Source organism: Talpa occidentalis, unplaced genomic scaffold, assembly GCF_014898055.3.
Source record: "Talpa occidentalis isolate TD23 unplaced genomic scaffold, MPIMG_talOcc4v2.1 talOcc4.3, whole genome shotgun sequence".
Taxonomy (NCBI): Eukaryota; Metazoa; Chordata; class Mammalia; order Eulipotyphla; family Talpidae; genus Talpa; species Talpa occidentalis.
This window is the reverse complement of record NW_023603184.1, coordinates 62,202,431-62,274,519: the sequence shown is the minus strand read 5'-3', so window position 1 is coordinate 62,274,519 and position 72,089 is coordinate 62,202,431. Positions and strand designations below refer to the sequence as shown.

The following is a 72,089-nucleotide window of genomic DNA, read 5'->3' as shown; positions in this document are numbered from 1 at the left end:
ATTTTTTTATTATCTATGGACCTGGTAAGAGAAGGACAGTGCCCTGATTATTAAGGAAAAATTCTCCTTAAATGAAAACTTAGTTTTAGTGTTGGGGGGGGAGGATGTCCTGAACTCCACAAACACAGGTTTTATGGACCCCACCCCTAGCCCAGACCAAAGAGACCCAAGCCACCAAGGACTACAAATCCCACAATGTCATCACCACCAAAGGAAGGGCTGCTGGGAATTAAGGGTGGAGTTAAGCAGCCAGGCTTGGTGTGTAACCAGACACGTGGGCTTTAGGAGGTTGTTGGGTTTTTTGCTGGCTCTCAACATGCTCTTGGGGCCCCAGCTCAGCAGAACTGGTAGGAGGCATTCACCAATTTATCTCTCCCTCATTCTCCCTGAGCTATTCCTTTCTTCATTTTCCCTTTTTTGTAAATAAACCCTTTATTAACCTTTTTGTGTGTGCCTGCAGTTGAGTCTCCTTATAAGTCCTTTCTTTCTTTCTTTTTTTTTTTTTTGGTGGGACCCTCGCAGGCGGCCAGGGAACGAACTGGTGCTGCAGAGGCTGCGGGCAGCCTCGCAGCCCAGCGCTCAACTGATGCACCACCAGGGGAGGCCCTTATAAGTCCCTTTTAAGTGCGCTGGTGAGGAACCACACTTAGGCAACCCATTTCACACAGTGCTTGCCCTGCAACGCTATGACTTTCTTCATTTATGTCCTCTACTTGGCCACGTACCCACTGTCGTTCAGCAAACAAGTTCTTCATTACAAGTTGCCAGCTTTTGTGGCAACTTTTCCAAGAACTGCATTCAGAGGCAGTGCTGCCATCACAGTGTTTAGACAAATACAGAGTGCTATTTGCATACATCTTCCTTTCTACAGGCAGAGAGCTCTTGCAGGGTTTGGACTTGTCCTCTAAATTTATGTGTATCTCTCTTTGTTCTTTGTACACAATTACATAGACAACAATCTCCTTCCGGGCCTCCCAGGTGGTGCAAGGGGTTAAGTCTCAGCACTATGAAGCTATCCACAGCCACTGCAGCATGAGTTTGATCCCTGGCCAGGGAGCTACCCACATGGTGCGGCAGACCCCTCCTGTCTCGCCCGCTGCCCCCCTCAGCAGTTCTTTTGGTCCATCTGCCTGTTCTGCTCCCCATTCTGTCTCTGGTGAATCCTCTCCCTCCCACACCTCTGGCCTTTATCCCAATTCTTGTATGCATAAATAAATAAATCTTTATAAAAAAGAAAAAGAAAACAGTCTCCTTCCTTCCTCTCTTCTTGCCTCCCTCCCTCTCTCTCCTTCTTCCTCCCTCCCTCCACATTTGTTGAACTGAACTAAAATGAAACTATTAAGTAGGGTCTCCCTGGTGGCGCAGCGGTTGAGCGCTGGATTGAAAAGCTGCCCACAGCCTCTGCAGCGCTGGTTCCATCCCTGGCCGCCAGGCGAGGGTCCCACATGGCGCGCAGACCTCTCCTGCCGCCCACTGCTCCCCTCAGCAGTGTACTTCGTCAGTCTGCCTGTTCTGCTCCCCGCTCTGGCTCTGGTGAATTCTCTCACTTCCCGTGCTTCTGACTATACCCAGTGCTTGTATAAATAAATAAATAAATCTTAAAAAAAATATTAAGTAATAACCAAATGAGAAGAAATAATGAAAGCCTAAAAACTTTCAGGTTCAGATAAAACTAGACTCAAATCCTACAATGGTCATGCCCAGAAGACTTGGTAAAGTTAATGTCTGAGTCTTTAAAACAAGACTTAGAGCCAGACTTATTATGTAATTTAATAGATGAGACAACACTTAGCACAGTGACTATCGCAAGTTGGGTCTATGTTTAGATTGGCTCTCCTTCCTTCTTTTCAAAAAAGGACTGCTCTTATGTTATTTTCATTGTAGGAGGCCTGCTGATGATGGTCTCTCTTATAAGCAAAGGATCAGATAGTGTTTGTTCCTTACCCTGGTTATTTGCTATTTCCCTGTGTCAGGAAGAATGAATCAATGAAGCTTTGGCATCAGACTCCAGGGAGTAGAGCACCAGAGCCACTTGGGACCTTACGAAAAAGGGAGAATCCAAAACTGTATTGAAGTGGAAATGTGCATTTTAGGAAGATCCCTAGGAGATTTAAATGCCCATTCAGGTTGGAGGAGAGCTGCTGGACCTTGCTTTAAATAACTCAGGAAGTTCAGTCAGACCTTTGCACTACTAAAGGGCACTTGGGGTAAATTTGCATCAACTAAATAACACTTCCTTGTGATGAAATGAGGGATGGACTTTGATGACGGTAATTGACTGCACTTCCCCAGGCATCTTGTTTCATGGGTATGCCAGCCAGGAGTGACTCGAATCTGTCATGACAGCTACTGTTTCTCAGGAAACCCGTGCAAATGCCTGCTGTCAGGTAGAAGCAGTGACCTGATTTCATTTCTCTGTTGCTGGTTATTTCCTGTGACCATGCCACCATGCCAGCAGAATGTAGGGGCTTTTATCTCCCTAGCGGTTCAGGGTGCTAAAACAATACTTTGCTCTTTTGATGTTTTATTAAAAAAAAGAATACCATCAAAAGCAAGGCTTTAATACAATATATATTGATTTGAAGCGTCCCATGTCTCATAGAAAACCTATTACATTACCTTTTGAAGGAGCAACCTTTGCTGACATTGAGTCAAGGATATTGGCCTGGTTGACTATCTTTTTGTTTTCTCTTAAGTATCCATTCATTTTGATCCATTCATTTTCAAATATCACTATTTGATATTTGAAATTGTTCTGGTATCAATGTGGTGTTTATTCTTTGAAGATAATCACTCATGAGCAACTCCAGAGTTTCAACAGTGGTGGATGAGTATAGACTAGCATATTCATCCAGGGGACTGCTTTTTGTCCCGTCTTCTGTGATAACCAAGAAAGACATTCTTATGAGATTTGGATGACATCTTAGGAAGCGCACTTCAGTAGATAGACGGCTTTGCTATTTTCCAAGTTCTTTCACGTGTTGGTTCTGCAAATATATCACACATACCTACAAAACAACATGTTAGTGTAGATATGAGAGGTGTATAAAGTTCTGCCATTGAGAGGTCAGGAATTTAGTAGGTAAACAGCAGTGTTAAATTAATTGTAAATAAAAATGACACAATTAATTGACTCTAAATTCAATGAGATAAAACCAAGATACATACATGGAATACCATTTTGTCTTGGTGAGAACAAAAGGAATATTTGGGTATTGACGAGGGGCTCCCAGAACAGGTAACTAAACTCTGGCAGTGTGTGATTGAGAAGAGACCCCCATATGGACCACCGTGGGCTAAAGGAATTCCAAGGAGGGAAGAACTTACACTCAGGCTCAAAGGTATAAATTTGGTATTGCCTATTTCGGAAACTAAAAGTATCTTAGTATGTTTAACGCATGTTGTTGGTGTACAATTTAACAATGTTAAAAACTAAGCCCCACTCCTAAGACAGCAGGCAGGTTTGGGAGGCTTAAATAGAAAAGGGAATTGATAAGTCTGCCTTGGGGACAATCCCATAAGGTGCCCACCATGACCAGAAAAACCGACCCAGCTCCAGAAATGCAGAAGCAAAGACCAGGACATGATTCTGTGTGAAGAGACCAGACATCCCAGCAGATAACTGAAGCAAGCTAGCACCCAAGTTAGAAAGTATAAAAGAGAGCCTCAAATCCTCCTTCATGCGTAGATTTCTCCGTTCTGCCGGCTGCTTCTCTTAGCGGTGTGTTTCAATAAATCTGCCTTTCCTGGTCTCCACTCTGTCTCAGGTGAATTCTCTTGCTCTGGTAAAAGTTTCACTCTGATAGTTCTGCCCGCTACACATATGACAGTGACTCTTAAAATGTTTTGATTGTGACCAGCAATAAGAAATACTTTTTACATTGTGATCTAGTGCTCACTTGTACACACAGATTCAACTGGAACAAAAGGTTAAAAACTTCACAAAATATTTACACTTGCTAGACCTATTAAATGGATGACAATTCATTAATGGGTCATTATCCACCATTTTGAAAAAAGAGGACTCAGGTGGTGTAATGAGCCAGCAAGGATCAGATCATTGTGTGGGGTTGGGATGACTTGCTTGAATATAAGGATCGCTGAGTAAGAACAATGGGTGCCGTGTCTTCATAATTTAATTTTCTTTGCTCTTTCTGCCATTATCTCAAGCCACCCTGTCAATAAAATTTGCTTGGTTTGTGTTCCATAATCCCAAGATTGATATCTGCTTGCTTATTTTCACAATTCAGTTGGCTTAAGATGACAGTGGGAACTACATTTAATAAGACTACCGTTTTCATGTTGGTTTTCAGTTTAGCAAATTTTCTATCATTCTTATAACAACGCTATGAAACTGGAATTTTACTTTATATTTTACTTCTTAGGATGGAGGGTCAATGAAGTTAACAAACTTTCATAGGATTAACAAGCAAATTAATGTAGCTCTAAAGATTTCATGATAATGTGAACCCTTTTTCCCCATACCCTACCCACCTTTTTGTTGAATTGATGTTATTGCATTTTTATACAACATGTTTACATTTTTTCAGTAGTTTTCTGGAAATAATATCAATCATGGGTGACATAAATGATAAAAATATTCAGATTTATAGTTAGTTGAGAAGGGAAACATTTTTGAGCTGGAAGATCCTTCTCATTGTGCTGTAAATGATCGCTTGCTACACCCACAGGCAGCAATATGGTTGTTAAGTATGAAAGCGAACAAAGCCCTAATAGATTCACATGCAATTACATGATTATATATTTACACAAGTGGCCTAGGCAGTTTAAGTTTTGATTTTCCCCAGGAGAATTCTAGCTCCCTCAAACTTTGGGAGGCTTCATTGAGTTGCAATGGCAGACAGCCCAAATGAACCCTTTTCTTGAATTCAAAATCATAATGAATACATCTAGCCTGGGAGAAGCAATTTTTCTGATAGAGAGGTAGCTCTTGGCTGTGCCACCAAAGAATCCTGTGCTCATCCATTCATTCACTGAATGAATATTTGTTGACAGGATCTGACAAGAGCAAATGTGAAGATGGGGAATGAGTTTACATTCCCTTACCTTAGTTGCCTAAGGGAATTCTCACAGTATATTAGCTTTGGTCATTGTAGGGTAAGTAAAGTATGAGGCTTTTCTGCCCTCCCGCCATTAGGATTGATGATGGATCTACCCTCCTGAACGTATGCCTGATGGCGGGCACCTGGAGTAGGGCTTGGGCATGCGTAAGTGGGTACCCCTGGGCTGAGAGACAGGGCTTATAAGGGCGGCTCACAGGGACACCAGCAGGGTGAAAGGAGCAGAGATGCAAAGGCCACAAGAGAGCATCGGATTGCCCAGAAAGAGTGAAGACTCGCAGGGGGCTGGGAGGCCTGCCAGCTTCCTGCCTCCGCCTTCCCCCCCACCCCCGCCCCTGCACCCCTGCCTGCTATGTACCTGGTAAACCCAATAAAAACCTGAAAAAGCCACCAAGGACTCCAGGACTCCTCCTTCACCCTGTCTGCCTGATCACAGAGATCCTTCTCTGGCCCTTCCTGTTGCTACAGTCATAGATGCAGCAATATGGAACCATGGAATATTTACTTTCTATGGATACTGGACTTATTAAAATTACAGGAAGATTCAGTTTATCTGAAGTACCCAGGAAGCTATGGGAGAACTGACTCAATTCAGTTCCTTAATTCTCTTCATTAATTCATCCTTTGACTTGGAACAGCACTGGCGACAAGCCCTCCCTGAGCCTTCCACCAAAGCGTAGTCTGCCGTGTGTTGTTTTGCCTCTAATTAATATTTAATTAATTTGCTGTGTATTTTCACAATATAAGTTTATTAATAGGAAGCTGCATTGCCAAGGCAAATATCAGCGGTGCCAACAAGTCATGGGGCAGGTTCTCTATGAACAGGTTAAGGAGGAGTCCTGGAGCCCTTGGTGACTTTTTCAGACTTTTAATCATCTTTCTACACCATTTGTAGTGAGGCAACCAGGTGAAGGGCAGGCAGGGAGGCTAGAGGCGAGGAGGCTGGCAGGCCTAACTCTCTGGGCTCTCTGGCGATTGGTCCCGCCACTGGTTTCCACTGCATGCCGCCTCCCATCCTCTGCTGCTTCCCTCTGTCCTCTGTGATGCCGCCCACACTTACAGCCTCACTCTTTGGCTCAGGCGCACCCACTGAACCGCGCCCACACCAGGTGCAGCCATCAGGCCTGTGTTTAAGACCACAGGTGTCAATCAGAGATGCTAATGGCAGGAGGGCGGAAAAAACCCGATCACTTCCATTGACTCTACAGGTGCACACCCAGTTTGTCCTTTACCCAAAGCTTAAACCTCCTTCAGTAAAATATCAAATCTTTCTGGCTCTTCTCTCTTTTGTGTTTGAAAATTATAAATGATATACCAATCTTCTGACTTCCTTTCCCCTTATGGTTCGGCTCTCTAAAAGTGTTCATTGCCTTTTCCTCAATACATATGTTTCAAGATTTTATTATATATATATATTTTTTCAAAGTAACAGGTGCCATCTTCTTTGAAAGTCAAAAAAATACTAGGGGATTGGTGGTGCAGTGGTTGAGCGCTAGGCTGCGAAGCTGCCCACAGCCTCTGCAGCGCGGTTCATCCTCGGCCACCAGGTGAGGGTCCCACATGGCGCGCAGACCTCTCCTGCCGCCCGCTGCTCCCCTCAGCAGTATACTTCATCAGTCTGCCTGCTCTGCTCCCCGCTCTGGATCTGGTGAATTCTCTCACTCTCCTGCGCTTCTGACTGTACCCAGTGCTTGTATAAATAAATAAATAAATAAATCTTTAAAAAAAAATAGGGGATTTATGACCAAAACCAGAAATTTCCCTGCTCGTTCTCTACCATTATCATCACTAATTCTTACTGCCCTAGACAATCATTTTCAATAGTTCCTAACTAATTACTTTAGTATTTTCCTTTCTTTCTGAATGACAGACTTAAATGTTACGTTTTGATTATTCAGTTTTAGCTATGATCTATTAAATTTCTACTCAGGGAGATTAGATTTAGTTTTCAGCATCTCTTCTGCATCCCTCCTCCATTTTTTCTCACTGATTTTCCAGATCTCATTTTGCTGAGGTTGTCCTCATAACTGCTGTGATTGGAGCTCAATGAGGACATTAAGAATGAAGCAGAGAGGTAGGTATGTAGGGCCTTTTGGATTCTGTTCCTAATGTACTGGGAAGTAATTAGAGCAATTTAAACAGGAGAGTCACATGATCTGCCTTATTGAAAAAAACATTTTGACAACTATGAAGTATGAAATAGGGGACAAAAAGAAAATGAAAAACCAGTGAGGAAAGTTATTTTAATTTTAGGAAGATAAGGTGGTGACTTTAACCCATGCAGGAGCCACATGGAGTTGCAGAGAAATGGTTGGATATGGGACGTGATTTGGAGAACAGATAGCGCCTCATGACTGTTACATGTTAGGAGTTTGGGAAGGAAGGAGAGATGAATCAAGGAGGACTCCTTGAGGGGTTGTGGAGTTATTTTTTGAGATTGGGAGTGGACTAATGTGTATTACATGAGCAGATGAAGGGTGGTAACCAACAATTTTGTTTTGATTGTGATAAATTTTTGATGACTGTTGATATCCAAGAAAAGATGTCAAGTACAGGGTGAACAGATTAGTAAGCAGTTGAGTAAAGATGTCCAGGTCCAGATGCATCAGTGTGTGTGCCATTGCCATGTGGGTGGTATGTAAAGTCATGGAATTGGCTGTGATCATGCCGGGAGAGAATGCAGAAAGAGAAGAATAGGGATCCCAGTTCTTACTCAGTGTGCTCCCCAAATCAAGGGATCTAGCCAAGCAAGAGTAAATAAAAACTAAAGCTGGAAGCCAATAGTTAATATACTAGAAGGAAAATGGTTGTTTGGAAGTGATCACCTTAAAATACTAGGAGGAATGAGTGTTTTAAGAATAAAGGTTTCAACTGTATCAAATGCTGAAGACAAATCAAGCGACAGAGAAGAAGCCATTGAATTTGTCAACCTTGAGAATAATGGCGATGTTGGAAAGAGTAATTCTGGTAGAGAAGTGAAGTCCTGCTTTGGAAGCAGGACTAGAAGTGTTTAAGATGATCATGGGGAGAGTGACAGGTAGTGTCTTGGAGCTTAGAAGAAGGTGAGAGCATACTATGAAGGCACGTGCCTAGTCAAGGAAGTCAAGATGTGCACCTGAGGAAGTGAAGCTCTGAGTCTGTGTTGGGGTCTGAAGGATAAGGAGTTAACCATTGGAGATGTTAGGGAGGATATTTCAGGAAGAGGGAACAGCATGTGTGAACACTGAGGGAGAGTTACAACATGGTATGGCCAGGAAATGAGAGTCAGAAAACATGAGAAAGAGGTTTTGAGGGGGAGTCTGAAGATATGGACCCCAAGTTTGTGAAACTTGCTAATCTTATTTGTCTACCCCAAGTGCCATGGGATGTTATTAAAAATTTATCAAAAAGAAAATCTTGTCGTCTTGAAATATCATGTGGGTAGTATACGAGAGCAGACAGGAGGTGAGTGAGTGACAAAAGAGAAACAAATTAGTAGGCTTTTGCAGTGAGAAATGATGGCAGCTCCTTCTAAGGATTTGGGTCAATGAAGGGATTATCATAGTTACCCTTCACAGAAAAAGAAGCAAGTTCAACAATAGCAGTGAAAGTGTTTTATCTTTGGAAATGAGCGCATTTGACAAAGATTTGCATTTGACATGCCTCGTGTTAATTTATTCCATTGACTAATTGTTCTTTGGAGAAATTGAACTCATTCACCATTAGGTTTGACATGTTAAATTAATCAGATCTCTTAAAAGGCTTCCAAATTCTGAAAGCATCAGACAGTTCAAAATTGCATCCATATTTATCATCACTGGTTTTGACAAGATATGCAAAGAAAAATAGCTTCATTTGTTCCTATCTATACACCAGCATACTTCTTGAGGCATGTGGGAATTTACCGGGTTACAAATTATTTCCTGTTATTCACAACAAACTGATTGCCTTAAACTTGACTCTATTATCAATTTATTATTGATTACAAGGAGCCTTAAAAACATAGTTTAAAAATTGTAACATGCCATCAATCATATTCCAAATTCTTTAATTTCTTAGCACTTCATTACTGATTTTGTTATTGCTTTCCAAAAGGATTTTCTCTTCTATATAATAAGAAACATTGTCTAAAACACATTTCCTATCACACTACCATTTTCCTTTAATGGAACTCAACTTGAAGTATCCATTTTTGACTTGGCGTAAAATGAAAGTCTTTTGCTGAGCTGTTGTACTAACAATCTCTATTGTGTTGGTTTCAGCTTTTCAAAATTCAAAGTTATGTACTTTGAATTGATCTTAAACATTCTCTCAAGTCTATCCTTTATGACTTTTACTCAGTTCTTCCCTTGCATGATAATGCTTCACTTAATAGTTAGGCTGGCTCCAGTTGAAAGGCTTATAGTTATATTGTTTTTCTCCACTGTCCATTTTAATCCAGAGATTATTTTCCTTCTCACCAACTCTTTGGCCAAAACTTTAATAGTTTATATTTTATCTTCTTATTCACTTGCACACTGACTACTCTTTAAATGTGCCAGATTATCAGCCATCATCCTTTCATTCACTCATTCATTCAGTTAGCCTACACATGGATGGTGTCCTCACAGCATAGCTGGCACTTTATTGAATAGTGGGAATATAGACATGACTCAGACTGTCCTTCCACAGGAACCATGAGGGGAATGATTTGTTTAAGCCTGGATTCAAAAGGAAGATGTGAAGGATTCAAAAAATGAGATGGAGTCTCTTCACTAGAGCGATGAGTATCAAGAAGAGGTTTTCTTTTTCTCTGTGTCTTCTATGACATATTTAGCATTACTTACTAGCTACAATTACTTACTAGGATTCTGCCACTTCAGTGCTCTATTGCAATCATTAATTTCTAAAGCAATCATGGGAGGGAAAATATTATTATCCTGTTCCATTGATTAGAAAATCAGGACTCAGAAACTTAGAACTTGTCCAGTAATGCACAGCTAATAATTAACTTGAAAGTTTTTTCTTTTTATAAACCTGTGTTAAAGTAAAATAGAAAATGGAGACCAAACTTTAAAATGCCCAGAGTAGACAAACTATTTCATTCATGTAAACAAAACAATTTCATGAACATAAGTAAAACTTAGGTTGTTTCCTGTAAATGTGCCTTTGATGATCATAAAAGAAACTTGCCGTCTTCCTAAAATGGTATGAGGTGATCACTTGAATGAGTCCTCTGCTGTCTGGCAACCCCATTATATGACCCACTGCTGTAAAGTTTAAGCAGCATCTTCATTTTTACTTTATAAGCCATCCGGTAATTTTATGCCTTCAATTTCCTGTCAGTTTAGGGTTTGAAAGCCCCAAATTCATGAACTGTTCTTAGATGCATAATAGTATGTTATTGATTTGGTGTTTTTAATTTTGCTATTTCTGGATTGTTGACACTTTTTATTATGAGCATTTTCAAACATCATTGCTTATTTAACCCCTATTAACTTTTTCATCAGTTATCAATATCTTGACATCTTTCTTTCATCCAAGACTAGATGATTATTTTTATTGGCAGAGGCTGATGCAAAATGCCATGCCACTTCCCCTAGCTTATGGATTTAATAGATATGCTCATAAAAATATTTAAACACAATTATTATCACAGCAAACAAAATTAGCAATTTTCCTTAATGATAGCTTAATATCATCTAATTCCTAATTCATATTCACTTTCCCTTGGTTATCACAAATTGTCATTTTGGAGTTACTTCCATTTAAAAGTAATTAATATCTAGGGCCTCCCTGGTGGCGCAGGTGGTTGAGCAACTTGCTATGAAGCTGTTCGCAGCCTCTGCAGCGCTGGTATGATCCCCGCCGGCCGGCAAGGGTCCCATTTGTCACGCAGACCTCTCCTGCCTCCCCGGCTGCTCCCCTCAATAGTATATTTCGTCAGTCTGCCTTTTCTGTTCCTGGTACTGTCTCTGGTGAATCCTCTCACACCCCATACCTCTGGCTTGTACCCAGTTCTTGTATAAATAAATAAATCTTAAAAAAAAATTAATATCTAAAATAGACCCATACTATGCAACAGGTCAGTGTAACTATTAATGTTCTTTTCTGCCTTTACCTATTCCCACCTCCCACCTCTATTTACATGACAACCACTTGTTGAAGACCTTGTTGTCCAGATTTTCCACACCCTGAACTGAGTTGATTGCTTCCATTTTGTTTTGATTAGCGTATCTTCTATCCCTCATATTTTCTATGAATTGGCATGTCAATCTAGTGACATCATTAAGTTTGATTAATGTTTTTGTTTTGGCAAATTTTTCCTTTGTAGGTGGGACCATGTACTTCCGATTGCTTTATTTCAGGAAACGCATAGTGTGTGTCTCCTTGCAATAGATGTTACAGTCCATAAATGGCTCAGGTGTTGTCAGTGTGAGCCATACTTTGTAAAACTCCCCACCAATCTTTCACTCACGGTTTGGAAGCCATTCCTGACCACTGTCCAGGCTGACTATAGACCATTTGGTATTGTAAAATGGCCATTAGTCAACACTCACTAGTCAGCATTCTTCTAGAATAAGAATCTTTCCTTTTTTTTTTTTTAAAGATTTATTTATTTATGCATACAAGAGCTGGGATACAGGTCAGAGGTGTGGGAGGTGAGAGGATTCATCAGAGATAGAGGGGAACAGAACAGGTAGATTGACGGAAATACACTGCTGAGGGGAGCAGTGGCTGAGTCAGGAGAGGTCTGCTGCTCCATGTGGGTTGCTCCCTGGCTGGCCGGGAATTAAACTCATGCTGCAGAGGCTGCGGACTGCTTCATAGTGTGGTGCTTAACCCCTTGTGCCACCAGGGAGGCCCCAGATATGATTCCTATCCAAAAGGCAGGGTAAATATTCTGACCCTCTTTTTCTCCAGTTTCAGAGGAATGAGTTGGTGCATTACAATACAAAGCTGGAAGCTGGGATTGTGTGACTCTAAATATTTCAATTTTCCCTTAACTGAAGAGTGTTAAATGCTGTAAGAATAAAACAGACTAAACGTCCTGTGCTTTTAGGTAGTTGAGAGGCTGTGGAGCCAGGGCCCTTGAGTCCGTCCTTCTGCTGTACCAGGAGAAATGTCAGGGTCATGCCATGTCACATAGTCCCACTTCATAGCAGTTTCTGCCCTTTGTAGGCTGATTAACCACAGAGATCAACTTGGGCTATCAACACTTAGGTGGCCAACAGTTTGGTTTAATTAATATCCTCTGTCTGAGCAATACCCATGCATCCTCATTCTGCTCTCCCGTGTTCTCTGCTGCAGGATCTGGAAGACTGGTAGAGAGGGTTCTGCTGAGGCACTTTCTCTTGACTCCCTTCCAAAAGCCACCCAGCACCTTTGGAAGCAGAGATGGACTTATGCGAGTAAATACAGCATTTCCTCTCCAGCCCCCAGGGCTTGCCTGCGTCAGCATCAGCAGGAACCCCTAGATTAGAAGTGACCGGATGTTTTTTCTGAGTTCGGCTGGCACAGCAGCTGGAACCAAACATATTTCTGAGTGCCCATGTGAATATCTGACAATCAGTTGTTTTTCCCTGTGCTTTTATAATGAAAGTGATTTTAAAAAGTGCTCCAGGAAGCCCCAAGGCAACGGTGGGAGGCTCAGTTCACGGCTCTTGTCTCACGGCTGCTTCCTTGGGCTGGGGTGTGGGAGGTCATCTTCCTGTCACCACTGCCTCCGGAAAAGTTGGGCTCTTCTCCAGACTTCCCCCCCCCCTTTTTTTTTTTTTTTTTAAAGATTTATTTATTTATACAAGCACTGGGTACAGTCAGAAGAGTGGGAGGGTGAGAGAATTCACCAGAGCCAGAGTGGGGAGCAGAACAGGCAGACTGACGAAGTACACTGCTGAGGGGAGCAGCGGAAGGCAGGAGAGGTCTGTGTGCCAAGTGGGACCCTCGCCAGCGGCCGGGGATGGAACCAGCGCTGCAGAGGCTTCAGGCAGCTTCGCAGCCCAGCGTTCAACTGCTGCGCCACCACGGGAGGCCCAGACTTTCTCCCTTTTTAACAATATTCGTAACCCTCCATAGGCCGGTGGAACCCAACCCTTAGTTTTCTCAAAGGGAAAAGGGTGGATGAGAGATTATCAAAATTGAAATATACTAAAGCCCCCCTCTTCTCCTTCCCTGCAAAGAAGCTTCAGGAAAGAGAAGATTGCTGCATCTGAATGTCTTGAAGAGGGGAGAGTTAGGATGGAGGGCATCTGAGAATATAAAAGTGGGCAGAGGTTTAGGGAGGGCAGAAAGAGCAGGGGCCCCAAGGAGAGTGGAGGTGGCCATTGGGTTTAGGAGTTAGGTGATCCCTAAGGAGAGAGTTCTGGGTCCCTGTGTCTCTGGTCTCCTGCTCCTTGCTCCTCCTCTTCTTTACCTTGGGCTCCCTGGTTGTAATAGCTCTTTGCAAACTGCCCAGCACTAAGCCTCTGGAAGTGCCAAGGCTGCAGAATAGCTGAGGGTGGCAGCACAGGGCACAACCCCAGCTCCTTTCTGTGTTCAAACCCAAGTAGGCATAAGGCATAGGCAGGAGGTAGTAACATTATGGAGACATCTCCACTAAAGGAGAGGCGCCCTGTTTCCTGCCCCACTGAATGAGGAATGGAGTTGAGCAGGTAAAGCTGTATAACAAGGAAGGCAGATGGGTTCAAGAAGAAAAGAATGAGTTTCCTCTTGTTCTTATGGCTGGACTTCTGCCTTGGTATTGCTGGGAAAGAGACATGGAAGGACACATAAGGAGGAAAGATGTAGAGACACTTGAGAGAGACACGTAGGTGAGAGCAACACTGGGAGGCTGACAATGGTGGCCTTATCTTGATGCACTATTTCATTTCTTCCCAGCTTTCTGGGACCTGCTTCAGAATCCCTTTCCTCTGGTTCCCACTAGGTTTTTTGCTTGTGGCAAGCTTTTGGGCCTCAGCAGCCCTGCTTTGGGCAGACCCTGTGGCTGGTCATTTACTTACAAGGGGGTTGGTATTTGGGCTTTTTATTCAGAATATTCCTTCTTCTCTCTCTGTGCACACTAATTCACATCAAATCTATTAAAGTTCTTTCCACTGACTCTGCTTTGTCTAAGTGTGTTTGGATGGTTGAACCCCTTGAGTTGGCAATTTAGTTGCGAGTTTAGGGGTTCCCGGGCAACGCTTGGTCTTGCACTAACAGTAGGACCCCTGTTCTGGGCAGTGGCATCATGCTAGGGGCTCAGAGGCTGCCTAACAGGTGTTCCCAACATGTTCCTGTGTGCTAAGCCAGCAATTTCAGTCTTGCCCAGGGATATTCTGCTCTCCCACTGGCAGTAGGTAGAGTGAGGAGCAACATTTGGGATCAGCATTACGCAGGCCAGGTGCTCAGAGCACCCCTTCCTTGCAAACACCCACAGGAAACACAGTGCCCTGCTTTGGCCAACTCCTGCTACTCTTGCACTTTGAAATGTTGTTCTTTCTCCAGAAACTTTATTCTATAGTAATAGAATTCTTCCCCTGATGGCACAGGGGTTAAAGACACAGTGCTATCAAGCTATCAACAGACACTGCAGCATGAGTTCCATCCCCAGCCAGGAAGGTGACCCACATGGTGCAGCAGACCTCTCCTGTCTCGCCTGCTGCTCCCCTTGGTAGTGCATTTCAGTAGATCTGCCTGTTCTCCCCACTCTGTCTCTGGTGAGTCCTCTCACCGCCCCACCTCCTCCCCGCACCTCTGGTCTATACCCCAGTTCTTGTATGCATAAATAAATGAATCTTAAAAAAAAAATTCTTCCTTCTGGGAACATTTAATTTGCTAGCAAATGCATAAGATACTGTAGTTAAAAAAATAACTCTCTGGGTCAATAAGTGGGTGGAAGAACTAAAAATAAGACACTTCTCTGAAGAGGAAATGCAAATGGCCAACAGGCAGATGCTCAATATCACTTATAATCAGGGAAATGCAAATCAAAGACACAATGAGATACCACATCACACCCTTGAGAATGGCCTATATTTAAAAACCAAAACAAAAACAGACAACAACGGTGTTGGCAAGGATGTGGGAAAAAAAGAACTCTCCTACCCTGCTATTAGGAATGTAAACTGGCCCAACCACCATGAAAGCTGTGTGGAGGCTCCTTGGAACACTGAAAAAGGATCTGCCACATGATCCAGCAGTTCTGCTCCTGGATAATTACCCAAAGTACCCAAAAACATTAATTCAAAAGGAAACCTATACTCCTATGTTTATTGTAGCACTATTTACAATACCCAAATGCTATGGAAACAGCCCAAATGTTCCAAAACAGATGACTGGAACAAGAAGTTATGGTACATATACACAAAGGAATATTACTCAGCAATCAAAAAAGATAAACTTGTGCCATTTGCAGCAACATGGATGGAGATGGAAGGGATCATACTCAGCAAAATAAGTCAGAAGGAAAATGGTAAATATTGAATGGTTTCCCTTATGGGTGGAATATAGGTAAATGGAACATAAGATCAGGAAAAAGACAAAACTTGCAGGCAAACCATATACCTATACAGCAGGGGAGGAGGATGTTGAGGACTCAAAACAGGGCAGAGAAGAGCACAAGAAACAATGGTGATGGTTCACAGGTAATGTGGTGGTGGGAGAATTATGGTGAATCACTTGAGGGGAGAAAAATAATGCAAAAATAATGTGCAAAAATAATGAAATACAATTAAGAAAAAATATCCCTTTGAAATACAGTGAGAATTTAAATGTGTGTTTGTTGAATGAATAAGTAAAAGAAGGAATAATGTTGTAAATAATATCAGAAAGGATCCCACAAAAGCACTTCAAGAATCAAAGGATTAAATCTCAATTCTTCTTGTCCACGGCTCCATGGTTCTTACAACTGCTGACCTACAGATAATGGCAATACTTCCTAATTTGTGGATACTAACAAGACTTAATTCCTACAGGTACTTTGGCTCCAGCCTCACCCCAATGTTGAAGTTTGGTGTTATTGACACCATTTGTATATGAGAAAGTTGAGCATAGGGACCCCAGCACAGCAATCTGAGTGAGATCACATTGCGGGCTGCAGACCCCACCAGAGCCACTGACTTCCTCCTTGGGTCCCTCTCAACCTCTATGGTTCTCGAATCTCTCTTTGTCAAGAGCCACTGGAGGGCATGAGGCAGGAGTACACAATAGAAGGAATAGTGGGCAGACCGCAGGAGCTCCACCATTGTTTAGTTTTGTAAGAAACTTCTCATCTGTCTTCTTAAGCACCTGAATCATTTTATATTTCCACCAGCAGTGAATGAGCACGGGTGCTCACATCCTTCCCTGTTGCTCCCGTCCTTCCCAGCATTCTGTGTTGTTAGTATCTAGGGTTTTTCTCATCTAATAGGGGTGGAGGAGTGTTGCGAACCAGCCACAACAGTCTTGAGTGTCAGGGTTTCCTGAAGGATGGGAAGGCGTTGGCGCAATTATAGAGAATGAATAGGAATGAGGAGACGTGGACACTTGGTCAGGGTGCAGGCTTCTCCTCTGAGGGTCTCAGCAGCCCTTTATTTATACATTTCAAGCAAACCAGGAGAGTGCATAAGCATATGCTTTAGGGCAGGAAGATATCACATCTTTCTCAGGAACAGCCAAAGGTTTGTTTGCCGTTCTGCAGAGGTCGTGACATTTATTATTTTTTGATTTAAAGGAGGCACATTTGCTAAACAAAAGTGTTCTTAGAATAGTCATTTACCTTAAACAACCAGTTATTTTATTGCTTGTGAAAGGCTTATATGATTGCAACTAACATTTCTATGTTTGCCATAGAGGGTGAAGGAATAACTAAGGGCTGGGGAAAACAAAGGGCAGGAAGTTACCTGGGGGAGGGGAAAAAAGGGATTATTTCTAACTAACCTATAAAGTTTAGACTAATATATAACCGAACAATTAAAGCAAAAAACAGAAGGCTTTTATATAGAAATCATCATCTATAGCATATTGTTTTTATATTGATTTGATATTAAGGAACCAAGGGCCTGGAGGGCGTTAATGCCAGGCAAGCCGCACTGACTCTTCCCTAGCCCCCAGCTCTCGATTAAGGGAGAAGTCTCCTAATCTAAACAAAAAGTTTTCTACCTATTACTCCTCTACTTATTTTGTTAGGGGAAAAGGATGTCCTAAAGCATCCCAACATCCATATATTCGAACTTCATCACCATGGAAATGGTGGCATAAAGTGAAAGGGGGGAATTGTTAGGGGAAAAAGGATGTCCTAAAGCTGATTCCATACAGGCTTTGTGGACTCCACCCCCACCCCAGGCCAAAGACACTGGGAACTCCAAATCCCACCACCACCAAAGGGAAGGTGGCTGGGACCTGAGGGTGGGGTTAAGCAGCCAGGTTGATATAAAGGCAGACACGTGGGCTTTGGGGAGGGGTCCCCATTTTGGCTCTCCGCCAGCTAGCAGCTTCAGGCCAGCTCTGAGAGTGCCTTTGGGTTTCCAGGTCGGCTGATCGGGTAGGACGCATTAAAGACTTTATTTCCCTATTTTCTCCCTGAGTTGTACATTTTCCTTATTTCCTTTTCCCTTGTAAATAAACCTTTCATTAACCTTTTGTGTGTGTCTGTAGTGGAGTATTCATAAGTCCCTTGTAAGCGCGCTGGTGAGGACCCACAGCCAGGAACCCATTCAATATCGGGCTGTCCTATAACAATTTAGTCAGCCTAGTTTCCGTATCTAACTTTAAGATCAAAGGACAATTTCCTTTTCCATAAGATTGCTGGTTGTTGTTTTAAGGAACTACAAATATTTCATCAGGGGCAGGGGCGGAGGTGGTTATAGCCTTTGATTCTCAAAAAATGGTCAATATGTGGCATATCAGTAGTTGTAACATTGACTATTTCCGAGTGCATTATTTGTGCTGCCGTGGTTACTAGCTCAACCAGTCACAATATTGCTGTTGACTTATTCTTGAATGCATCCTCTAACAGCTACCATACCAATTGTCACCTCCAGGGGAATTAGCCCTAAACAAACAGGAAGAATTTAGCAGGAGTCAGCTATGGCGCCTCCTGGCTTATCAGGAATTTTCTTATACTTGGAACATGTCTCTCCTCTGCCACCCAACTGCTATCTTTAACTTTAAAATAATTTCCTTCTCAGATTAGCACTTGCCTCAAAACACCACATATCCATATTAAAGACTTGGCCAATCCCAGGCCACCTGGGAGGTTCCCACATGGCATGCAGATCTCTCCTGCCGCCCGCTGCTCCCCTCAGCAGTGTACTTTGGTCCTTCTGCCTGCTCTGCTCCCCGCTCTGGCTCTGGTGAATTCTCTCACCCTCCTGCGCTTCTGACTGTACTCAGTGCTTGTATAAATAAATAAATATTTTTTTTTTAATAAATAAATAAAGACTTGGCCGAGGGATGTTTACAGCCTTTTGTTCCCAGAAGTTTTTTCACTTGTTAATGTAAGGCCAAATGTTGAATTGCTGCCTTTTTGGCAGAGAATTACTAATTTTATAAAAAATGTAATATTTGTATCATGCAGTGCCATTTGTCATCAAATTGGTTATTCAGTAATTGATCAGTATTTGCAGTTTTACTTTTAAACACGTATTTTAGCAATGGCAGAAACTAGCATAAACAAATGAGGAGAATCTTGGAGTCAGCTAACGAGATTCCTGATTTTTCAGAAATCTGCCCCATGCCCGGACTTTTGTCAGACGACATGAGTAGCATGGCTCCCAGCAGAGGAGGTCTCATGGCTGTTTCAATTTGTATTTTTCTTTCTTTTAAAAAAAAAAAGTATGTGTGTACACACAAGAACTGGGGTACAGGCCAGGGGTGCGGGGGATGGGAGGATTCACCAGAGAGAGTGGGGAGCAGAACAGGCAGACTGACTGAAATACACTGCTGAGGGGAGCAGCAGGCGAGACAGGAGAGGGCTCTTTTGCTGTGCCATGTGGGTAGCTCCCTGGCTGGGGATCAAACTTGATGGAGGACAAGAATAGAAAAACTGGAAAGGAGGCCTCACTAAGACTAAAACCTGACTGACTAGGAGGTGGTGGTTGAGGGGAATAGGACCATTAACCCAGCAGTAGAGGTCGTGCCCTCAGGCACCAGACCCTTATCACAAGGCATGAGACCCAAGCTGGATCAGATGCTACAGGGAGTGGAGCACAGGCCTGAGGGGAAAGATATGGAGATTGGACCCACCCTGGAATCTCCGGTCCCTTCCTGGTTCTGCCTAGTTATCCCAAATCAGCAACAAGCGGCCACTCCATGGAGGAGGGACCCCTCCCAAACAGAAGGGGACTATATCAGGGCAGTCTCTGCACAGGCTCCGGGCAGCACTCCCACTGCCCACATGTGACTATGCAGGTGCTTCTTTTCACAAACTTTCTCCCTCTGCAGGACAGCAGCTTCCTGCCTGCCTGTGACCTGTCAAGTCCGCCTGCAACCATGCAGGCCTCTCTTAGAACCTTTTCCTTTCCCTAATAAACCTGTTCTTTAAATATAACTGATGTCTCTGTCTCACGGAGAAACGCCTGGGAAACTTGCCGGGTGCCGCTGAAACGGGAGCTCTGGTGAAACCTTTCCCAGAGTGAACCCAAGGACCCGCAACTCCACAAAACTCCATCAGAACTAATGCTGCAGAGGCTGTGGCTAGTTTCACAGTGCTGTGCTTAACCCCTTGTGCCACCAGGGAAGCCCTTGATTTGTATTTTTCTAATGAGCACCTTTTCTTACGCCTCTTTGTCAACTGTTTACCTTTTTTATGGTGAGGTGCCAGCTCATGTATTTTGCCCACTTTTTAATTGTGTTCATTGTTTTCTTATTGTCAAGTTTTGCATTCTTTCTACAGTTTCAATAGAAGTTCTTAAGCACATGTGCCATTTGCAAATATTTTCCCCAAGTAGGTGGCTTGTCTTTTCATCTTCAAGGCTTTGAAGCGATTCCCTGGGTGTTTGAGAAGCACTGGCTGTCCTGCTGGGTGTCATGTAGCTTCAGAAGAGAGGTCAGTTAGCACAGACAACTTCACAGTCACTACTTGTAGCCATGCAGAACAGTCCTGGCATTTCATCAGACACAGAGAAATGTTTGTAAGAGAAAATAAAACAAAAGAACTAACTAAAGGATCTTGTAAGTAGCTGCTGTCTTATATGAACCTTAAGGATAAGTAAGATTTTAGATAGAGAGAATGAGATGGAATTAAACTGATTAAGAGCGTATGAACAACTGTCCCAGCATAAACATAATCTTGGCTCTTGGAAAGATAGGAGGAAGGTAAAACTATGTTAATACAGAATAACAATCAAAATTAGGGCCCGTGATACATATTTTGGATAACATCTTAAAACTTCAGATGTTGTTAAGCATGAAAATGCTTTTTTTACTCTGCATATATTTTGGTATTCTCTGGGTACTTTTACTGAGATCACCCGACATCCACCCTTTATGAGAGTCATGGACTCTTGGAGTGACAGGGTAATACAGGGAGGACACAGGCTAAAGTGGCTTTCAGAACCATCACTGGCATCATGAACTTGTTTCAAGTTCATCTGAAGAACAAATTCACACAGAGGTGAAAGCCATAGCCCCTTCACTCAGCATTTGCCAAACACATTGAATCACATGTAATCTCATAATAAGCCATAATCTGCTACAAAAAAGGGCCATTGTCAAGACTGCCTGAGAAATATTTCTACTGATTCCTCTGAGGCTCCCATCTTGTGCCCATTCATTCTGTCCCTAAAACTCTTGGTAAGGTCAGGTCTATGGAAACTGCTAGTAAACCTGGTGGCAGTTCCCAGATGGACATTTGCACTTTGGCTATTTGATACCATTTAAACCTGACTGTACCCAATATCCTAATACCCAATATCCTTAAAATAAAACGTGTGCTGAAGTTCCATTAACAGCACCAAGAAAATGTAGGGAAGGTGAGGTATCTTACCTTTAATTACACTGCATAGAGTCTCATAAATCTGAAATATTGGGAAAGGCATGCATATGCCCTCAGGGCCCTGGACAGGGAATGGCAGACAGAGAGGAAAGCTTTCACCTGGACATGAGAAGAAAGAGACAAGTAGAGCGGGCTGATTGTGGGCTCTGCCCATCCCTGGTGGCTCCAATGGCCAACCGATTCCATGTGAATATTTCCCTCATCACATCTTTTGCTGTAAAAGTCTTCGGGACATAAAGAGAAGCAAGAGCACCTTTACAGCCCTTTGGGGAAGTGCCCTCCACAGTGGGGTCATTCATCACAATATCAAGAACTAAGTTTCAAGAGAAGTGAACATTGTATTCAAGAAATAAGATGCCTGCTGTCTGCATTTTATTCCCCATCAATACCAAACAAACATTTTCCATTTCACTCAGCTGTTCTGAATTCCAAGCTGGGAGTCCTTTTTAAGATCCACAATTAATCACCTGACAGAAGGCAAGCAGGAGGTGTGGGTGGGAAATGAGGAAGTGGAGTTGGTAGATGTGTGGCAGTGGAATCTGCAAGGAAACACACAATTATAGCTGCTTGAGGGGCTCACACTGTGGGCAATGATTTCCATTTACCTACAGGCCTCTGTTCCTTTGAATGGAAGCAGCAGGAAAACAAGGGGATGGGATAAGTGATTGTCCACATTTGACACACTCTCGGCTGCCCCAACTCCTCAGTCTGTGTTGGCCATGCAGTTTGGGGGGCAGAAGTCAGAGAAAATGTGATTACGAGTTTTTATTTTCAAGTTATGACATATGTGCCTGGAAGAAGAGGAGCACTCCTGGGCCCAGCCCAAGGCAGCCCTTCATCTTATCATTTAATATCTCATCCGCTCACGTCAGCAGGGAGTGTGAGCACCTGGAATCACCCCACCAGTCCCTAAACATAAAGACTCCGTTTGCATCCCTCTCTTACTGTTTTCTTCCTCTGCCTCTCTCTGTGACGAGCAGATAGATGGGCATGCTTTCAAATTGCCTATTTAGGGAGACAAAAATTCTAACATCTACTAACTTCCTGTGTCTCTTAGGAAGATATTTTTTTATTTAGGTTTTTTCTTTCTCCTTCTGCAACAATGTTGAAATTATGGAGATTATAGTGTTTTTTCCCTGTTTCTTTTTGTGTTGCAAGAACAGCAGGGTGGGCTAGGGAGAGTGAAACAATGGGACAGGCACACCCTGACCCATTTTTAAATGAGGAAAAGACAGATTTGTCGTAAAAGGACATTTGTCTCAGAGCACAGGCCCAGCGGAGCAATCGCTGTCTTCAAGAGAATCTCTCGTTGCTTGTCCAGAAAGAGAGCCAAGGAAGATGGGAATGAGATGCCTGCTTCACAGTTACCGGGGAAACATTCAGAAGTGAAGGGTGCTCAGTTTCATTGCAATTCTGGACCCTAATTTGAGTTCAGCAGAAAGCAACCAAGCAGACTCCACCTACTGATATTTTTTGTACTTATTTCTCCTTAACCCCAGAGATGCCGCCCAAATCCCATCCTCAGGGAAACCGATTTGAGCCTTTTCTCAGTTTCCTGCCAGGTGACCTTGTTTCAAACTGTTTTTTTTTTTTTTTTTTTTTTTAAAAAAAGCTGGTGGTATGGTTTTTGGCTCCTGTGCCGTAAGGAAGTGGGCCCACATTCATCAAAAGTCAAAGGGGATGTGTAATACTTTCTTATTTTTGTTTGCTTTCTTTTGTTTGATTTCAATTGATCAAAATACTAGTTGGTCATATACTTAATCATGCTGTTGTAGAGCAACCCCGATACAAAACGGGGTGCCTGACTGTGGGTCCTCACCCGCGCATTTAAAAGGACTTATTAATGCTTTACTGTAGGCACATGTGAAAGGTTAATAAAGGTTTATTTACAAGGGAAGGGGAAATGAGGAAATGTACAGTTTAGGGAGAAAAGTGGGAGACAAAGTTTTAAATGAGTCTTACCAGATCTGTGGATCAGGAATACCAAAATGGTGCTCTAAGAGCTGGCCAAGAGCCAGGAGCTGTGTAGCCAGGAGGCAAGCGACAGCCAGCCCCCCAAGGCCCACGTGTTTGCTTTTTATATCTAACCTGGCTGCTTAACTCCACCCTCAGGTCCCAGCCACCCTTTCCTTGGTGGTGATGGGATTTGTCTTTCCCAATGTCTTGATGGCTTTAGTCTGGAGTGGGGGTAGAGTCCACAAAGCCTATATGGGATTAGTTCAGGACATCCTTTCCCCCTAACAATGCCACAGTAGTTTATTAGGCACCCATTACATGCAGATCATTTTGGTAGTTCTGGGGATGTAAAGATGAATAAGGCATAGTGTCTGTCCTTAGAAGCTCCAAATACAGAAGAATCCCTGACATTCACAAGAGAAGCATCGTTAAAACTTTTGAGATTGATTCCATAGCCTATTACTCCTCCCCATACATGAATAAGTTAAAACTGAAAAATTAATCTCATTCAGGTCCTTTATAATGCATAGAGTCATTAATTAATTAAGCTATTAATTAATTCAACAAATATTTATCGAGCATCTACTAAGTGTCAGGAACTCTCATGAAATTTACATTTATGCCAGATAGTGATAAAGGCAGTGAAGAATAAGCTCTGTTAAGGGGATATAGAGAGATATAGGGCAGTCAGGAGAGGCCTCTTTGTTATGGTGACATTTGCAAAGAGAAGGAGTGAGCCTTATAGCTATCTGGGGAACTCCTAACTGCAGAGGCCCTGAAGCAGAATGAGCTGGGTGCTGTTCAAATGAGCCAGGAAGCAGGCTGTCATTACAAGAGGAGGGGAGGTTAAGTGATGATGAAAGGGAAGGAGAAATGTAGGCCTATCACAAAGGGTACATGGTTGTGATGGGGTATTTTTTGGTCTGTGGGTTTGGAGTGCAGGCCCTTGGGTTCACTCTGGGAAAGGTGTTGTTACAGGGCAGGGAGAGGGGCAGCCCAGACCCCACAAACCTGCCTGCTCTAAATGAGTTCTGCCATCCGCCGCATCAACACAAAACATGAGACTTTAATGGGAAGGAAATTTAATACAATTAAGAAACAAGACAGGAAAGTCAAAGAATCTAGTTTCTAAATCAAACACCCAAAGTTACCCGTCCCCTTGTGGGTAAAAGTCCACCCAAGTGGGATTGGCCCAGAGCAAGGCCCCAAAGCTGCCCCAAGTCTAAAGCATCTTCCAGCGGGGACCCACAGAAAAGGGTCAGAAATAACCAGACAAGTCCGGAAGGAAAAGAGCAAAATCAAAATTAAGATAAAAGCTGCCATTGTCACCTCCCCACAGGTCTCTCCCCAACATCTGTGTCACCCAGTCCAGGACCAAAAGGCAAGCGCAGTTTCTTCACGTGTCTCTCCATTCCATGTGCCTCCTCCAGGTCTCTTTCTGGCTCCATCCTGCTTCCTTCCTTCCTCAGTCTCATCTGCAGCTTCTTCTCTCTGCTCAGCACCACCCTCCATCTGGGTGGGGCAGGGAACCTGGAACCTCCCCCTTTCCTGGGGACCACCCTGTTACAATCCCCCCTTTTAATTTTTATTCCACCTTATCTATGGTGGCACAGATCTTGGGCTGCTCCTCCCCCTGCCCTGTAACAGTGTCCCCAGAGCTCCCTTTTTAGCAGCACGTGGTGAGTTTCCCAGGCGAGTTTCTCCATGAAACAGAGACATCAGTTATATTTAAAGAGCAGGTTTATTAGAGAGGGGATAGGGCAGTAAAAAATACTTTCATAGACACAAATGGGGAAGAGCTGCCCCAAAGGGACAGGTTTGCTGAGAGGCCTGCGTGGTCATAGACGGGCGGCCATGAGGAGAGCGGCCTCTGCTGAGGGAGGTCAGTGAGAAGAAATCCCGGCATGGGCATGGTACATGGTCTTGATGGAGTTTTGTAGAGTGCGGGGTCCTTGGGCTCACTCGGAAAGGTGTCCCCAGAGCTCCCCGTTTCAGCGACACGCAGCGAGTTCCCCAAGCGAGCTTCTCCACGAGACAGAGATGTTAGTTATATTTAAATGGCAGGTTTATTAGGGAAAGGGACAGGTTTGCTGAGCGAGTCCTGCATGGTCACAGGCGGGTGGCCTTGAGGAGAGCGGCCTCCGCTGAGGGAGGTCAGTGAAGAGAAGCCCTGGCAGGTACAGGTCACAGGCAGGCAGGAGGCTGCTGCCCTGCAGAGGAGAGAGTTGGTGGAAAGAGGCACCTGCATAGTCACAGGTGGGCAGTGGGAGTGCTGCCCGGAGCCTGTGCAGAGACTGCCCTGATATAGTCCCCTTCTGTTTGGGAGGGGTCACTCCTCGTGGAGTGGCCTGTTTGTTGCTGATTTGGGATAACTGGGCAAAACCAGGAAGGGACTGGAGATTCCAGGGTGGGTCCAATCTCCATATCTTTCCCCTCAGGCCTGTGCTCCACTCCCTGTACCATCTGATCCAGCTTGGGCCTCATGCCTTGTGATAAGGGTCTGGTGCCTGAGGGTCACGACCTCTACAAGCTGGGTTAATGGTCCTGTTATTCTCCTTAACCCCCACCTCCTTGTGAGTCTGGTTCTGGTCTTGGGGCGCCTCCTTTCCAGTCTTTCTATTCTTGTCCTCCATCTGTGTCCCTGCAGAGGGAGAGGGTTGGTGACAGGAAGAACCTGCATAGTCACAGGTGGGCAGAAAGACTGTTGCCCCATTATGGGGACAGAGTTAGGTTTTATCATCTTCAGGGAGGGGCTCATCTTTGTGGGTGGATGGTTTGTGCCCCTGACACTCCCTATAGCAGGCTGATAGTTTCTGGGTGTTGCGCCTCCTTATGTGGGCATTGATGCCTAAGGGCCTTGGTTTCTATAACTGGGTTAATGGATTATGCTAATCCCCTCTACTTCTACCTCCTTGTGTGAGTTAAGTTCTTGACCTTGTATCTCCTTTCCAGTTTTTCTTTTCGTATCCTCCATCAGTTACGTAGGTCCTGGCAAGGATTTTGGAATTGATAGTAGCTAAAAAACCTAAAATCAGATGAATAGAATATAATAAGTGTTTCTTAATATAATATTACAGTATAATAAAAAATTACTATCTGTTTCCAAACTTAATGACCCTGTATAAAGAACGAGGTGGGCAGCTTGTGGTTGGTTTTGCATAGACGACAGGCATAATCCAGCTTTTGAAGGGGTTCAGAGTATGCCACCCTAAAATATGCCACTCTGGCATAAGGATATTTTGAGTTAAAGATAACTGGAGTAAAAGCAGGGCAGGGCAGTTCTTAATCACTGGAGACAACTCTAGATGCTTATCAGTGCCAGAGGAATCTACATAAGAAATCTTGTTAAAACAACCTTTATCTTCCATTATTTCCCCCACATATTTAACTTCTCACAATTGCTGCCTCTGAAAGCTCAGCCCCTTTCCTTTGTCTTGTCACTTCTCTAAGATTTTAAGATTCCATATAGCCCCAAGCTCTAAGAACCATTTGCTACTCATCACTGAATTTGTTACCCTGTGACAAAGGGATACCCAGGGACCCCAAACTAACAGGGTGCATGCTCTCAAACAGGGTCCTGCCATCTGCCACATAAAAACAGAGGAAGCACACTCAGTGTGATAAATCTTTAATAGAATTAGTGTGCATAGAGAGGGAAGAGAAGAGAGGATAACAGTTTCCCCATAAAATTACCCATCCTCTCGTGGGCAAATGCCCAGTCAAATAGGGTTGGCCTGAGGCCAGGCTGCTGAAACCCAAAAGCTTGCCCCTAGTCTAAGGTACCTTCCAGCAAGAAACCACTGTAAGGGGCCAAAGGGACCAGGCAAGTCTGGGACAAAAGGAGAGATGAAGAGATACAAATCAAGGTATGTCTGTGATTGTGAGCCGCCACTCCACCGACCCTTCCCAGGAGTCAGGCTGCAGATCAATGCACAGGAACTGTTACAGGGGGGTCCCCAGGGAAAGGGGAGGTTCCAGGTTCTCTGCCCCACCCAAAGGAGGGTGGAGCTGAGCAGAGAGGAGGAGAAGCTGGAGGAGAGACTGAGGCTGAAAGGAAGAAGGATGGAGAGCAAGAAGGAGACCAGAGAAGGCACATGGAGCAGAGAGCCATGTGAAGAACTGCACTTGCTTCTCCATCCTGGGCTGGTGGTAACAGATGTGGGTGAGAGAGCCGTGGCGAGGTGACAATGGCAGCTTTTATCTTGGTTTTGATTTTGCTCTTTTCCTCCCGGACTTGTTTGACTGTTTCTGATCCTTTTCTATGGTTTCCCACCGGAAGGTGCTTTAGACTTGTGACAGGGTTTTGGGCCTTGCTTTGGGCCACCCCTGTTTGGCTGGACATTTACCCAAGAGGGGATGGGTAACTTTAGGTGCTTGATTTGGAAACCATATTCTTTACCTTTTCTGTATTGCACACTAATTGTATTAAAGTTCCTTCCCATGGAAGGTCTTATGTACTAGATAATGTTTTGTCTTGATGCGGTGGATTATAGAACCTATTTAGAGCAGGCAGGTTTGGGGGTTCTGGGGTGCACCTCTGCCTGTCCTATAACACTAAGTCCTGTTTGAGCTGGTGGACTAAATCCTGCCTGAACAATTTGGCCCACCACACTGACCGTTCCGTGCCATGCTAGACTAAAAGGTTAGATCCTGCTATTGGTTATCTCACAATTGTCTAGGAGGGAGAAGGCAGACTGCATGGGAGTTAAAATGTAACCTGTCTGAGCATTCCCAGGCATGGCCCTACAAAGAACAAGCTATCACACTACCTCCTTCTTCCCCTGTGTGGACCTACCCTTTCAATATCTCCTCCAGGCTCCCTGCAGGAGCCAGGTTATAGTCTCCTCATCCACACTGCCTCCCTCATGAATGAGTCTCTCTAATAAAGCCTTGCCTAATTCAGCCTAACCTAGTGCCTTCTGGCAAATTCTTTCCCTAGAGGGATGAAGACCCAATCTTTTGGGTTGGTGTCCTGTACCAGTCAGCCTGAGATGCCTTGGGGAGTAAGTATAAAGTGAGGAGGGACCAAGCTCTAGGTCACTCCGCAGCTTAGAGTTGGGAGGATGAGGAGGAACCTGGAAAAAGGACTGAGAATGAATAGCAATGTTTAAGGAGCACCAAGAAAAAATGAAGTCCTGAATGCCAAATGAAGTGAGCGTTCAAGGAGCTAATGATAATCTTGACATAAATGCTGTGAATTTGACTTACGGCAAACACTTCTGTTTCTTTTTTCATGTTTTTTTCCCAGTCCTAAAGCTGACTTTCATGTCTGCATGTGTTGAGAACTTGTGGTAGATTTTTTTCATTAAAGAAATATTTTCAAAGCTTCATAAAATTTACTACATGTGCTAATTAGAGAACAGAAGAGTGTGTGTTGAGATGGATGGCTAGGCTTTGGGCTAGGGTGTGTCTCTCATGTTGATCTGCCAACATTTATATTTCACATTTACAGCTAAGCAAAAAGACTCTTCTGTATATCATTGACCTTTGGATCTGATAACATAGAATTGAAATTGCAAAATTTAAACTCATAAATGCCTAGAACCGACAACAAAGAGTTGTAGGGGACATGAGAGAGGAATATGTCCAATTTGGGCACAGAATATAGGAATAGTCAATTTTGCTTTCTGTGTGGCTTATTTATTTATAACCTGCTTTGTTCCCAACTGTAATCTTCCAGCAGGTAAAATCTGTGTCTAAAATCCTCATTGTTTGCAGACACTTAAACTAAGTGCCTGGGGGTGTAACAAAGAAAAAAAATAAAAGCAGGAATCTTCTAGTTGACACACTTGGTCAATATATAGATGTTGTGCATTCCTGAAAGCTTTAATTTTTCAAAAATATAGTCAATTACACTCTGAGGCCATGGGCTAATGTTTGAATAAACTGGGATATTTTATACATACATCCATAATTGTGGTATCTTTGGAAAAACTCACCCAATGATAGATTGGAGCTAAGGACTGACTACCTATCTACACATGGCATATGCCAGTCAAAAGTCTGTCAAAACTGGGGCCTCCCTGGTGGTATACAGGGGTTAAGCACAGCACTATGAATCTATTTGCAGCCTCCACAGCATGAGTTCGGTTCCCAGCTGGTTAGGGAGCTAACCCACATGGCGCAGCAGACCTCTCCTGTCTCGACTGCTGCTCCCCTCAGCAGTGTATTTCAGTAGGTCTGCCTGTTCTATTCCCCACTCTGCCTCTGGTGAATCCTCTCACCCCCTGTACCTCAGGCCTGTATGCCAGTTCTTGTATGCATAAATAAATAAATCTCTAAAAAAAAGTTTGTCAAAATTCACATTCAATTCAGTTAACTACCTAAGTGAGTCTTGTAAACAGTTGAGTTTGTAGTCATTAACCCACAGGGGTTATTTGACATAAAATTTATTACAACTTGAAGTTTCTTTTAATACAACACCATATGGTTCACTTTTAAACATTTTTAGAGATTAGAAAATTAAGCCCTTTTCTGTGTGCTACATTATTTTGGACGCTAATTTGGATGGTGTGTAAAATTTCACTTAAATTATTTTTAATATGTTGAAATAAGTTTTGGTCTGTCAGAATAAGTCACCTTTTCTGTATTGAAGTTTTTTATATGCCAGGTACTGTTAAGAGATGGAGATTAGAAAGAAATAAATTTCTTTGACTGCCATCATGATCCAGTGGGAAGATAAACACAAAAGCAGACAATTAAGATCCAGTGGAATAAGTTCTAGGACAAAGATAGCCCAAGAATTGAATGCTTTGGGGTCATAGAGTAGAGGAACCACTAACTTCATGTAATGCAGAGTGCCCCTGAGGGTAACTCCTAAGCTTCTTTGCCCTTAATTGTTGAGTGAATATCTTGTAACTTACTTAACATCATTCCATTTTTGTTTGGTGTCTCCATTGTTGGAGACAATGGGAGAGAGAGGAAGAACGGAAGGAGGAAGATAGAAAGAAGAGTGGGAGAGAAGGAAATTTGAAAGGATATATTTTAATATGGTTCTTGGAGACAGGTTTCTAAAATAGCTCTAGAGCCTGTTTAGTAAAGAGTGGCCTGGTCTTTAGCATTGCTATATGCAGTAGATGGAATAAGTCATTTATAATCTCTGATTTCAGGGTGTATGTCTAATAATCAGCCATTGTTTTACATTAGTCTCAGGGCTCCTCCTATGAACTACAGAACATAGAAAATTATTTGAGTGACTTTTTTCTCAAGTCTTCCTAAGGTGGTATGAAAGTAATGCCGTTCTATATGCATAGAAGAGAAATTAATTTCATGTAAGTAGGGTGCCTTAATGCATTTGGGCTTAATTCTCTACTTTGTTGCCTTTTTTAAAAAGCAGTAAGTGTCTTTTAATAATACTTCCTAATCAACCCAATATATCAATGCATCACTTCAATATGGAACTGTTACAATTTTTTTTTTTTTAAATTGGTACACTGCTGCTGTATTTCCCATCCCTTGGAGATTAGAAATCCATATTGTGACTGAGGAATCTAGGGTACCAGGTCATTGTATATCTCTCTTCTCTCTGTGATATAAATCTAGCTAGAGTTATAGGGTTTGGGTTATGTGGATTATTGCTGTTGACACTGGCTAAGGTTGACACTCATAATTTTTGTAGGTTCTGCTTCCTTGAAAATTAAAATATTAGTGGTCACAAGAAAATAACAAAGAACACTGGTGACATATGAAGATTTTAGGGTGAGTTTTCTGCTAGAATGGCCAGTAGTCCCACTTAGTCTATCAAAGAGAATTATGAACTTGAACTCAATCCCAGCTGCACTGATACCTCCAGGAAATCATGGTTTTTAGAGAAAGAATAAAAATAGCAGTCAAAAAGTAAATGGAAGCTACCCATGACTGAGTAACTATTGTATACATTACTTTAAAGAGCTCCACAAAAGCTCCTAATCAAGTCTTGTTTTCCATCTAACGATGAGTTAGGTTCCTTGCATAAAATCCAGGACTATTAAGTGGCAGAGGTGGGTTCCAGACAAATGCCTCCATGTCCTTTATGACCTGTCTCTATGTACCTTTCCATGGTGACATAAGGGAGTTAAGCTTGTGCTTCTCCAGGGGATATTTTCTTGGTGAGTTGCCCCCTTATCTCTTTCTGTTCCTTTGGCTGACCCAAAGCAATAGTATTGAATCTAGAAGACGTTTCTGAGGGATCTCCCACTCACTGCCTTTGGTTGATCCAATAATAAATTGACAGGAGACAGATTAGCAAGAGAAAAAACAAATTTGATTTTGTGTGCACGGAGGTCCATAAGATATGGAACCCAGTAAAAGAAAAATAGCCAGTTTTTAGAGGTTTTATACAAAAACAGCATTATTACATCTGTGAAGAATAGGTAGGACAAAGACATTTTTAAAAGTTGTGTCTTGGGCATATAGTGAGCTGAGCAGAACTATTGATAGTTTAGAGAAGTCTCCACCCCTGCCTCTGATGCTGAGGACATCTCCCTCTCTGTGAGGTAGGCTGCTTTTCACAGAGAGAGTTAGGTCCTGGCTTCAAAGGATGAGAGAGAAGGGCTGGAGAGAATTTCTTCTTTTGGGAGAAAAGGTGTTTAAGGGTATCATTTATTCATTGACTGTTTCTTTAATTTGAAATAATCACTTTTCTATATTTGAACATCTGGGAGCAGCCAATCTGGGACCCAGCACTTTTCAGGGTGGAGAAATGACAAGAACCCAACAGACTCCAGACCTGTCAATGTGCAACAAAGACTAGACAAGTATGGTGTTAGATAGACTGAGACTTGGAGTGGACAAAGGCACCCAGGGGATCTACTCCAGTCACCCTGAGTTTTAAACTGAAGGAATGATCCTACTCTACACCAAGTATAAGGCCTGATGCTGCCTTGTTCATAACTGGTGCAGTGGCCAGCAGAGAAGGGAGGAAGCATAGCCTATATATCCCTACCCCTAGTTGCTGCTTTGTTGGGGAAGGGCTGGTGCCAGGGGGAGGGGAACAAACATGTGCTCAGATATTTTGTAGCAAACATTTGTTTTGAAATAGTATCTTGAAAGCAGTCAGTGCTCTGCATGCATCCTCTGAGATCCATTTTAATGTTTGTATACAATTATCTCCCAAATTTGGTGAGTTCTAGCTTGATTTCAAGTACGGTCTTCAGGCCAGTGGAGTGATTCCTGCAGAGTCAGAGTGTCTGATAGTCTACCTCATCCCTGGATAGCCCCTGCCAGTGATCAGCAGGGGCAAGATCTTGGAGGTCCAGCTCCCCAAACTGGGAGAGACAGGTGGGAGTGAATCCACACTCCTGATTTCCCCTGCAGGATATGCTTAAGCTGCTTCTGCTGGCTGTTGCTTGTATGAAATCTCACCTTCACTTGATTTCTCCTTCTCTCTATCTGTCTCTTCCCTGTCTCTCTGTCTCTCTGTCTCTCTCTCACACACACACATGTTTCTCCTTAATAAATACGGACCCTTATTTGCTTGTGACCCTTGTTTCAGAGTCTGCTCTGGGGACCTCTCCCAAGGTATGCGGCATTTGTGCTTATATGTTACATATTTATATAGCATCATGTCAGAAACTTATGGGTAGTTGTGTTGATGCGAAAAAGAACTTAGTGTTTGGAACTAGATGAATCTTGCTTAAATGCAAACTGAAGCACTGTTGCTTGAAGTTGTAGGGCCAGGAGGTACCCCCTGCTCCAGCCCGCCCCTTGTTTGTTTTATAACCTGCAAGATGTCAATAATGATTCTTAAATTGGAGGAGTCAATTCAAACTGGAGAATATAAAATATTTAAAGCAACTCGGACTCAAAGGTACTACTTATTATAACCCCACACAAAATAAGTTGGGAGACATTCTGCTCCCAAGACAATGATGAAGAAAGGGCATTTAAAATATAATTTTCATTTTAGTATATTTTTGGAGAGATCTCTTTCATGCAAAGGAAAGAAAGGATCCCCACAGCCTTTGCCTTCACTAAAAAAATCCCTTCCTGCTTGAGTAGAATATTGTTGCTGCCAACTTGCTCTCACCCTCAGGAGGCACTGTGGTCTATGGACAGAGAAATAAATATTTCTGTTTGTTTCTTCATTTAGTAGATGTCAGTCCTGCATTGATCTTGGCTATTTCCCTCAAAGGGATGCATGGAGAAGCAGTTTTCACAGCCCAGATAAATATTAAAGCCATATTTAGTTCCCCGAAGTGAGCAGGACTGAGGAGACAAACGGTGCCATCACTGAAGACTGCGTTTGAAGGACCTGCCATCAAAGCGACCCACACAAAAACTCTAAAAAGTGCGCCTTGCAGAAAATTCGATGACCCGTCATCTTCCTTTGGACTTTCCTAGTGTGGGTTGGACTGAGTGCTGCATCATTTCTGTCCCTCAAATCCCAAAATGCTTCTTTCCCTGACTCTGGTAATATTCTATTCTCAGAAGCGTGTGGGTTTGATTTTTCCTGTGTTTTATAAAGAATTGAAACTCTCTCTCCAGTGTGGTATGGGCTTTGCGTTGGCACATGTCTGTGCAAGAGGAGGCTGAGCCAACCCTGTGCCTTTATCCCAGAGGACCCCATCTTTGATAAGTGCTAAGGGGTCATTTCTTACCTTCTGTTTATTCCAAACACAAAGTTCTTTTTCTGCCTTGGTTTTGTTGATGAGAAATAATCAAGCTGAATGTAATCAGGAAGGCATTCATTTAAGAATAGGAACCCGACTGAAGGCAGATCCACGGTATCTATAGGGCCTGGGCAGGGTGGATTGTTAAAGGACAGGGGAGGCAAATGGCCTGCGGTGAGGTCATTGGTGATGGCACTTTTGGATTGGTTCCCCAGTCCATACATCTGTCGCTGACGAGTGCGCACGAGTCTTTAGAGAGAATGGTGCAGGGCAGGAGCCTGTGTGTAATCAGCAGATGTCTCCTCTTTCCTGTCATCACCAATTGCTGATGCATCACTAAAGGTTGGTTTATTTTCATCTGAATTCTCAACGTGGCAGTTAGAGACAAGATGGCGTCTGTTTGACTCAAAACAGGTTCGACAGTTCATACTATTTTCTCTGCCTGGAATTTTTACTCCTCCTGTTATCCCTACACCTGTCTGTTGTTTGGGGATCAGCTACTCATACTGCAAGATGCAGCTTTAGAACATCTCCTCTAATTAGCCTTTCTTGCCTCTAATTAGTCTTGTCCTCATCTCCTATAGCTCTGGCCCTGTGTAGAATTCCATTGTGGCAGCTGAAATAGGCTAGTGCCAGGGACTATCATTTGATAAGGACAGGAATCAAGACTTAACCTATTTTGGATCCTGTGGTGCCGGGCACATACTGTGCACTCATTACATGCCAGAGAAGCAGATGTCAGACAGAATGGGAAATAAAATATAACCCTGCCTTCCAGAATGAGAAGCACTTCTGCATTCCAATTCTATAGGGAGGGGTATTTCTCTCTGTTTTGTTGACTGATGTTTCCAATCCCCTAGAACAGTGCCTGAAACATAGTAGACCCTCAATAAATATGTTATGAATGAAGGAACTCCTTCACTTAATTATGTGTAAAGTCCTCTCACTGATGGGTCCTTTTGACATTAAAGCATGAGAAATTGATGGCTTTGGAATGCCAAATCAGAATGAGGCATCCTTATATAAAGGCAAATATTTCTGAAAAAATATAATGGAGATAATTTAAATCTTGGTCTAACCAGAAACAAGGGAAACCCTTGTTTAAAGTTTTTCAAAGGTTTGGGTTGGTGAGAATCTTTTATGGTGTCATTCAACCAGACCAAGAAAATGCTTTCGAGCTCCAACACTTGCTCTAAGAAGTGCTATAGCAGACCAGTTCTCAGAAGCCTCTGAAAATACGCATTGAGCTGTGGATTGTTTTATCCCACTTAGGGAGTTAACTAGAAAATGTCTTTCTGATTGGAAGTCATTTCTGCTCTTCCTGGGTTGTTAGGTACTTCATCACATGGCTAGATTTTGTCTTCTTGTTCTTTCTTTATCCTGAAAGGTTTAACAGAGGACACTAAAACCTTCAGTGTGTGGCTTCAACAACAGGCTGTGTCATTGGAGTAATTCCTGAAAGATCTATGGCTGGCACCTCTGCAGGGACTGTTGATGACAAAGTAGAATGATATCCTGAGATCCTAGCACAGTTTTAACTCCAAGACAGTTAAAGAATTGCAAAAGATAATTGCACTCCAAGACTAGAAAAATTAATGAGATTAAACAAAATCTGAAACCCTTACCTGGAAGTTTTATTTATTTTTTTTACAGGTTTGAAAAATTTTACTTTATTTAATTATTGTGTTATTTTTATTGGGGCCATGATTCTGTATGACTCAGATAGAGAGGTTCACTCTTCTCCCCATGTTTGTAATCCCTTCACATGGTGGTGTGATGTGATAGGACACCCACAGTCCTCCACCATGTCCACTGGAACTTCTCTAAACTTTGCTCTCCATCCTTTTTCTCCCGCCTCACTCCTGTTATCAGATTCCTGGGGTTTGTTTGGTTTAGTTTTATTTTTAGTTTTACTTTGTTTAGTGTTTTAGAAATTACTGTTTAGACTTATATTTTGTGAAGTCAGTTTAGGATGCTCACTCTTAGAAAAAATAGAATAAACTTCTCCATTCAATTTAGATAATCAAGTTAAATTTGCTCCATAGAGACAAATTAGTGGAAGAAAGACAGGGAAGGAATTTAGGAGAAACTGGAAGCTGGCATGTGTGGTTGGAGAGGACATGGGGAAGGCACCAGTGAGGGAGAGAAGATAGGAAGTAAATCACAGATATCCCCGAGAAGAGGAGAGGAGAGATGTTGGCTAGGCAGGGTCTTACAAGTGCTTGCCACATAAGCAGCAGGTGTTTCCCAGCCTCTTCTCTGTTTTTCTCTGTCAGAAACCTGGAGGAGCACGTATTCGTGCAAGGTAGAGAGAACATGACAAGAAAGGAAATTAAACTTAGCAGGTCCAGTGGGTGGTGGCCTAAAGGACTGGTGAAAGTAGGTAGTCCTCAGTGTGCATTCCCAAGTGTCCTCCCTTCCCCACCTGGCCCTCCAGCTGCCTGTCAGCCGCTGAGACCCGGGAGACACATCCATTAGGATTTCTACCCAGGAGGCCTGTGCATCACTGTGGGATCCTGGGGATGATGGTTTGCAGTTAAGCTGTCCCTGGGGGCTCTGCAGATTTAGTGATTCACCCTCCTGGAAAGTGTGACTGTATTAATATTGATAACCCTGAGAAAGGGGTTATTGTAAAAATGGAATCATAGAACAGTCACTTTTGCTGTCTCAACCTATTTGCATCAATGCTCTAGAGGGGTGCACGGGTATTTTATATTTTAGCATTGCTTCTTTGTGAGCAAAAGAAAAGAAGTTATGTTCCTTGAAATGAGATCTTGATTTTTCAAAGCAGAATCGATAGGCTGCCTCATTTCAGAGCAGAGAGAAGATGCTGCAATTGGTCTGGAACATACTAATCGACAGCACAGTGGATTCCCCTTTATCTCTCATTCTGTCCCAATGAGGAAGTGCAGTGGTGAGCCCGAACGAAGCCCAGGGTCTTTTCTTACCACCTACACTCTCATCCATCCATATCCTCTTTCAACCACAGAGTGCTTGACCTCCCAGGCCCTCATGAACTCTTAAGAGTGGTTCTCATTCTTTTTTGCATGATGACTCTGGAACTCTTGACTGACAGGGCTGGTGAATAGTGAAGCTGGGATTTGAGTCTGGGATTTTCTTACTCCAGAGGCTGCACATTTAGCATGTAGGCTTTCTTACCCATTTGTTAATTATACATTCATAATTGAATAAACCAACCAACATTTCTGCTTCAATACTGTACAAAGAAGGAGTTAGGATAGTCTATTCATCAGGGCTTTTCTAAGGAAAAAGAACCAATAATAAATGCGTTCATATTTATGTTATTAAACTTGTTTTATTATATTTCTGTTATTAAATATTATATTATGAATTTATTACTATTACTATTATAGTAACATATGTGAGATATGCTATAAAATATGGCTTTCATAAATTGCCATGTGTCTGTATGTGTCACGTGATTATGGAAGCTGAGAATCCCATCATCTGCTATCTGAAAGCTGGAGGGTCTGGAGAGCTGGTGATATAATTCATCGTAGCCTGAGAACCTGAGAATCAGGGGGCTGATGGTGTCAGTCCTGCTCTGAGTCTGAGGGCCCCAAAGGAGGGACACCTATGTCTATGGGAAGGAGAAATGAGTGTCCCAGCTTTAGTAGAAAAAGAAAATTAGCCCTTCTTCCCTGTTTTTTTTTTTTTTTTTTCTCTTAAGGACCTCAATGGATGGGATGCTGACTCCCACATTGGTGAGGGCAATCTTGACTCTACTGATTCAAATGGAGATTGCTTTTCCAGAAATACTCTCATACGCATATCATGAAATAAATATCTCACCAGCTATCTGGTTATCACTTAGTCCAGAATAGTTGGCACACAATTACCATGATAGACACAGTTGCAAACATTTAGTGTGCTGGTGGAGTGTCGATTAAATACATTCTTTGAAATGGGTGAGTGATGAGGTTGTGGACATGGAAAGGGTGCTTAAAATGTGGGGGTGACACTGCCAAGCATTTGCTGTGACTCTGACTGCTTCCTTGAGCTTGGGGGACTCCGTATCAGCATGTGTCTGATGTGGTTTGCAAAGCAGAATATGCTGTTCTTTTCCATTGGAAAGCCAGGTATTTCAGAGTGGTGCTGTTACTACAGCATCTTCCTATAGTCTTCCTCTCCTCCCACCCCTATTTTTTAGGAGATAGCTTTATATTGTGGAAGTTGATGGGCTGGGAATGGAAATCCCCTTCTTCATTTGCAGTTTACCAACCTGGACATTTTAAGGGAGCGATTGCTCTGCAGGGGACCTCCTGCTGCCTGGGTGTGAGTCCTGGCTGTGTTACCAGAAACGTGACTTCAGGCAGGTTCCTTACCTATTCTGTCCCTCAGCTTCCACAACTGTAAAATGGGGTTGATAATAACTATAATGCCTTATATAAACCCACAGAGTTTATATGATAGATAAGTGAGTTTGTGTATGAATTGTTTCAAGGGTGGGTGTCTACTCCATAAGTTCTATGTAGATGTTCATTGTCTAAGTTCTCTCTTCCCCAGTAAAAATCACATGATTATGCCTTCTCAACCCTTCTTAATCTCCACTCCTCTTAATTGGCAGTGTTGATATGAATTGTTAATATTTTATGGCTGTTGCTTTCAACCAAGGGCAATTTGCTCCAGGGGATATTTGTTAATGTCTGAAAATAGCTTTCTTGTTGTTAAAACTGGGGGTGGGTGGTGTTCTTTGCACCTAGTATGCAGGAGATGGGGAGGCTGCTGAATATTGCATAGTGCCCAGCTCAGATCCCAAGTCACCCAGTCCACCTGCCAACAGCACTCGACTTTATGGATGCGGGGCCTGTAGCTCAGCCCTGGGAATTTACCGCTGTGAAATACGGAATGGTGTGTCCTTCCCCCCTCCCCACAGCCCCTCCATCCTCCTCTATCTCTACCATGGATGCTCACTTCTCTTTTCACTGGGGTATTTATAGTTGACAACCTCTACTTGATATTTCATCTTTATTTCTTCCTTCAGGAATTTATCAGCATTCAGGCTTTTGTGGGGATGTGGGGAAAAGGAGCTACCTCATCAAGTGACATTTTATTAAGTGGTTCCACTTTAGAGCTCTCTTTAGAGCTGCCAGAAGCAGATGGATGATAGAGAACCAGCTCTGGTTTGGAGTTCAGAGTCCTGGAATCAACAGTCATTTAAGAGTCATTGTTTCCATTCCTAAAATTCCGAATTGCCCAGGGCATGTTCTCTGCAAGTAAGTCCTGTGTGAGTTTCAATAGACTCTCTGATGAGAGAGGGTTTGGTGGGGAAGGGTCTTTTTTCCTTAATGGAGCCCCTGGCAAATTGGGGGCTACTGTGTCACAGACGAGGAGAAGGGTTATTTAGATCATTTTAGAAACTGTCTTTGGACCTAGCTGGGAAAAATTCCATAGCTACAAGTACTTGCTCTCTAGAGATACGTAATTTATCTGAATAATTGTAACAATTCCTGTTGGCTCTCTGTAAACATTTTCTGAAGGTTCTGAGTTCTACCTATTTTATTTTGACAAGTGTCAAGAGAAGTGATCACGAGCATTATGGTGTTATCCAAAATCTTCTCAGTAGATGTTCTAGTAATTAGGTGTGTATGCAGAGGAAGTGCCATTAGAGTAAAATGTGTCATTACTCGTTGTTGACTCTAGCAATGGTTTGCATTTGTGTAAAGTTTGGTATGGTATTAATCCTTTCTTTAATGTTTGACTGACCATTTTTCCATTTTCTTAAAGCTCTTCAACCATCTCTCCTATTTAGAAACTGCCACATTCCTTTCATAGATGACTTATGGTTTTGGAATGAGAAATACAAGCAGGAAGGAATTTTCCCCAAAAGTAACCCAGTATTTTATTTCAGGATTATAGAGTGTTATTGAATATGAACGCAATGTGCCTGTAACCTCTTGGCACCCACATTATATTAAAAAATGTTCATTTGATAAAGCTTCAGATATGAACCATGAGTCAGGGCAATTTTTCACAGCCTTTGTACAGGCTTCTTATGACAGCAATAAATACCTAAATACCAGTTTAATAATTGGATTCTGACAAGTTTGCAATTGTTGCCACACATCACCAAAACTCTTTATTCAGCACCTCTAAGGAAAAAAAAAATCAGAGGATGTTTTTGTGGGAGACATTCTTAAGTCAAGAGTGGGGGAAAAAAAGACAGAAAACAAATGCAGCCTAATTCTGAGTCTTTTATTTAAGTGTTTTCGTTTCATTGGGAGAAGGAAGTGAGGCTGTCCTGTATTATACAGACAGTTGGTTAGGGGGAAAAGGATGTTCCAAATAAAGCTAATTCCATACAGGCTTTGTGGACTCCACCCCCACCCCAGGCCAAAGCCAAAGACACTGGGAACTCCAAATCCCATCACCACCAAAGGGAAGGTGGCTGGGACCTGAGGGTGGGGTTAAGCAGCCAGGTTGGTATAAAGCCAGACACGTGGGCTTTGGAGGGTCCCCCATTTTGGCTCCCCACCAGCTCGCAGCGTCCGGCCAGCTCTGAGAGTGCCTTTGGGTTTCCAGGTCGGCGGATCGGGTAGGACGCATTAAAGACTTTATTTCCCTGTTTTCTCCCTGAGTTGTACATTTTCCTTATTTCCTTTTCCCTTGTATATAAACCTTTTATTAACCTTTTATGTGTGCCTGTAGTGGAGTATTCATAAGTCCCTTGTAAGCGCGCGGGTGAGGACCCACAGCCAGGCAACCCGTTCAATATTGGGGCTGCCCTATAAGAAGTCCTCTGTTGAAATGTTGGGACCATCTCTTCGTGTCTTTATGACCTTGAAAACTATTTAGTCACAGCTTTAAAACTTTTGCATGTAGTGATTTTGTAAGGATGAAATGAGATAATGCACACTGACATTCTTATATAGGTTACTGGAACATAAGTCAGTGCTTAAGAAATTGTACTAATAACTTGTCTGGTGAAGGAAATGTATAATTTATATGATATTGGGCCTCCCTGGTGGCTCAAGGGGTTAAGACGCAACCTATGAAGCAATCCGCAGCCACTAGAGCATGAGTTCGATCCCTGGCCAGGGAGATACACCCACATGGTGCAGCAGACCTTTCCTGGCTCACCAGCTGCTCCCCTCAGCAGTGTACTTTGGTCAATCTTCCTGTTCTGTTTCCTACTCTGTCTCTGGTGGGTTCTCTCACCCCCCACACCTCTGGCCTGTACCCCAGTTCTTGTACATAAATAAATCTTTAAAAAAATAAACTCTTAAAAATTTATATGATAGTTGCAAATATGACATTTTAAAACTTAAATCCTCATGTCTTTTCAAGGAATCCTCGGAGATGGGAGAGGTTGAAAGAAATTGGCTATTTGAGAAATTTCTGGTCATGTCCAGCTCAGGTGAACATAGATTATATATATATATATATATTTTTTTTTTTTTTAAAGATTTATTCATTTATGCATACAAGAGCTGGGGTACAGGCCAGAGGTGCAGGGGGTGAGAAGATTCACCAGAGACAGAGTAGGGAGCAGAATAGGCAGATTGACTGAAATACACTGCTGAGGGGAGCAGCGGGTGAGACAGGAGAGGTCTGCTGCACCATGTGGGTAGCTCCCTGGCCCGACAGGAATGGAACTCGTGCTGCAGTGGCTGGCTATAGTTTGATAGCACTATCTTTAACCCCTGCACCACCAGGGAGGCCCCCTAGATACTATATTTTTGAAGCGAGATTATCCAGAAATATTAAAAGTGTAATAACCAAATTTAAGATTTTAAAATGTGGCTGAATTTATTGTTTATTTATTTAATTATTTTGGTAACTTTTTGTTATTGAGGTAGAATTTGTTTGCAACACTGTATATGATTTAGGGAAATAGGTTCACACGCCTCTTCTGGTATGCATGACCACACCACACCCGCCATCAAGGCCCCCATAATTTCCACCACAGTTCATTGGGTACCTTTTCCAGTAAGCCCTCTCCCTCTAGTAGCCTCAGTTCTGCATTCATATTTCTAGGGTTTGTCCGGTTTAGTTTTGTCTGTTCCTTTGTTTTTTTTTTTTTTTTTTTCTTAAGCACCTCATAAGCAGGTAAGACCTAGTTGGAACTCTCAAAATGCTGATGTAATGACTAGTAGGAAAAGCATTTGCTTACATGTGAGATGATTTCTCTTCCTCTTTTTAATTCAAGTTGAAAGATGAAGAGGAAAATAATGTAGAGAATTTTAGCATCTTTGTTTTTATTGCTCTTTAAATCTAAATTAAAGTCAACTATTTTCAAGTTCTCTGTCACAAGCTGTATAATTTCAGGTAAATTACTTAACCGAAGCCCCAATTTCTTCATCTATAAAATAGTCCTAAGCATAGTACCTGTCAAATAATGTACTCATGAAGATTAAAGGATATAAGGCATATTGCAACAGGGTGGTCCCCAGGAAAGGGGGAGGTTCCCTGCCCCACCCAAGGGAAGGTGGAGCTGAGCAGGAAGAGGAGAAGCTGCAGAAGAGACTGAGGAAAGAAGCAGGATGGAGCCAGGAGACCTGGAGGAGGAGCATGGAGCCTAGAGACATGTGAAGAAACTGCGCTTGTCTTTTGGTTGTGGACTGGGTGACACAGATGTGGGTGAGACCCGTGGGGAGGTGACAATGGCAGCTTTTGTCTTGATTTTGATTTTGCTCTTTTCCTTCCGGACTTGTCTGGTTGTTTCTGACCCTTTTCTGTGGGTCCCCACTGGAAGGTGCTTTAGACTTGAGGCAGTTTTGGGGCCTTGCTCTGGGCCAATCCCACTTGGGTGGACTTTTACCCACGAGGGGACGGGTAACTTTGGGTGCTTCATTTAGAAACTAGACTCTGCCTTACCTGTATTGTTTCCTAGTTTTATTAAAGTTCCTTCCCCTTAAAGTCTCCTATGTTTTCTGTTGATGCGGCGGATGGCAGAACCCATTTAGAATAGGCAGGTTTGCGGGGTTTGGGCTGCCCCTCTCCCTGTCCTATAACAATATGACGTACTTAACAAGCATTAGCTCTCGCTATTATTATTAGTCTCCCAGAATTATTTTCTGTTTTCCATTGAGTTTGTGAGCCTAACAGTGGTTGCTGTAATTTCCTTGGTTCAGGATTGCTGCCAGTTGTAGTGTGACCTTGGATACTGGTAAAACATGTAGGTTGGATATTAACGGGAGCGAAGGCATCCATAATTAAGCACCCAGTCTTTGAACTCTTGATTGCATCTATCTATATATGATCTATGCATATATATTAATTTATAAAGTATAATTAGGTTGAATGTTTCAGGTGATTTTTTTTTAACCCTTCTCTGATGTTCCCTAAGGCCATCATCACTGCAGTTGTGTCTGGAATAAATCTTTGTTGTGACATTTTTCTAAGAAATTTTTAAAATACATGTATTTTTACTTTTGCTTTATATTAAAAAAAATCTCACAATGGAGATATTCACTATGATTTATAGCAAAATGAAAACTTCAGGAATTATAGTTGCTTTCATCCTGGGATAACATTTGCTGTTTGCTAGGAACATCAGCTATAAAAATAGATGGGAACTGCTTATTTAGTGTTTTCATTTGTTGTAGCAAATCTATCTGTCAGGTGAATTTGACAACAAGATGAGCATCCCCAGTTTGATTCATACAGGAGGAACAGAGAGAACTCTGCTGAGATTGGACTTAGGACTGGTATATGAGGGGAATACAGGTTAATAAGGGAATCCAAATAAACTTCGGAGCCAGCAAACTTACAAGAGAAAGTGGAAATGAGACTTTAGCCTTCAGCTACCTGGTAGTGTCATGCATTTCAGGGGTGTCTCCAGCTTTAAAAATTATATAACCAAAGGATTATATAATCCTTTTTCCAACTTGGATTTTTAGGTTGCAAATTACTTTCACATTGCAGTGAGAGCTGCTTCTTCATATGTTTCCTTACAGACAAAGACCAGTGATGAATGTGTTTATTAGTTTGTTCAACAGGACTTAAATCTCTATCATCTAAGTAAATGCTAATGGCCGGTAGAGGAATCGGATATGTATTTGCTGTAACAGGGAGGGACTGGAGGCAGGGTAAGTTCTGCAAACAAGCAAACACAATGAAATATCAGGATTCCAGAGGTAATAGCTTGTGGACAAAGAGTTGGACACTGCCATTTCCACTTGTGGGTAAAGGGTGGTCCATATCAGAAAAGGCTTCAGAGAAGACACAAGGCTTAGTGAAACTTGAAGTATTTGCAGTTGCTTGTCAGAAAAAAGATGGGAAAATGTATTCTGGAAAAGGCACCATTTGACAAAAGAACAAGGATAGGACAGCCATTAGCCAAATATTAAAATCCACATTTGACTTCATTTGGGTAATGATGATGTCCACATGGAAACTGAACTTGAGATGCCTGAATTTTAAAGTGCACTGAAAACAGGTGGGGAGTGGCTTGGCTTGCCTTGTGTAGTAAATATCTTATTTATTGCTTTCGCAAGTGCCTCTGATTGGAAATTGCTCTATTAGTTTTACAACATTCCAGGGTGGGGATAGGAAGAAGAACAAAGGCATTTTAGTTGACTGCAGTTCAGTTGTAAGGTGTATACAGATGTCAGATACATTAAAATATGAATAGAAATGTATGTCTTAGAATAGAGGATGCACAGCAGTTTGAGTTCCTGTATTACCAATGTCAAGTAGAATTTGAGCCAGAAAGTTTAGTCAGTGGGGCAGGTTGAACATTTACTGAGTCACTCAGATGACAGAGTTCATTTTGCATCAGCACCCCTGGCTTATCTTTATCAGCTGTAGCAGATTGGTGTCTATATTGATGGATGGTAATCCCAGGAACACCCCAGGGAGACCTTATAGAGGAGAGACCTTACAGAGGGTCAGAGCACTTCAGATTGGTAGCAAGGGAACTTAAGAAACTTGTCTTGGGAGGCTGCAAGGGAAATTGTTCTCTACACCTGCCTGCCAAATATTCAGTGTAGACAGAGGCCTTCACGAAGTTCAGCTATGGATACCATGCAGACAGTCTTAACACCACAATACTATCTCAAGGCTACGTCCTTAGGCAGGATTCTGAGAGTGGAAATGTCAAGCAGAATGTGCATTGCAAGGACAGGCAGGGCTGGGTGAGGACATTCCAGTGGCCCAGGTCCAGCTTTCAGGTGGTCTTGTCCTCTCATGGGACCTTCCCCAATAGACATTTTGTCTCAGACCTTGAGGCTCACCAGAACCATTGTCCTTTGCTAAGATGCTGCTTCATGAGGTCCCAGACAGACAGTCTTATATCTTTCCCTTTTTGTCCTAATCATCACGGCAGTGTTTTATATACGGAAAATTGGAGAGGTTAATCAAAGTGTTCAGGGGCATACAATTGGAAACTCTTCTAGCCAGGGAATCTTGTGCTCTTTCTGTCAACAATGTTCACTGTCTGGTTTTGTCTCTACTTACCCTGATGCTATTATCCAGTATGGCCACAATAACTAACAATCTCATTTGTATTTAGTAACAAAACCATGGAGCAGTTACTAATGGACCACTTATTCAAAAAAAGAATATTTTCACCTGTGGAGCAGAAGCAAACTAGTGAGACAAATCTGGCAAAGACTCAATTCACTTAGTATGTATATATCAACGCTTTAATTACAAATACTATAACGCACAGAAACAATAACAATGGGAAAAACACTTGTGTTTGATTTTGTATTAGGGCAAACAAACTAAGATGCTGATGATAATTAAATAACATTTCGTGGAAAAGTTTGCCTTTCAATGAGTTAATAAGTAGACTCTAGTAGTTTAAGGTAGAAAATAATTGCCATCTTTTGTTTGCACATAAAATCATTACATTTTCTCCCATGATCTTGCTATCTCTCACTCTAACTCTCAATGAAAGGTAAACAGATTTCTGGCTAAAGGGTGTATAGGGTTCAGTTTTCTATACTAGTTGCGCTTCTGGAGTCTGCAATTTTATTTTGGTTTGCTCTTTTCTATGGGTCCTTTCTCTACTGAGTAAGGAATTTGCTTGCCTACTGCATTGGAATCTTGGACTTTCACTTAAAAGACAGTGACAAAATCTCTGTGAAAGAGTCAACCAATTGAAAGTTGATCCCCTTCTTCTTGCCAACAGGCATGGTAGAGATAATCATTTGCTTTCAGGATGGGCAGAAATATGGAATCTAACAAATTGTTGAACATAATGAGGACCACCATTCCCGCTTATCTACAGTGCCCATATCTCTATCTTAACAGTTCCAGTGTCCAAACTCTCTTCTGTATTCCACTGTCCCTGACTTTGTCCAAATTCTTATAACCTTTTGCCTGGACTATGGTAACTGCCACTGAGTTGGTCTTTCAACCCTGCCTTTCTCTCTTTATTATATCTTCCTTGCAGAAGATAGGGGTTTCCCCAAAGTACAAACTTATTCCTTTCAGTCTACTACCTAAAGTCTTTTGGAGACACCCTACTTCCAAGCCAAACTTCCAAGCAAAACTAATAAAGACCCTAATTTATGATCTGTAATGTAGTAGCCTTTCTACTCTTACACCTTGGAATGTTCTCTTGACACCTTGCTTTGGACTTGCCAAAACACTTGCAATTCCCTTACCATGCTGGGTGTGCTACATAGCCATCTGTTGTTTTTATTCTTCCCTTTTCACATACTTTGTGAACATCAGGAATCTTTCAAGATTAATTTCAAACCTTACCTCTTCCAAGTTTTCCCTGATCCCATCAGGGTAACTGACTACTGCTGTTATTGGCTCCTCCTATACCATCCAATCGGATGGGCTTTGGGGTCATAAAGTACAAAGTATTGCCTGGATGTATGTGTCCCCACTAACTTTATATGTTGCACTTCTAAGATCCGATGCGATGGTACAAAATGTGGAGCCTTTGGGAATGTTATGGATTTGTCAAATTGACACTTGTTAAATGGAGCAGCAGTTCAACAACAGACAACAAGAGAAATTGAAATGGAGAAGGTTATTATTCACAGATCTTGGAAGAAGTAACTGGGACACATTAATGTATTTAAGGGTAGAGTCAAGGGAAAGGTGTGTGTGGTAAATGCATGTACCACATGCATTTATTGGGGTCAGTGGGTGGAATGTTTTTTGGTTTCCAGACTAAGACTGGAGTGGTTAATTCAAGCCAAAAAAACAAGATTTGGGTAAAGCTCACAATGGTCTTAACTAAGGGTTGCACAAGTGAAAGGCAGAAGAGAATGTTGGGGAAGTAATTTCAGAAACTTACATTTGCTTGTGACTCTGTAGGTTACTATTATCTAGGACATGTGCTTGCAGGAAAAGTTAGTACCAGTTTTATGGTCACTGTAGGCCTCTTGGTTAGGAAATATTATCAATGCATGGACAGCAATGCCATGGAGCAGTGTAGCTGAATTCTCCACAGGGAGATAATGAGGGTGGAGATCTTATGATGGGATCAGAGTTTTTAGAGACACAATAGAGAGGATCTTTCTATCATGGAGGCCACATCAAGAAGTTATCCCTCTGGAAAACAGGAAGGGAGCAATAAGAATGTAATTGGCAGACAACTCGATCTTAGATCTTCCAGACACCAAGACTGTGAGAAAGAAATGTTTGTTATGGCCCCCAGTCTGAGGTATTTGTTACAGCATCCTGAGCTGAGTAAGATAAACATCCTGAGCTGACTAAGATAGGGTTGAGACTATCTCGGGAAGATCTTTAGGTATAGTTAGAGTTCCAGGCCAATTGGAATCAGAGATCTGAATCATCTTTGACAAAGGAGCCACAACTGCACAATGGAGAAAAGAAAACCCTTTTGACAAATGTCCTGGGAAATGTGGATAGCCATGTGCAAAAAACCAAAATAAACTAAGTTCACACTTAACTTTCTACACAAAAATTAATTCCATTAATCCATTAAAATGAATCAAATATCTGAATATAACAATGAAAACCATAAAATACTTAAAATGAGTCATACACTATAGGACATCTACCATGAAGATGCCATAACACAACTCCAATGGCAAAGGGAAACAAAAGAAAAAAAAAATAAACAGTTAGGACACATCAAACTGAAAAGATCTTGTACCTCAAAATAAACCATCACAAAAACAAAAAGGAGGGCCTCCCTGGTGGCACAGGTGTTGAGTGCAGCACTGTGAAGCTGTCCATAGCCTCTGAAGTGCTGGTTCGATCCAGGCCCGCCATGGAAATACCCACATAGTGCAGCAGGCCTCTCCTGTCTTACCCGCTGCTCCCCTCAGCAGTGTATTTCAGTCAGTCTGCCTGTTCTGTTCCCTGCTCTGTCTCTGGCGAATCCTCTCACCCTCCCACACACCCGGCCTGTACCCCAGTTCTTGTATGCATAAATAAATAAATCTTTAAAAAAAAACAAAAAGGAGAAGATATCTGCTGACCACACATCTGCCAAGGGACTAATTTCCAAAATATATAAAGAACTTATAAAATCAAACAATAAAAAAACAGACAATCCAATAGATACTTTGCTCATCACCACTTCTAAGGGGAACACAAGTCAGAACTACAATGAGATATCACCTCACTCCCATGAGAACGGCCCATTTCAAAAAGAGTGGGGCCAACAAATGTTGGTGAGGACATGGAGAATGAACTGTCTCATCCACTATTGGTGGGCATGCAATTTGGTGCAGCTTCTATGGAAAATGGTATGAAGATTTCTTTATTTCTTTCTTTATTCATGCATACAAGAACCAGGATACAGGCCAGATGTGCAGGAGGGTGAGAGGATTCACTGGAGACAGAGCTGGGAACAGAACAGGCAGATTGACTGAAATACACTGCTGAGGGGAGCAGTAGGCCAGACAGGAGAGGTCTGCCATGCCATGTGGGATTCTCACCAGGTGGCTGGTACCAAACCCTGCAGAGGCTGTGGACAGCTTCACAGGGCTGTGCTCAACCACCTGCGCCACGAGGGGAGGCCCGGTATGAAGATTTCTTAAGAAAATAAAAATGAGAATCCCACATGAGCCAGCAATACTTCTGTTAAGTATTTACCCTCCAAATTTGAGAAGTCTAATATAAAAAGCCTTATGTATGCCTATTTCCAAAATTGCAAGATCACACGACTAATCTACATGCTCATCAAAAGACGAGTGGATAAAGAAATTGTGGAACATATCGTCAACTCAGCTATGAGAAAAGATAGAATAATGCCTTTTGAAACAAAATGAACGGATCTTGAGGTGAAGATGTTGAGCGAGATAAGTCAGAAAGTGGCAAGCAGATATGGTATTGTTTCACTCATTTGCAATATAAATAACAACAACAACAAAAAACAACCACTGGCAAAATACAGAAAAAACAAATCTTGGACATAGTGAAAAAATTTACTGGTTACCAGAGAGTACAAATGGGAGAAAATAGGGGGTTGGGGTGGAGAGTAGATAGGGTGTTGGCATGGGGAGGGAGAGTGGAACACATATGGAGGAGTAAAAATGCAATCCCATAGTTAAAATAATGAAAAAACATAAAAAATCTCTTTGAACCCCAGTGGCATGCAACTTCTTTCCCCTCTCGGCTTGTGAATGCAAGATGAACTTGCAAGTTGTCTGGGGTCACTGTCTGGGATATGACTGCCTAGTGACTTTGACTCATGTTGTGTTTTGGAAATGTCTGGAGGAACTGTACTAACTAAGGAAATTGGAAAGTAAGTTTCTGCACTAGCAGGATATAATAACATTTCAATGAATATAAAAAGAATCTAGATGCATTTTTCAAGATTCATTGCCAACAAAACTACCATCCTGAAAAATACAAAAAACAAATATGTCCAGGAAAATGGCGGACATGCACAGAAGCATTCCTTTTGGTCAACAGAATGGAGGAGTAGCAAGAGGGTTATGCTTATGGCCTGATTGAGTGGGATTTCATAATTGGGCAAGTTGAATTCTGTGTGTCCTCTGTTCTTTCATGTCCAGACTGGGAATTATCACCATCGTGTTCCTGACCCCAGCCCACCATTTCTTACTGAGTGTGTCTGGGTGACTCTCAGTGGACCATGAGCTCATAAAAATGGGTCATTGTGTTGTCTCCTGGGGATGAAGTGGGTGGGCCCCATGACAACAAGAGAATAGACTAAGAAGGACACAAAGTTTGATGTTCACCAAGCTTGGTTTTGCTTCTCCTGGCCATGAATGACCAGGAGAAAGACATTTCCCAGCTCCTTTCAGCAAATAGACTTGTTATGCATGTTAGATGGCACTTTGGGATTGAATTCTGGCCCCTGGCGTTGGGGTGGAAGTGGTTGACCATTCAGGTTTGTCCCAACAACTCTTCACAGAAGTCTGCAGTTTTTTTCATCCCCACCTCCATCTAGATGCTGATACCCAGGGCCACTTTTGGAGATGAAATATAGAAAAGCTTTACTATATAGAAATAGAGTAAAGCTTCTGGGATGAGACAGAGTATTCTTCCCTGCCTAGGCTTAGAACTGTGAGCAATGAGCTTTGGTTGCTTGGTTGATTTAGGTTTGTTTATTATAACAGTTAGTCTACTTTAATTGACAGTTCTTATCTATATCTATTTAGAGCCTCAGCATATGGCAGGGTTCATGGAACGCAGTAGGTGCTCAGTACATGCTTGCTGAATTAATGAATAAAATTATCTACTTAATTTAAGATAAGAATTCAATGATTATTTGCCATGTAACAAGAATTGAGAAAAATACCATAGATAAATAATAACTGGGATATTGCTTTAGCTCTCAAATAGCTAAAATCTTTTTTTTAAGCTATATTTTACTTCTTTCAATCACTTTGTTATTTAATGGTTTTGAAGCATCTTACATTAAAGACACATGTAATAAAATGAAGCTGAATATAGATAAGAATCAAGAGTAAGTATCAGGGAAATAGAAGTGTTTATTTTTTTTTTAGATTTATTTATTTATTTATACAAGCACTGGGTACAGTCAGAAGTGTGGGAGCGTGAGAGAATTTACCAGAGCCAGAGCGGGGAGCAGAGCAGAAAGAACGACGAAATACACTGCTGAGGGGAGCAGCGGGCGCAGCAGGAGAGGTCTGCACGCCATGTGGGACCCTCACCTGGTGGCCGGGGATCGAACCAGTGCTGCAGAGGCTGCGGGCAGCTTCCCAACCCAGCGCTCAACCGCTGTGTTACTGGGGAGGCCTGGAAATAGAAGTTTTAATGGGCATTTAAGATCAAGAAGAAGAGGGGGCCTCCCTAGTGGCACAAGGGGTTAAGCACCACTATGAAGCAATCTGCAGCCTCTGCAGCATGAGCTTGATCCCTGGCGGGCCAGGGAGGAACCCACATGGCACAGCAGACCTCTCCTGTCTCTCCTGCTGCTCCCCTCAGCAGTGTATTTCATCAGTCTGCCTGTTTGGTTTCCGGCTCTGTCTCTGGTGAATCCTCTCACCCCTTGCATCTCTGGCCTCTACCCCAGCTCTTGTATGCATAAATAAATAAATCTTAAAAAAAAAAAAAAAAAGGTCAAGAAGAAGACATGAGACTAACAGTCAGTTATAACATCAGCTCTGGTTCCTGGAATTGAGTATTTTGGAACCCCAAGTGGAAACAGACATGGATAGAAACATAAATTTTATTATAAGAGAAAAAACTGAAGAAACAAACAATGCACAGTGTGAAGTATAAGTAGCACTTTTTTCAGTACCGAAAATTCCCTTGGAACTTGAGACTGAGCCCATTCCACTTCCATTAACAATTGAAGTCATTTATTAGAATTGAGAAAGCAATTAGCTTCAAAATTTTTTTCAAGTTGAAATTTTCATTTAAAATGTAACTGAGGGCCTCCCAGGTGGTGCAGCGGTTGAGCGCTGGGTTGCGAAGCTGCCCGCAGCCTCTGCGCCACCGGTTCGATCCCTGGCTGCTCCAGGCCACCGGAGGAGGGTCCCACATGGCGCGCAGACCTCTCCTGCCACCCACTGCTCCCCTCAGCAGTGTACTTCGTCCATCTGCCTGTTCTGCTCCTGCTCTGGCTCTGGTGAATTATCTTACCCTCCCGCTCTTCTGGCTGTACCCAGTGCTTGTATAAATAAATAAAAATAAATCTTTAAAAAAAAAAGTAACAGAAATAGTTCTTTAAAATAGTTCTTTAATACATTTAAATGTCCTTGAATCTGATACATAATTTAGGCTATTTACATAGCATAATTTGAAGTTAGTTAAGTTGTTAAATAAGCTAGTGCATACTCCATACTTTAAGGGAAAGAAAAGTGATTTTTGACGATACTTCCTGCTTCCTGAGTGCCTTGTATATAGTTAGCACTCAATAAGTAAGTGTTGAATGAACACTGGCTACCTCAGTTTAAATTTCCATTGAATTAGAGTTGGTTACTTTATAGATTGAGCTTTATTAAAGTTTCTTTCAATAGACCTTACATAATAGACCACATTGATTTTAATAAAATGTGCATTGATTAAGGCAAAATGTCAGTTTTCTGCCCTGAACACAATCTTCCACAATCATTAAAAAACATTATAATTTTATAAAATCAATTTTATTCATTCATTTTAATTAAAAATAGCTTTTTACTTGACCTTCTTTTTGCTTTGGCGGACTGTTGATCAAAATTTAGCAAAGAGTTAATCACTTCACTCAGATGTATTCTTTGTATCCCTGAAAAAGAAACTGCAATTATGTTGTCTTGATGGGCTTACCCAAAGACATAAATAAAATACATCAATCACATCACTTTAAATTTGAGTATGAGGGTGAGAAGAACAAGTGTGTGGAAAGTTTCTTATTTTGGACCCAAATTCTTTTTATCTTCTGATCTAGAGTCAGGTTTTGAAGGCAAATGATAAAGCAGAAGAAGTTAGTCTTTGGAATCCCTCATCTTTCAGGGATTTTCTTCTTTTTAAAATCTTCTTTTCTCTTTCATCTCTATTCAATGTCTATTTTTCACATTAAAGACCATCTATAAACATGTGTTCCCAGAGATGCTAGTGGCAGATTGAATATCCTACGTCTCATTATCAGGATTTTTATATATTAATAGGAGAAAATGCCTTGATTCTTGAATTGCCACTGCATTTCTATAATAACTTTTGGTGAGATATTACTGGTGATAGCCTGAGATGCTGGTTAAATAAAAAAACAAAGCAACAGGCCTAGTGAGCTTGTACCTGTGACTGGAAAGCCAGTGGGGCCTGACCCTACTCTTGTCACCACTGTGTGCCTGGTAATCCCAGGTCTCATGTCCCCAGATTTGACACACAGAGTAATTATAATCTAAGCATATTGTAATAAATCATCTAATTTTGATGAATTGTTAGTCTAATTTTATAAATTTTCCTTTGTGAAAGAGATGACATAATAAAGCGTTCCAGACTAAAAAGAAATAGATATGTATACATATTTCAGGTACAATTGACTTCTTTTTTTTTTTTTTTTTTTAATTTTCTAGAGGCATGTCTTATTTATCTATTTGTTTGTTTGTTTGGTTTATACATGCACTGGGTACAGTCAGAAGCGCGGGAGGGTGAGAGAATTCACCAGAGCCAGAGTGGGGAGCAGAGCAGGCAGAAGGACCGAAGTACACTGCTGAGGGGAGCAGCGGGCGGCAGGAGAGGTCTGCACGCCATGTGGGACCCTCCTCCGGTGGCCGGGGAGCAGCCGGGGATCGAACCGGCGCCGCAGAGGCCGCGGGCAGCTTCGCAACCCAGCGCTCAACCGCTGCGCCACCTGGGAGGCCCACAATTGACTTCTGTTTGAGTTCCATCCAATTTTCTTATTCTATGTGTGAACTGATTGTTTTGTTTTTTTTAAAGATAAGTCATGTACATCCATGGGTTCCAGAGTATGTGGTCACTGTTGGAGGTGGAAAAACAAAATTGGCTAAATTGTCTTCTAAATGCAAACAATAGAAATCTACTAATGAATACCAGTCATTTCTTTTCTTCATCCCTTCTCCATCTCTCTCTCATTTGGTTTCCCTGTGTTATCTGTTTATTTTTCTGATTCCTCCTCTTCCAAGTAGATTATGAACATTTTGAAAATAAGGCTTGTCTTATTTGTATCCTACTTGTGGTCATCACCACATTTGATTCATGGTAAGGACACAATCCACACTTAATGAATGAACAAATAGATGAAAAAATGAAAAGCATTTTTCTTTGGGGGGGGTGAAACTTAAAAATCATTTTATCTTGATACTTCTGCAAAAAAAAAAAAAAAAACCCTAGGGGAAGTCAATATAGTTTAATAAAAATTTATTCAGGATTAGTCTCTTTTAAAAAATATCTTAGATGACTTAAGTGCAATTTTCTTAAAGATAAAAAAAGACCTCTCATTTCTTCCTCCATTTTCCAACTATTTACTGAAGATTTGTTGCATAGACAGTATTGAGCTAAGCAATATAGAGAATCAATATTAAATACACTGCATTCCTGTGCACAAATTGTTTATAATCTGACTGGGAACTCTGGTAAAAATAACAATATGCGAAAGCACCAGTGACTCCTAAACTAAAAGATCTTTCCCAGTAAAGGCTCTGTTTCAAGCCACATATAAACCAAAGGTGGACTGGGGTGGGGTAGCCTCAGGGAAGCTTCACGAAGGGAGAGGCACTAACTTGTGCTCCCATTAGAGAGGAGGAAAATGGACATTGCAGGAGGGAAAAGCATTGTGTAAAACTAGATTGTGGAAGATGCTGTGTCATCATGATGAACAGTAATGAATAGTTGGTATACTTGGAAAAGAGGGTAAATGAAGTTAGAAGCTATATTGGATTGTTTGGTTAAGATCATAAGTTTTGGGAGGCAATAAACCTCTGTGGAGCCATGCCTAGTTTGTAGAGAGAAAGGAGGCATGTATTTTTGTGGACTCTGGTCTATATACATAATTTCAGTAAAAACTTATCACAATGGATACCACTGAACTATGAAAGAAGGATGGATTCCTTATATTTGTGCCAACATGGAAGGATCTTGAGGGTATTACACTGAGTGAAATAAGTCCAATAGAGAAAGCAGTATTTTCTGCTTTCACTCATTTGTGGTAAACAGAGAATTCAAGCAAGTTGGTTGGTAAGGCTGTGTCAGTGTCAGCTCATCAACTGCAACAAGCTTACCACACTTGGAATGTTGTTGGAGACACATGTTTGTGAGAAGGAGGTTGTTGGTAACACTATTGTTTCTGTCCAATTTTGCTCTGAATCTAAAGCTGCTCCTAAGGTAGCAAATGTCTCTTGCAGCGAATTTCTCTACATCTGATGAGCAGTGAAGCTAACCCCCGAATTATAAACAATGTTGTCAGCCTTTGTGACTTCAATAAAAATAATAGACTCCAGGTGTATTAATTTGAAAAAACACATTATACTCTCACATACACAGTAACAGTAGATTTGTATGAAAGTTTTGTTGTATGATACATTTCTCACCTGGAAATCTTCACTTTACTTCATTCTACATGAACTTTAGCTTTCAAACTCCCCCTCCCCGCCCCCAATTCAATAGGAGTGTGACTATCAAATATGTATTACACAGTTTGTGGGTCCATGTGAGGTACAGTGATTCATTAATGAAGATTTTGAATACTATGTAAAAAGGAACTACTTAAGTTTTTTTTATTGCCTGATTGGTGTATGCGTGATTCCTTTTAGAGAACTAGCTCATCCTTGCAGGCCAAGGAATTATCACTGTGCTCTTCACGGTCAAGCAGACTGTGCTTAATTCCATTGCTTCCATCATTGTTCATGTCAAGTAACCACATGACGTGCCCGGACGTGCGCTGACTAGTTTCAATTAAAAATAAACAGTCAATGAATGAGTGAAACCCTAAACCTCCCTTTCTATTGAAAGTGGTATTTTCTCTGATCCTCTTCCCCTCTGTTGCCCTGAAAGCAGGTACTAAATCTCTGGGTGAAGGTGCCCTCTCTGCACAGAGATGGAGAGACCACCCCCATCATCAAAGACAGGGAAGGGGACTGTGAAACAAACTCTGTTCAGTTCACTAAATTGGTTGTCCAGAACAAAACTTTCAAGAATTTCTTTATTCTTTCTATTCCACAAAAATTTATTGTTTCTTCTGCTAAAAGCTATATACACTGGCTGTTTTGGTTATTTGCTAGTTTCCATAGTTGATGGACTTCTGTGTGTACAAATTAAGTTTGTCCTTTTTTTTTTTTTTAAGAAAGTTTTCTTTTTTTTTTTTTAAAGATTTATTTATTTATTTATACAAGAACTGGGTAAAGTCAGAAGTGCGGGAGGGTGAGAGAATTCACCAGAGTCAGAACGGAGAGCAGAATAGGCAGACTAATGAAGTACACTGCTGAGGGGAGCAGCGGGCGCGGCAGGAGGAACCCTTGCTGGCAGCTGGGGATCTAACCGGTGCTGCAGAGGCTGAGGGCAGCTTGGCAGCCCGGCGCTCAATCGCTGCGCCACTGGGGAGGCCCTTTCCTTTTTTTTTTTTTTTTTTTTTTGCGCTAATCTATTCTGTGTCCATTTATTATTGGACCAGCCCAAGGAACCACAGGAGGTGAAAATTTCCCTTATGCTCATAATTCTGTGGTTTTGGGGACACTGTTTTGTAACGTTTTGATATAGATTTTGCCTCTTTTGACTTTCATCCAATCTATTTAATGCTGGTGACATCATTGCTCTTGACATTGGATCAGCCACAAGACCATCTGGGAATGCCAGGTCTTAAGACACTTTCTAAGGTTGCTAGCTATGCTTTGTAATAATGAATATAAAGTCAAGTCTTGCCCAGAATATGTAGGAAAATGTGAATGATGATTTGTCTCTGATCATGTGAAATTTGCTGTCCAGAGTTTTACATCATAAATATCTTCCAGCTACATCTCCTCTTGACCTCTTCAGACTGTAATGCTGCATTGCTAGCACGTGATGTCTTTCTAGTGCCTGCACAAGCCATCTGTCACAGGGACCATAGGCGAGGGATCTTTGGGAAAAGTGAGAAGACCAGTCCCAGTTCCACAAAACTTTATTCCATATCTTGCATGGTTTATGACTGGTTTGGGAAAGCACAAATTTGCCAAACTGGGAATTGTGATTCATTTGAACAGGGGCTCAGCTGTGGGGCCTGGGGTGGCCCCATCAGCATGAGTTTTGGAATTTCAAGAGATATCTGGTGACCCCTCATAGGGAGCACATCAGGACCACCCTACAAAGAAGAGATGGGACTCATGCAGGTCCCAGTCCAGACTAGAGGTCCCCCTGATGGCACTATCCATACTAGTCATCCCCAGGCTCTGTTGAGGGCATAGCAATTCTTGAAGAAAGTGCCCTTGCACTTTCTTCAGGTCTGGGGCAGGACCCTGATGTCTTGCTTGTGGCCATGGGCCTGGGCATGGTGCAAAGCCTGCAGCTTACTACATGCGAAGCCCAGCCAAGCCTCAACCTCCCTGAGCCTTATTTTCCTCTTCACTAAGTGAGGATCAAAATGTGTTTTAAAGAGTTGTTTTAAAGAGTGAGTGAGATATTGATTGATGTCTGCTGGAGAAATGATGAACAAGACATAGCTCCTGCCCTCTTAAAATTTATAATCCTCTATCCCATGAAGTCAGGACTGTGCTAAGCAAATAATATAGTCTCAATCCATGGAACAGCGATGCATTTTTGGTATGGTAGGTCTTCACCCCTGGCATGGTCCCACCCTGCCTAATTTCTTTTTGATGCTTCAGTATGAGACTATGACTTCTCTTGGATGTGCAGGGTGGGAACAAAAGAGTATGTTCCAAGGGAGAAGGGTTTGTTTGGATAGATTAATCAAAGGATAATTTTCAGAGTATCTAGAGGAGAAGAATAAAAAGACCACAAGGTCCTCAGGCAATCTTCCCTAAATGTGTTTTTCTCCTAACTGAAATTTTTTGAGTGATCAGGCAAACAATGAGTTCAAGGTTTTACTTGATGGTGAGTTGGCTCTGCTCTATGGTTGGATAAGATATCTCTGAACAGTGTTGGGAGTCTAAACAGTACATACTTTGTAACAATATGTACAGCTGGTTTATACTCAGGAGGCTGATACCTTCAAAATAAATTCTACTAATTGTAAAATCTACTCAATGAGGGACTTTTCTAGACTGCCACCATTTCTAAAAGCAGTACAAAATTTCATTCTTTCATTTCTGTTTTCTGACTTTGAATATTTTTGAAATCTGAAAAACACATCAAAAAAAAAAAAAACCTTCCCAGGCAGGATTCTAAAAGACTGTGTGAATCCCAGAGATACTGTTGCTCCTTTGCTCCTTTGAACAAGTACCTGTCATATATCTATGTGTGATGTAACACAATAATTAAAGGATATACTTTAGTCATAATTGGGAGTTAGCTTTATTTTCTGCTCTGTAGGAAATTCGCTGCCTGAAATTCACTCCCTTTCATGTTTAAATCCATATACCATGTGCATTTTGTTGACTAACCAATAGGAAAACCAATTATATTTGCTACAGCTGTTTTTGTCCTTGCCTCCCAACAAAGTGTTTTCTCCATAGAGAGAGAAAGCAAAGTTGACATTTATAGAGTAAGTTCAAGTATAAATGGTGCTTTTTTGTGACCAACACTCCAGCAAGAATATATGGCTATTATCTGGACAAGCTTTCTTTACTTGAATTATTTGGAAGGCAGAGTCACAGGTTGGTGGTTGGCCTAGACTGAATTGTGTCTCTCCCACATTTCATATGTTGAGGGCCTAGACCCTCACACTTTACCAACATGAACAAAGTAATTACATTGAAATGGAATCATTAGATGGGTGATAGTAGTCAAGTGTGACTGGTGTCCTTACAAGAAGAGGGGATTTGGACACACACACACATACACACACATGCATGCACACAGAGGGCAGAACATGTGAAGACAAGAAGATGACCTTTCCCCAGAGAGACCTGAGAAGGAGCAACTCCACCAGCATCTTCATCCTGGACTTCCAGCCTCCGGGACTATGAGAAAATAAATTCCTGCTCTTTAAACCATGCAGGTTGTGGTACTTTCTTATGGTAGCCTTAGCAACTGATACAATGAGTCAGTAATTTATAGCCACAGAACAGAAGTTGACAAACCCATTGGGAAACGTCAGTGTACCCAGGAATTTTACTTCCTTGATATTTTAGCTGAATCACAAGAATTGTTTCTTTCCAGTATATTTATGCAATTATCGTAATCATTGGACTCTAGTATCTACCAGTTACTCCACATTTACCAGGCACTGGGCAATGAGCTTTCCATTCATACCATAGTGGCATCAAAAAGCCTCTCTAAATATCAGCGCTTCAACACAATACATGTCCATTTCTTACTCATGGACTGCCTAGAGTGGACATTGATGGCTGGGAGACTCACCTTGGAGATTCAACAAGTGAATCGAGGACCCAGTAAGACCCTTTTTCCTTAAGTTTCTGCCTTTCCCTCTAAAAGTTCATTTAATTTTTTTTTGTCAGTGGGTAGAGAGAAAGAAAAAGAGGAAGAAGGTTGCTCATTGGAGGGTTTTATGATCCTGACTTGGAAATAGAACTTGTTGCTGGCCACCACCTTCTGCTATCCAGATAGTGACAGGAGTGCTCACAAGTGCAGAGGAGCCTGGAAAGTATAGCGCCAGGATGGAAGGTGAGTAAATTGGGGAACAGAAAGTCTTCTCCCCAAGTCCCTGAGAATTTCCTTTCTTGCCATTATAATAGCTTGAAAGGTGGGTCTTATGCTTCTTTTACAAATGGAATGCAAAGGTGTGTTGGGGAGAGGGTTGTGTCCGAGGTCATGTATCTGGTATGTGAAGGAGCTGGGAATGAAACCAAGGCCTAAATGTTTCCAAATCCTGTGATCTTTCTACTATACTGTGATTTTCAAAGGCATGTCTTAAAAAAATAGAAATGGTCTGTGGTCAAATGCATTTAAAATATTATTATATTCCTTAGCCTGCTCTTGGATAGTCAAAATGGACTTTGATTTATAAAGGATATGAGAATTCTTAGCCCTGCACAGATTCACCCCAGCATTTCCTTTGAACCCCATATGTGAGAACTAATGTGTTGCTGACCTTATTATCAATGACTACCAGGACTCTGCTCCAGACATCAGACTTATGACTGTTCTGGTTGTTCATTGCTGATGTCATTTAGCTTCGGGACATCCCCGTTTCTTGGACATCATTCCTGGCTGCCTAGGAATCCCGATGGGCTGCTCTTTATCATTCCCACGTTCCTGTCCAGATTAATGGAGCAACAGGTGGGCACCATCTGGGATTAATTAGTCCTGACAACTGCTGGACTCGCAGCCTTGCGGGTAGGGCCCCTCACCAGTGTCTTGTCCCTGGTGAGAGAGAAACTCACCCTTGGTGGAATCACTGGTATCCAATGGTAAATGCTTATGGTTCATCTGACTAACTGCATCTGTGCCCACTCCCCAGGGTGAATTTGCCAAAATTTCCGCTGCATGGTAATTTCATAGAATACAAGACCAAGATTTTGACTCTGAGAGAGCCAAGGATGGACAAAAGAGCAAGTGAGTCAATAGTCATGGAGGCTAATGAAGACACAAGCAAGGTATCATATGCTCTGCCTCATGGGGAGGGGGCACTGGGGATAGGACATTGTATGACTGTGCCTGTGGGGATGCCAAGAATTTGAGTCCCTCTTTTAAGCAATCCTTTTGAAATTCATCTCCATTTAAGGAGGAACTCATTAAAGATCATCAAATGCTAACTTGTCATAGATATTAAAAGCATTAGGTTTATTAATAAAATGAGAGTTAACACTTAACATAGCACTTACTCTATGCCAGGCATATACTTTCTAAATGTATAATCAACTCAGTAGAGTATTATAATTATAATCATTATACTTTTATAGGTGAAGAAACTGAGGTAGAGAAAGGTTTGTAATCTTAGAGACAGAACAGTCGAGCAGCTGCTGGAAACTCTGTGCCCATATTAGTCAAATAACTCACCACTTTCCAGCCAGGAAGATAAGGTTTGATCTGGTTATCTGTTGCATTACAATAAGTGGATTTTGTTATTGTCAACAGCAAGGATTAACACACACACACATACACACAACACTTTAAAATTTAGCACATTTGCTAAATTGGGCTATTGCTATTGCACAATTATTACTATTTCATCAGAAACAGGATTCAGCAGAGAATGAATATTGTCAAGAGGAAATATTGACTTATTAGATCTACAAGTGACCTAATTGTTAATGATTAATTGAAAAGTCATGGTAGTTTGATGGTGGTTTTGATTTTAGAACTAAGTCCAGCAGCCCTTTGATCTTCTGAGCCTCCTTTCCTACTCATAGAGAGCTTCACTTCTGACTTCTGACACCAGATGTGTGGGGGTTGTCCCTTACACCATGCAATTCTCCAGGATATCAGCTGGGTGTCCTACTGCTTAGTTCTGACATGATTTACCTGGAGATAAGGTCAGATCCTACAGGTGAGGGTTTCAGGCCTATGATGCTTGTTCTCAGCACACTTCAGATGCCGATGGGAAGAGCAGGTCCTGGGTTCCCCAACACTGCTGTCAGTCTTGACTACAGATCAGTGCTTCCCAGGACCCCTTCTGAGTTTCAGCTCATTTGCTGGAGTAGCTCACAAAACTCAGGGAGACACCTGAATTTACCAGCTGATCACAGGACATGACAAAGGCTACAGAGGAACAGCCAGAGGAAGAGACACATAGGGCAAGGTCTGGGAGGGCCCCGGACATGAGCTTTTGACTATTTGGGTGTGGGTATGTCACCTGCCTGGCATGGTGTGTTTATCACTCTGGAAGCTCTTTGAACCCCATACATTTGGGCTTTTCATGGCTATTTCCTCATGTAGGCAGATGAGTTATTTACTTTCAGTGTTCCTCTGAGGGTAGGATAAAAATTCTAAGCTTCTACTCATGTCTTGGTCTTTCTGTTGATCAGTTCTCATCTAGGAGCCAACCTAGCATTACCGCGTGAGGATTAGAGGTAACACTTTAACTCAGGAAATTACAAGGTATAGGGGCAGGAAGGGGCACTGAGCAGGTTTTCTGATCCAGCAGACCGGGTAAGGAGGAGTCAGAGTCCTCAGTGGCTTTTGCAGGTCTTTTATTTAGATTTACCAGGCACATGGCAGGCAGGGGTGCTGGGGGGCGGGAGGCTGGCAGTCCTCCCAGCCCCCAGCAAATCCTCACTCTATCTGGGCTCTCTGGTGTTCTCTCTGCTTCTCTTCTTCTTCTCTCAGCTTCTCTCGGCTTCTGCTGGAGTCCCCGTGACGCCGCCCTTATAAATAAACTCAGTCTCTCAGCCCAGGTGCACCCGCTCCAGGTGTTGCCATCAGGCCTGCATTCAGGACCACAGGGTTCCCTCATCTATCCTAATGGCCAGAGGGCAGGAAAGCCTGATACTTTTTCCTTACCCTACACAAGGGCTTCAGGAAACCTTGGTCAGGAAACGGAAAAATACTAAATGTTAGGAGGAAAGATGCTCCCAGCGCTCTTATCACTTAGGACTTTACAGGGTTTGGGGAGATTTCATTTAGGAACTGGGGGCAGAGACCAGCTCTATTTTCTCTCCATGTGCCTTTTTTTTTTTTTTTTTTTGGTACAAAACCTTAGTAACAAGACAAAGGGTTTGACTTTGAGAGTGTGATGCATATGTGTGATGTAGATATCACACATCACAGATTACATGTGTTAAATTATTACTTACACTATTAGCTTCAAACAGAAAGTCATATCATCAATAATTTTGGAGTGATTTCATAAATGATTTATGCTATGTAGCGGCATGAAGACAGGGCAGGTTCTCTATGACCCCAGCAGATGGGTGAAGAAGGAGTGCTGGAGCCCTCAGTGGCTTTTGCAGGCTTTTATTAGATTTACCAGGTACACGGCAGGCAGGAGTGCTGGGGTGGGGGAGCAGGGACTGGCAGGCCACCCAGCCCCCAGCGAATCTTGACTCTATCTGGGCTTTCTTGGCGTTCTCTCGTGGCGTTCTCTCGCTCTCTCTCTTGTTCTGGTCTCTTACTCTTTCGTTCTGCTATTTTGCTGTCTTCGCCATGACTCAACCCTTATAAACCCAGTATCAGCCTAGGTGAAACCCACCTACCTATGCCCACACCCCACTCCAGGTGCCCACCATCAGGCATGCATTCAGGACCGCCAGGATCCATCATCCATCCTGATGGCGGGAGGGCAGAAAAGCCTGATACTTCACTTACCCTACATGCTACAACTTGTATAAAGCCAGTTTTATAGTTCAGACTTACTTAGAAAATAAAAATAAATATACATATATTTTCCATATTAATGTTATCACTGTTCCATTTGTTAAATATTTTTTTAAAGATTTATTTATTTATGCATACAAGAGCTGGGGTACAGGTCAAAGATGCGCCGGGGGGATGGGTGTAGGGTAAAGAAAATATCAGGCTTTTCTGCCCTTCCGCCATCAGGATAGATGATGGATCCTTGTCCTGAATGCATGCCTGATGGCGGGCACCTGGAATAGGGTATGGGCCCAGGTAGATGGGATTCAGCTGAGCTAAGACTGTGCTTTTTAAGGGCGGCGTCACGGGGACGCCAGGAGCAGCAGTAGAAGCCGAAGCCAAAGCCGAAAGAGAAGCCGAGAAGCAGCAGAACAAACTCCAGAGAGCCCAGATAGAGTGAAGACTTGCTGGGGGCTGGGAGGCCAGCACCCCTGCCTACCATATGCCTGGTGAACCCCAATAAAAAACCTGCAAAACCACTGAGGACTCTGACTCCTCCTTTACCCGGTCTGCATGGGATCAGAGAACCTGCTCTGTGTCCGCTCCTGACCTTACAGTGGGGGTGGTGAGAGGATTCATCAGAGACAGAGTGGGGAGCAGAACAGGCAGACTGACTGAAATACACTGCTGAGGGGAGCAGCGGGAGAGGCAGGAGAGGTCTGCTGAGCCATGTGGGTTGCTCTCTGGCCGGCTGGGCATAGAACTCATGCTGCAGAGGCTGCAGATCGCTTCATAGTGCGATACTTAATCCCTTGCGCCACCAGGGAGGCCCCCTGTTAAATATTTTTGAATATTTAACAGTGAATACTAACTTCACAAAAGTAGTTCTGGATGGTCTGTAACAGCAGTTCCCAGCTGATCAGCATCAGCCTGGACTATGCCAAGGCAGCTGGATTTGATGACTCATGTTTTGGTTTTAGGAAAAAAGAAAAAAAAAAATCATGGCAGTTTTGGCCATGTTTGAACCTGGCCAGCACCATTCAGATACAGCAGAGCTTACTTAACTAGTTCTGGCACAAGACAATGCAGGACAGGTAGGACATATTCCTGGGGCTTTGGTTTTGAACCCCAAGCTGGCTATGAAAATGGACCAGGTCCGAGCTCCCACTGAGACCAATTAGTTTCAAGATGGCTCCAGCACCAATTAAGTCTTGGGAACAGCTGGCTTGGAAAATGGGCCAATCAGATTTGAAAGGCAGGTACCTGAAAGCAAATATAAGCAAAGGCTGACTCAGCTTGGGGATTTTTGGAGAGGAGGTGCTTTGGATGACTGGATGTAGCAGCTTGAGGAGGCATAAGAAGGAGACTTGATTGACTTCTGGAGGAGACAGACTGACTTCAGGAGAGATACTGCTGGAACGTGGTCTCAGCAGCACACCTATGACTACTCCAGCTGACACAGGTTAGCTGGATCCTGGTCCATTACTGTCTGGTGTACCGCCAGTTCTAGGTTCTCATCTGAGGGACAGCATTATCTTGCATGAACAGCTTTTGTTTGAGCTACTAGACACTGGACACTATCTGGGGTAGGAGAGCCAGCCATGTGTGGCCTTAGGAACATTTTCCTTTTCCCCAGTTTCTCCTTTGTAAATACATCCTGTTGTTGCTGAACCCTAAGTTTGACGTGTGTTGCAATTGTGAGCACATGGGTGAAGAACCCACAAACGGTGTCTAGATTCCCCTAACTTTGTACACTTTTAGTTTCACACGTTATAGAACACATTGTAGTTCTATATAGTCCCGGCTGTTTATTATCTCCTTCGCTTTCCTTGTTGTTGGAGATGACTCTGCAAAGATGTTTCTGGAGTTTATGTCATGGAGTGTTTTGCCTATTTTCTTCTATGAATTTTATGGTTTCAGGTCTTACATCCAAGTCTTGCCCCAACCCCTCCCTTTTTTTTTTTTTTTTTTGTGGGACACTCGCCAGCAGCTGGGGAACGAACCAGCGCTGCAGAGGCTGCGGGCAGCCTCACAGCCCAGCGCTCAACCGCTGCGCCACCAGGGGAGGCCCGTCTTGTCCACTTTTGAGTTGAATTTTTGTGTTTGATATGAGATAATGGTCTAGTGTTATTCTTTTGTATGTGACAGTCCAATTTTCCCAGCACCATTTTTTGAAGAGGCTTTCCTTGTTCCAGTATATTTACTTTGCTCCTTTGTTGTATATTAGTTTTCCAGAAATATGTGTTTTTATTTTGGGGCTCTCAATTCTATTCCATTGGTCTGTGCGCTTGTTTTTGTTCCAGTGCCTTGCTGTTTTAATTATTATGAACTTATAATACAGTTTGAAGTCTGGCTGTGTGATACCTCCATTTTTATTCCCTTTCTAGTCAGGAGAGTTTTGGATACTTTGGGGATTTTTATTCTAGATGAAGGAAGAAGATAACAAATCTGAGAAATTCAGGAGGGAAGGAGGAGGGGGAGGAAGAGTTGAAAATGGTGGTGGGGGAGAGAGCAGTGGAGACTCTGGGGACTTTGGTGGCGGGAAAACCATTATGACCATTCCTCGGGGGAGAAATCCTACATTATGAAAAATAAACAAGGGTGTTTAAAAAAATTAAAATAGAATTGTAGTTCTATATGATCTGTTGTATTGTATTGACTGGTGCTGCCCCAAAGTTCATGTCTATCTAGTACCTCAGGATATGAAAAAAAAAAAATGGGATTGTTGTAGATTAGTTGTAGTAATTAGTTAAGTTGATGTCATAGTGGATGACATGTCTTTATGAGATACAGACACACAGGCACATAGAGAGGAGAAGCCATGTGAACATAGAGGCAGGAAGTGTAGTTATGCTGTCACAAACCAAAAAAATACCAATGATCAAGAGCAACTACCAGAAGCAGAAGAGACAAGGCAGGAATCTTCATTAGAGCCTCTGGGGGGAGAACGGCCCTGCTGACAATTTGGTTTTGAACGTAGCCTCTAGAACTGTGAGAATGTAATTCTGTTTTAAGTCACCCAGTTGTAGTAATTGTTCAGATCAACCCTAGGAAAAGAATATGTCTGTCTCTGCATATGTTACTCATTTGTCAAGTCAAATTCAATTTTTGTCTCTTTTGGGAAGCCTTCCTACTCAATGCATGGACATACTGCTGTTCTCTAACCCCTAAAGAGTTTATTGTTTTGACCATTTCTACTCATCATTCAATATTTAACAATATTTTCAAGAAAATTTCTGAATATGTCAACAACCTTAATAAGCAAGGAGCTTTTGGTCTATATCCCCAAGCCCCTAGGTATTAACATTTATCATTGTACTCATGCTAACTTCATTGTTCATTTATCTGAGTCATTTCAGTGTAGGGATCGTGTCTTTCATTTGTGCCTAACGTCAGACTCTCGAGTGTGTGCTTACTGAATGACATGCATGAAGTCAAGAACATTGTATTTATCAATACACTATAATTTTTCTTTAAATTCCGTTAGCCCTTTTCTTTACTTTCTGAGTCTCTGGGTTTACAATACAAACTGACTGTAATAATAATTCATAACCCTGTGTCTTTTAATACTTGAAACTTCTCAGAGAAGTTGAACATGATCAGAGATGACTATAAAATCCCTGCAAATTTTCCAGTGTGTTAAGACCTACCATTTTATCAGCGTCCTTTGTTAACTCCTTGATTATTAGTTCCTTTTTTATTTTAATTTAAGCCAAGCTTATCATATTAATTTTCTCAAAGTACATTCATCGATTTTTATTCCATTTTGCTTAAATCTCATGATTTTAATTTTATAAACTCTGATTCTTACATATCAGATTTTTATAAACTCTACTTACAGTGTGACTCAAATCTATGGTTGTGTTTGTAGTGAATTTCTACAGTCTACCCCTCATCTGTTAGAACATACTGGATCTGTTCTGTCATCCACTTCTCTCTCACTCTCAGTCCTCATAGCTCTGTTGGGGAGACTCCTCAGTTCTAGGAGTGGGTATATGATAGATACTTTCTGGTGTTTCGAGCAAAGAAATAGACTGAACATAGTTGTGCCACATTTATCATTGTATTGGCTGCCAAATTTATAATTCATTTATTGCCACTACCTAGATTTTGTCACCTATTTGTACAATAATAAGTATATGGTTTTGGCCTTTGGTATGCAAGTTGAAAGAGTTCAACAAAATAGAAAACCTATGCTTTCATGAAACTTGCAATAATTGGTTGTAGAGAGGGAGTAGACAAACTAATTAAACTAATAAGTAGGCATTATTTCAGATGGAGTTTAAGTACAATGAATGCAATAAAAATTTCATGTGCTAAGAAGAATATAGAACTGGGAATTGTGGTAGAGAATATATGGTTTGTGTGCATGGGGAGTGGTTAATTTAAACTAGATAATCAGGGAAGACATTTTATAGGAAGAAGCATTAAAGCTGAGATTAAATGAGACAGAGGCAGACAAGAACAAACAAGAAAAGCAACAATTGCAAAACAGCAAAGATGAGAAAGAAATGGGCATATTTAAGAAAAGGATGTGTGGAAAGTAGAGAGTAGTAAAAAATTAACTTCAGGAGGAAAATGAGGTTTAACTCATGAGAAGATTTTTAAATCCTGTTGAGGTTAGATTTTATTCTAAGTGCAAAGCAATAAGAAACAATTAGAAAATTATGAACAAATAGTTATTTCTTTGTGACAAAAAATGATTTCAATGTGAAAATTTGGGAGCGGAGATATAAAGCAATGAGATCAAGTGGAAGGTAATGGAAGTTGTGCAGTAGTAGAGATGGTAATTAGAGATGATGATTGCCTAGAACAGTGGCGACAGAGTTGAAGAGTATATGGATTCAGGATGATTTAGAATTATAACTTGTGTATGAATTGGCTAAAGTGTGATATAAAAAGAGAAGGATCAATCTAATTAAAATTTGCATATATAATTGGATAAGGTTGACATTTTCTGAGATAGGAAAGAACAGAGGGAGGAAGAAGTTGGGTAGTGAGTGAATCACAAGTTCTATTTTGAGCCTTTGATGTATGAGAGATTTATAAGATGGAGAATATATAGCTTAATATGAGTCCAGAATTTTGTGAGATATTGGAGTACTGATAAAAATCTGGAAGTCATCAGCATATACATGTTATTTAAAATCATGAAACCAGATATATTCATCCAGAGATATATGTAGATAAAAGAAGATAGTAAAGAGTCTAAATCATTTAAAATGTTTTGATGTAGATAAGTCAGTCAATCCATCAACGACATAGAATAATCATGAACATTTAAATTGTTAAAATGTATCTGAAAATGCATGAAACAAAACTAAGAATTGAAGAGAGAAATAGACACTTATAGTTGGACACTTCAATACACCACTTTCAATAACGAATAGAAGACATCGAAAGAACATCAACAAGGGAATAAAAAAACAACACTATAATCCAACTGGATAAAACTCCTATCTGGAGAACACACCATACACCATCCAACAACAGAAGAAAGTATATTTCTTAAGTAGGCATGGAACATTCTATAGAATGGACCATATGTTAGAACATAAAACAATCTCTCATGTTATAGAAAATAGATCCGTGAAACCAAAAGCTGGTTCTTTAAAAGTATAAACAAAATAAACAAACATCTATCCAAGAATACTAAGAAAAAAAAATGGGGAGAAAATGCTAATAGATAGAAACAAAAGAGAAGTTACAGCAGACATTTCAGAAATACAGCCATCTCAGCCCCTTGTCAGCTGTTTGGTGTGTGAATATTTTTTTCCATTCAATAGGACATTTTTGTATTGATAGTTTAGTGTACAGAAGCTTTTTAGTTTGATGTTATGCCATTTATTTTTTATTTTTTTGGCAGAAATGAACAAACTCATCTAAAATTCCTTGGTAATTAAGAAATCTGGACTAGCAAGAATAATTTTGTAAAGAACTTGTTGGAGGGAACATATTACCTGATTTTAAAACTTGCTGCAAAGATACAGTAATCAAGACTGTTGTACTGGCATGAAGTCATATATACCAGTGCCATAGAATTAAGAGTACAAAAATAAACCTCTTTACATAGTCAATTGATTTTTTTATTTGAGTAACATTACATCCTAACATTATAGAAGTTTCAGGTGTGCATGATTATAAATCAACATCTGTATATACTATATTAAGTTCACCACAGAAGACCAGTTCTATCCGTCACCATACAACAGTCCTCTTTCTCAATTTACTGGCCCTGCTCCCCCATTCCCTTCTAGTGACTACTAAATAATCTTAATAGTCTGTAAGTTTTTGTCTTTTATTTAGTTAATTTGTTTTCTCTATAAGCCACATGTGAACGAAATACTAAGTTTGTTTTTCTTCTATCTGGCTTACTTCACTAAGTATAATATCCTCTAGGTTTATTCACATTTTCCCAAATGGAAGGATTTTACCTTCTGTATACCTCAGTATTCCACTGTGAGTGGAATCATCTTTATCCATGCCTCAGTCTACAGGCATTTGGGTTATTTTCAGTTTTTGGCTATGGTAAATAATGCTGCAATAAACATGGGGTGCATATATCTCTTTGAATTAATGTTTTTGTGTTTTTCAGATAAATACCCAGAAGTGAAATAACTGGATTGTATGGAATTTTAATTTTTTGAAAATCTTCATACTGCTTTTCATAACATTCTTACTCACGGTGCCTAAGTGTTCTCTCCATATCCACTCCAACACTTATTTCTTGTCTTTTGGATAATAGTCATTCTCACAGGTGTGAACGTGTTATTGTTTTGATTTGCATTTCTCTAGTAATAAGAGATGATAAATAACTTTTTATGTATCTAGTCACCATTTGTATGTTTTCTTTGGAGGAAGTGTCTATTCAGATACCTGTTCCTAATGGCGTCATTTGTTTTTTTATTGCTGTGTTATGAGTTCTTTGGATATTAATCCCTTGTTGGATATACAATGTGTAAATATCTTCTCCCATTGGGTAGGATGTCTTTTCATTTTTTATGCAAGTTTCTTTCAATGTGCAGAAGCTTTTTAGTTTGATGTATTGTATGTCTGCTTTTGTTACCCTTGCCATTGGAGCCGAGTCTCCAAACGTCTCTTGAGGATGAAGTCAGGGAGTCTACTACCGAAGTTTCCTTGCTTGTATTTTATGGCTTCAGGTCTTACATCCAAGTCTTTAATCCATTTTGTACTAATTTTTGTGTATGGTGTTAGATAGTGGTCTAGTTTCATTCTTTTGATCTGTTATGTTTCTACATACAAACTATTGGAAAGGGAAGTCAGGAAGATAAACACATTTACAATAACATCAAAAAGAATTAAATACCTTGGGGTAAGTTAATCCAAAAAGGTAAAAGACCCATACACCAAAAACTACAAGGCATTGTTTAAAGATAGAAGACACAAAGAGATGGAAAGGCCTAAATTTAAGAGACAGCACTAAAATTCTTATGATAAGCCACCAAAATCACAACAACAAAAGGGAAAAATAAACAGTTCATCAAAATTAAAAAAAATGTGCATTATTTAAAGTCAAAAGACAACCAACAATGGGAGAAAATATTTGTAAGTCATACATCTGATTGGGTTTTAGTATCCAGAATACAAAGAACTCCTATAACTAGTGGTAGGTAGAATAATGATCACCAAAAGATGTCCATGTCTTAACTCCTGGAATTTGTGGATATGTTCTGGCCAGTGGTAAATTGTGATGTGATCAAGCTAAGGACTTTGGTATGAGAAGAATGTTCTGCATTACCAGGTGGCCTATATAATCACTCAAATCCTTATAAGAGGGAAGAGGAAATATCAGAGCCAGGGAAGATGTGACAATGGGAGCAGTGGTCAGAGCAAGGCAGTCCTGGACTGCAGCTTTGAGAAGCTGAGAAAATACTAGCAATTGGGTCTTCCTTCAAGTCTGCAGAAGGACTGTGGCTCTGTTAACGTCTTGAATTGAGCATAGTAAGATCAATTTCAAGCTTCTGATCTTGTAAAATATTAAATCAGTATAGTTTTGGGGCACTAAGGTTTTTTTTTTCAATATTTATGCATACAAGAGTTGGGGTGCAGGCAGACCCCCGGCACTATGTTTCTGGTAATTTGCTACAGAAGCAAAAAAGACCTGGTATGGATTTTGGCACCAGGACATGAAGTCCTGCTGTAGAACATACTTAAAAATGTGGATGTAGTTTTGGAATTGGGCGGGGGACAAAGGCTGGAAAGATTTGAGCTCCATGACAGAAAAAACCTAGATTGACTTCAACGGATTGTAAAGGAATACAGACATTAAAGACTTTGCTGGGCCTCCCTGGTGGCATGGGGTTACATCTCAGTACTATCAAGCCAGCCACTGAGGCATGAGTTCGATCCGTGGGTAGACCTCTCCTGTCTCACTTGCTGCTCCCCTCAGCAGTGTATTTCAGTCAGTCTGCCTGTTCTGTTCCCCACTCTGTCTCTGGTGAATCCTCTTACCTCCCACATCTCTGGTTTACACCCCAGTTCTTGTGTGTATAAATAAATAAAGTAAAACTTAAAAAAGAAAACATTGTAGGTGAGATTTCAGAAGGAAATGAGGAACAAATGAAAGAAAGAACATCTTTGCCATCTAGTAGCAGAAAACTTTGTAGAATTTTACTTTATAGTTATTTTAAAAGCTACTTATAAGTGATGAGCTGAATATTTAGTTGAGATTTCCAAGCAAAGTGCTGAAGGTATGGCATGCATTTTCTTGTTGCTCACAGTTAAATGTGAGAGGAGAGAGAGAAACTGAGAGAACTGTTAAACAAAAAAAGAACCGGATCTTGGTGATTGGGAAATCCCCAGCCTATCTAGATGGTAAAAAATAATGACATTTGGTGATTTAACAAGGGTATGACAGGACAACCTTTGCTAGTACCTAGGAAATATCAAGAGGTCAGAGTATGTAATCAGAGAGGACTCTGGAGAGATTTGGTGTGAGATCAGCCCTCTCAGCCGAAGCCATGCTCCGTGGACTTGCCGCTAGCTTTATGGGAGTGAATCTCCAGGCATACGCAGGAGGCAGACAGGGCTCTTGAGAATGTTATGGCAGCAGCGACACTGTCTCTTAGAGACAAAGGAAGAAAGCAATGAAATGAGAAGATGCTTTTAGAGTTTCAAAATTCTATAGGCAGGAAACAGACTGATCAACAACTTAACTGCTGCCCTCCATGAAAGAGAAAAAAATATCTCAAGGAGGTAGAGTCTTGGGCTCAGAGAGACAGGAATGGCTCTCAAGCATTGGCCTCAAAGAGTAGAAGATTTTCCTTTTAGAGTTTCAACCCAGTAGGTACAGAAGCAATAGCAACAGCAGCGACATCGAGCGGTGTCATGTACTGAGTGCCCTCCCTGTTCCAGACCATTCTATATGTGTTTCATTTGATTTGTCTATCAAGTCTATAAAGCAGGTACTCT

At 41.7% G+C, this 72,089-nt stretch overlaps 1 long non-coding RNA gene across 1 annotated transcript; it reads left to right on the top strand.

Moving 5' to 3' along the window:
- Positions 1-26,994: 26,994 nt before the first annotated feature.
- On the top strand, positions 26,995-69,542 carry LOC119255738 (uncharacterized). Its single transcript, XR_008553528.1, has 4 exons — positions 26,995-27,128; positions 58,922-59,087; positions 59,884-60,019; positions 69,253-69,542. It is a non-coding gene; the product is annotated as an uncharacterized LOC119255738 (long non-coding RNA).
- Positions 69,543-72,089: the final 2,547 nt, after the last annotated feature.